At 39.1% G+C, this 72,089-nt stretch overlaps 1 protein-coding gene across 1 annotated transcript in view; it reads right to left on the reverse strand.

Moving 5' to 3' along the window:
- Window positions 1-70,728: 70,728 nt before the first annotated feature.
- LOC110457376 overlaps window positions 70,729-72,089 on the reverse strand; it is a 25,214-nt gene continuing 23,853 nt past the window's right edge. Inside the window, exon 3 of the mRNA XM_021508622.1 lies at window positions 70,729-71,731. Coding sequence (XP_021364297.1) covers window positions 71,259-71,731 — 473 coding nt within the window. The 3' untranslated portion in view covers window positions 70,729-71,258. The remainder of the gene's footprint in view (window positions 71,732-72,089) is intronic.

The following is a 72,089-nucleotide window of genomic DNA, read 5'->3' on the forward strand; positions in this document are numbered from 1 at the left end:
GGGAACTAATTTTGTATAAACAGTGGGTGTCAGTGACCCCCCTAAGGGCATATGGCTGGGGCTCTCTTTGAAGTTTGTTCTCGCTATATCTCAAGTACTGGGTGGATCTTTCTGAAATTTTATATGTACTTACAGCACTTACAAATGGAGTGCTATGCCTTTACTTCATACCAATTATTTTAAATATATTCAGGTGATCGATACAGGCCATCTGGGCCTCTTGTTTTTGTATTTTTTAACGGCCCATCGACTATGTCAGTCATTTAGGGCCATTAATACTATAAAAAGAGACATTCACGAAAATAAAACCATCAAACCAAAAAGTAATGGCTTAAAATATGAAAGTATAAAAAGAAATACATCAATATCGAACAAATTGGCTGCACAATATATCATATCATATCATATACTGTAAAGATCAATAGTGTAAATAATCATATATTAATTGCACAGAAACTGTATCGTAGTACAGAAATAAGTACTGTTGGGTTTTAACTATCATTTTTATTACATGCTTAATGACCCAACAACACAAGCTATGTCATTAGGGCAAACAAATGGTTGACAAAAACGAAAATAGGAACATCAAACAACTTAAAAGACAAACTTCGTTTTCAATATTCAAAGTGGCTTTGGTGACTTTTAGTTTATTAAAAGACCATCAGCTTTCAGATAGCCTAACATTTTAGAGACAGTTATTTTTGTTGACGTATCAGTAAATAGCAGATGGTAATGCATGTACAACCCATCAAAAGACGGATAAGGATAACCTCGTTTCGGCGCCTCTCTTTGTATGTAGCTAGGGTGCCATTTACCGATTTCAGGTAATAAAATAAAATGTACTAATGTTATGGGTTTTTTTTCTGATTGAAATATTCTTAAAAGTTTTGTTGGGAAGGCTCTGTAGAATAGATAGTGAGCATTAAAATAGATAACTGACTTTGGTACAGCATTTGACTTAATGTGTTGTGGGATTCTGTGGAGAATATTGACGTATCATTGAAAAAGTCTTGCGAATATATAAACAATGGATCCATAGTTCATTTACAAATGCTCTATTGAATCTTAGCATTTTTGTTTGATTTTGTTCAGTATTGCTCAACGTTTGTTCATTATTGCTTAACGTCCTATCAACATATATGGTCATTTAAGAACGGCCTCCCATGTGCAAGATCGATGTATGCGTGTGTTTTGGGGACAGCGATATGTTCGTATTTGTTTCCTTGTGATAGCGCGGAACGTGCGTGTTTGAGGAATGAATAGACTTCCAACTGCGTTAGAGGCGATGGAAGAGATTAACCCCCTGTAGATTCAGTGATGGTTTTTCCAAGTCTTATTTAAGAGGATATTTTAAAAACAAAGGCTACACCAGCTGTATCCGACTGTATGTATATCGATTGAGCTGGTTAATGTGGCATCATTTTATTTCCTTATTGTAAACTATTATTTTCTATCAACTTTGTCTGTAATACAGGCTGTTCCGAGAGCGTATACCTTAAACATTATATGGAGGCGGTATATACGGCAGGCAGTGTTTAACGTCCTACCAACAGATATGGTCATTTGGGAATGACAGATAAAGGTCACTGTCTAGACACACGCCTTTGACGACCTACTTTTACTTATTTTGCTATCAATCCGTGTTTCATACCTCCCCACAGAGCATAAAGTGTGGTGTACACCACTAGAAAAAAATATTAAAGCTTTGGGCAGCAGGTTACAAGGACTAGATGTAGGAAGATCTATAAGTTACATTGAAGCATTGAATCAGTGAAATGAAATTACAGGCCAGTCAGTTTGGAACATGATATAACGATACATCCCATATTCATTGAGTTTGATATATATCTTTTAAATACGAAGCTTATACATGACAGAAATTTACATTAAACCCTGCATAAAACGGATTATCTCCAATCATATCTTTGTCTACACCGGCCGTTTAGAACCCTGCAGGTAGGGCATAAGAATTGTACCTGCTGCCCCCAATTACATGATCGTAAGAGGCGACTAAATTTGGGACCTTAACTCTTCTCTCCTTTCTAAATAACTTTCTTCTTCCTAATGTCTCCCTTGACAATGCCTCACTTTTGGCCATTTGTTGAGCGTTCGCCCCTGTGAGGAAGGCTTTGGGTTCTGTCCCCTGGCCGAGACATACCAAAGTCTTTAACAATGGTAGTTTATACTCCTGCTTAACGCTCAGCAAATTAGGAGTGGGACGACTGGTTCGCCCGTTGTCAGTATAATGTGACCGGGTGGGGCGTCCTGCTGGGTGTCTTCGGCAGTATGTTTCAGTGAGGTAGCACTATAAAGTCGGCATCAGTTCCGCGCTATCACAAGGAGACAAACACGAACATATCGCAGCCTCCCAAAATACACACACATACACTACACGCATGCATCTTGCACACAGGGGAGGCCGTCCTTAAATGACCTTAGCTGTTAATAGGACGTTAAACAAAATCAAACAAACAAACAAACAAACCGGCCGTTTAATCTGGTTCTTGCATAACATTTGGAGTAATTAAACTCAATTAAATCCAGTAGTCTTTTCCGAACCCACTCACCTTTTGCACTTATGAATCTTTTTGAACAAGCGCCGAATATTGTTCTGGCTGTTGCTTTGCCCTATTCATTACTAACACCTGTTGATTTAAAACTTCATTTTGCACGTTTTAAACAGTTATTAACAATATGTGTAAGGTCAAAGTGGCAAAATAATAAGAATCAATGTGTAGATAAAAAATATATACTGTAAAATATAAACTTGATGAATGGTGTCCCAGTAGGGCTGTAACGATACACCCATGCCACGATACAAAACATTTTGATACGATACAGGATGACGAAATGTTATGCTTCCTCTTCAAATGCGTCGCCATGTTTGATGTGTTCCCCGACTTGTAACTTAAATCTACGAAATATATGCGACAAGTGGAGAGTGCTGCTACATTGATTGTACATTATGTAAAAGGACAACACTGCTGAATTAATTATTGAAATATAAATTAATTTACTTGATTTTTCAAATGTGCATAACTTGAAAAATATGTTATATGTGAATAAAAGTTATATGAACATTGTTCGTTATTGTCTCTAGTTTACATTAACGTTTTCAATTCTAACGTTGCTTCAGTATTTACCTGTACAGGTGGTAATACAGGTAAGAAAGGGTGAAACTTTTAATTAATCGCATTTAAGCACCAGAAAGATAATTCTAAAATTATTTTTGTCAGCAAATGTGTTGGCAAATGATAACAGAGATTATAAACTTCATTTATGACATAAGACGCTGTACATTTACACGCAGATTCTCAGGTAAAAAGGTCAGGTATTTCATCAAGAATTGCATGTGATTTGCTACAGGTTTCAAGTCGTCATTCAATATATTTACTGTCACAGTCGGCATATATATATATATTAGCTACGGTCTAGTTTATGATTAAATCATCGATATATAGTTTGAAGAAATCAATCGGCACAAAAAGTATTAATGTCAATGTTTAGATCGGCATCACCTGCAGACGACATGTGCGCCTCGGTCCGCCGATATTTTCATGTTTGCGTAGGGCACAAAGCCGTTCATTGGAAAGTTACATATTATGTTACACCGAAGTATTTCCACATCAACCATGTCAAACCCTTCAAAACCTTTATTATCATCGTAGGTGACGCTGGAGAATAAATGTTTACGTTATACATGTGTGGTTAAATTCCAGAATTCAGGTAATACTAAAAACCGAACCGAACCGAAACACGGGAAAATATTCCGTACACCGAACCGAAGCAATTTAGCGCGGTTTTCGGTGTACCGCGGTGTATCGTTACAGCCCTATGTCCCAGCTAACAAGAAACCGTCGAAACGAATACGTCCTTGACCGTCTCTTGACTGGTCATTAATACATCACTTATTCTTATTTTGTGAAGCGCAATGACCAGTCATGGGAATTGTCAACCATGACGTAAATTGATCTCCTGTCTTCATATGACCTTGGCGTATCCGAGAACGTTTATTCCAAACCAATAACCAACAACCAACCTTCCTTTTCGAAATAGTACATATCTCTACAATTCCTACTTCCTACAAAATGTAGTACTGTTCGAAAACGGACGGATTCGTAACGGAACACAACTGATATCACATACTGCATGAACGTAAGAGGCAACTATTTGGAAATCAACCCCTTCCTTCCCCTGCAGAATTAGGAATATGCGTTTGCGCCCTCTAAAGACTGTATTTCATTGATTTAACACTCTATGAATTGGTCGTTAGGTCTGCGTTCGAGAACAAAAGGACGCACAAACCGACATAAAGCCTCTAGCACAAAATGAAGCATAGCATTGTTTTTCTGATGTTCTTTTATTTATTTTAAAGTGCTTCATTACACGACAGCCAATTTAAATTCAGTGTGGATATGTGATCACGTGTTTGTAGAACAAATGAAATGTTTTGGGTTGGTCAGGTAATAGGAATCATTTTTTATAGTCTGCCTCATCCGAAGATAAATAATAAATCACTTATTCTCACGATGGAATTAAATGAACGACCATTTGAGTACGTTCTCATTAGTACCTTGTGATATCTGACTGATACAAAAAAGCGCTTATGATAATAGTCAGGTGCATTTATTGTTAGACACTTTAATCGTACAATAAACGTTTGCTTAAAAATATAAATATCTAAATTCCGTGCGTCATATTTCATGAAATGTTAAACACTATGGATTGTTTATCACCATGGAAACTGTATGCACTCTGTTCAAGGGCGCTATATAAATGTTGTAAACTATCATTATTCAGTCTATCAAATCAAAAGCAAATTTCTTTGCTCGGCTGCCCAGGTTAAGCAGGCAATTGGCTATGTTGCCATGCTATGATATAATAATACGTATTTAAAAATGGTAGTTGTTTTTCCCTTCTTGATGTTCAGCATTAAGGGAAATAGCAACAACTGTCTCACCCGTTGTCAGTATAATGTGACCGGGCGGAATGTTGTGCTGGGTGCCTTTGTCACGGTTTGTCATTGAGACAGCACATGGATATATAGACGTTTTGTTTGTGGCCTAATATGGTCCAGTTCCCCTCTCAAATTTTGGCATTAATTTCCCCTATATCAGCTTTATTTTCCCCTATATTAGTTTAAAAATTCACCCATTTGTCACTAAAATACTGCCACATGAATCTATCTTGGTTCCATTTTTCTTTTAATTTTCCATCAGTTCCACAACCGAGTGATTTATTTCATTTTCCCTTGCTACTGATATTTTAAAATATATAATGAACAGCGATAAACCAAATTAAAATTGTAATCTATGCCCCCCTCTCGTACTTTCCCCCTGGCTCCGGCCTGTATCCCTCGCCCTACCTGCAGGGTAAGAATTGTACCTGCTGCCCCCAATTGCATGATCGTATGAGGCGACTAAATTTGGGACCTTATCTCTTCTCTCCTTTCTAAATAACTTTCTTCTTCCTAATGTCTCCCTTGACAATGCCTCACTTTTGGCCATTTGTTGAGCGTTCGCCCCTGTGAGGAAGGCTTTGGGTTCTGTCCCCTGGCCGAGACATACCAAAGTCTTTAAAAATGGTAGTTTCTACTCCTGCTTAACGCTCAGCAAATTAGGAGTGGGACGACTGGTTCGCCCGTTGTCAGTATAATGTGACCGGGTGGGGCGTCCTGCTGGGTGTCTTCGGCAGTATGTCTCAGTGAGGTAGCACTATAAAGTCGGCATCAGTTCCGCGCTATCACAAGGAGACAAACACGAACATATCGCAGCCTCCCAAAATACACACACATACACTACACGCATGCATCTTGCACACAGGGGAGGTCGTCCTTAAATGACCTTAGCTGTTAATAGGACGTTAAACAAAATCAATCAATGTATCCCTCGCTGGATGGGTCATGCACCTACAGCGCATATTTCCCCCTCTTTCGAAAAAGGATATTAACTTTCTATTCAAGTCGGCATCAGTTTCGCACTATCACAAGGAGGCAATTACACCTACATACCCTGTCTCCAACACACATACACATGCATGCATACACAACACAAATGGAGACACGTTCTTAAATACCCTTAGCTGTTAATAGGACGTTAAACAAAATAAAACCAAACCAAGCTGACAGTTTGCAATGGTCCTAGTAGTAGACTTCCCACAATGAGGTCCCGTGACCACTTTTCTCGGGCCAAGGTTTGAGAGTTGATTTGAGGGTGCTGATTAAAATGAGCTGGGGTGAACCTCGTCAAAATGTGGGCTATCTCTGCCAGACGCGAAAATTCAAAATGGCCGCCACCCGGCGTCCGGTTTATCACACAAATACATATCTTTGCTTCTAGATGTCCTTTTTATATGCTTTTTGAGTCTAAATATATATTGTTTTTTAGTATAATAACTTGATATGGTCGAAATATGGTCTTTTATTATTTTGCTGCCAAAAAACAGGATAACCGAAAGCTGATTGCAACGGAAAAGACAAGGAAGACACCCTAAATGCACACTAAATGGTTTAAATGCAAATGTTTCATCTTTAACCAGTATAAATTAGATAAACCTACCATTAAATGAAATGTCTGGTCAATAATTTTGTTTATTTCGGGATTAAAGTCCTTGCAACAGCCAGAATCATATGATTGGTTTGGTTTGGTTTTGATTTGTTTAACGTCCTATGAGCAGCTAAGGTCATTTAAGGACGTGCCTCCATGTGTGTTGTATAAGCGTGCATGTGTGTTAGTGTGCCGGATACAGGGTATGCTGGTGTACTTGCCTCCTTGTGAAAGCGCAGCTCTGATGTCGACTTTATAGTTTTACCATGCCGAAGGCACCAAGCACAGCATTCCGTCTGGTCACATTATACTGACAACAGGTGAGCAGGGAATACCAACTACCATGTTTAAGGGCTTTGGTATGGCCTGGGACAAACCCAATGTCTTCCCCACCTGGGCGAACATTTAACGTTAAAGCCAAAAGTGAGGTGTTGTTAAGCAAAGCACAAGGAAATATACAATACAAATCCCAAATATTGCAATGGGTGCAGTAGATGTATTTTGGTACAAAGAATAAAAAATAATTATTCCAATTATCGACCAATATCTGTAACATCATGTTTAAGCAAAATCTTGGAAAAAAATATATTCAAATATTTATATAACTATTTAACAACTAATAATATACTTTTCAAGGACCAATTAGGCTTTAAACCAGGTGATTCTACCACACCATAATTAGCAACTTGGATAAAAGGAAAGAATTAAGGTTTGTAGTTTGCGACATCAGCAAGGCTTTTGATAGAGTTTGGCACAAACGTTTACTACATAAACTTAAATCGTATGGCATATCAGGCAATGCTTTTAACTGGTTTGAGAATTATCTTGAAGATAGAAAACAGAGAATTCTAACTGAAGGTCATTTTTTCTACTTTTAGTGTTGTTACATGTAATGCCGGTGTTCCTCGGGGATTAGGTCTCGGTCCTTTATTTCTTTTATGCATTAATGACATAACTGATATAGTCCAGAGTAACATTAAGCTGTTTGCAGACGATACATCATTATATGTCAACGTAGACTAAAACCCACAACTAGCAGCAGATTATCTTAACCAAACCTAGATAGAATTAACAACTGGGCTAGTACATGGGACATTAAATATAACCCCTCTAAAACCAAATCACTATTTTTTTCTAGAAAAAAAAAGAACATATCCATCCTCTAATTAATTTCTCTAATACTTCTATAGATAATGACCATGGTCACAGACATCTTGGATTCACTTTTTCTGAAGATGGCACTTGGTCTACCCATGTTCAATTAATATATGAATAGGCTAGTAAAAGAATAACATGCTTAGGTATCTGAAATATAAGATTGATAGGAAATCACTATGCAAAATATATACAACATTTATCCGTCCAATGCTTGAATATGCAGATATTGTCTGGGACAACTGCTCTGACAATCTTAAAAAAATATTAGAATCTGTACAACTAGAAGCTGCAAGGATTATCACAGGCCTAAGGAAGGGTACATCACACCAAACTATATATAAAGAACTAGGCTGGGAATATCTGTCTGATCGAAGGATGAACTATAAGCTCATTCAGATGTATAAAATAACTAACAATCTATCATCAACATCACCAGCATGTAGTAGAACATACAGTAGAGAGCTGTCCACCCCAAAATGTGGAGTGTCATGAGGTAAGTGACTCGGAGAATGTCCATGCAGACGGGCGGGGTACAGGTAAGAAAGCTGACAAGGCTTTATCTCCGGTAGGGAGGCTCAAGGGGCGTGTCGAGTTTTGGATGAGCGCCGGTACGAGCGATTTTGTTTTGTCGGTTGTTTCAGAGGGATATACGATTCCTTTTAAGGAATTACCATCCAAAGTTATGTTAGCTAATAATAGGTCTGCAAGAGAAAATGTTGATTTCGTAGAGAAAGAAATCCGGGGTTTGTTTTCGCGAGGTTGTGTATCCGTTTCACTGGTACAGCCGGAGGTAGTGAATCCACTTACCGTAACTTTCGGTAAATCAGGTAAGGCACGTCTAGTGCTTGATTGTCGACACATGAATGGAAGTTTACATAAGTTCAAGTTTAAATAGGATGACGCCAGTGTTGCCAGAGAGATGTTCAGTCAGGGCGATTTTTTGTTTACCTTCGATATGAAATCCGCATATCACCACGTGGAAATTTTCCCTAGTCATAGGCAATTTTTAGGATTTCAGTTCACGGTAAAAGGTCAGGCACATTTTTTTGTGTTCAATGTGTTTCGCTAACTCTCAGTGCGAAAGCATTAGATGAGATAGAGTTTTGGTTGTTGAATGTGAAGGAGTTGAACAGTAAGGGTTCAAAATTGACAGATAGCATTGTTTGTGGTGTCACGGTGTGCACTGATGCTTCAGATTTTGGTTTTGGTGGTTTTGTGGTCGGTAATAAATACCCTGAGGGGGAGATTGATACACGACTTGGTAGGTCATGTGTCCCAGGGTTGTGGGATACCCTTTGGAGGGTACATATAATGCGCAGGAACGGCGGTGGCGTAAATGCGGCGAGGAAAAATCCCTGCAGAGTGGGGTCCCTTTGGAGGGCTGGGAGGCGGGGCACACAAGCCTTTTTTTCGGGTGATAAGGACACATGGGTGTATGATGGGATCTCTCGGAAAACGGAGTGTTCTTCCGGGGCAAGTCTGTTTAGTGTTCAGGTTTTGAACAGGGAAGGCACGGAGGTGGTATTAGGATCCTGGGATGGATCAGAGGTAAGGCAAAGCTAAACCTGGAGAGAGTTGGAGGCAAAACGTGTATTATATACCGCCAAGGAAAATGTGAGAGGTCAAAATATCAGACTTATGATGGACAGTAAAAACGCATGTTCAATCGTGAGGGTAGGTAGCGGGAAATCTAAATTACAGACGATCGCTCGTGAAATGGACGAGTTCTGCGATAGTTATGAAATTAATCTGTGTACTCAATGGGTACCTAGGGAACAGAATCAGACGGCTGACTATCTGAGCCGTTGCTCCGATTGTGATGATTGGCAAGTGCAGCAGTGGGTGTATAGTATGTGTGANGATCAAACGGAGGGAGTTAACGCGGTTACGTTTACCTGGTCAGGTGAGAACAAATGGTTGGTTCCTCCACCACGTTTAGTGTGTAAAACGGTGAATAAAATGAAGTCTGAGAAGGGACGTGGAACGCTCATAGTTCCTGTGTGAAATCGGTAGCATTTTGGCCAGCGGTTTTCGGGGTTAACGGATGTTTCGTTGTAGGTTGGCGGAATTTATCGAATGTCAATGTTACTAAAGCGGGTAGAGGAAACAATGGCTGTTTCGGTAAGGCCATGCTAGTATTTGACATGCTCGCGGTCAGGTTATATTTTAGCTAAAGTATGAAGGCGTGTTTTGATTGTGTGTAACGCATTCAATTTGGTTTTACAGGTGTGAGGTTGCAATGAACAGTGGAACGGATGGTAACCGACTCTGGCGTCTTAACGGGGTCGGAATTACACGGTATGGCCAGAGGCATGGCAGATAGATTGTTGAGAAGTAGGAGTGCAAATACAAACATCAAATACCACGGGGGACTTAAGCGCTGGGAGATCTTCATTAACGGTCAGCGGCCCTATACACATCGCCATATACATCAACCACCTGTTGGATAACGGGGCATCGCACTCTGTTGTTTCTAGTGCGGTGTATGCCATAAAGTGGGTACACGGCTTGCACGGTTGTCATGACCCCACGGATAACTGTTTCGTGATGAATCTGTTGGAGGCTGCGAAGCGAACAGCACGTCAGGCTGTGTGTAAAAAGGTGCCGGTTTCCAATGAGATGTTGGTGGATTTATGTGGACACTGACCATTCGGACGATTTATTGATTGTTAGAGATTTAACTATGTGTGTTTTGTGTTTTGCAGGTTTTTCGAGATTTAGTGAATTGAGCAATCTGAGATGTAACGATGTGGTATATTTTGAGAATCATTTTTCCTTGCGGATTCGCAAAAGCAAAACTGATCAATATCGAGCCGGGAGTGAGGTTTTGGTTAGTAAAGGGGAGACAGTAGGCTGTCCATTCGAGTAACTTAGGAAATTTATACGCTTGGCGGGGGTTGATTTAGAATCGGAAAATTTTTTGTTCAAACCGATTTATCGGTCAGGTCATATTTGTGGTTTGATACATAAGAATAAACCTCTCAGTTATAAAGGGGCACGGGAAGCTAGTTTGAAGAGATTGAGTGTGGTGTCTAAGGGCGGTAATTTCCGATTTATTTTAGAGCAGGAGGGGCGACAGCAGCTGCTAACCAAAATGTAAGTGATCGATGTCTGAAGAGACATGGGCGTTGGAAGTCGGACAGTCGCAAATATGGCTACTTTGAGTATTCGCTTGATAAGCGCTTGAGGGTCACGCAGCAGCTGGGGTTGTAAGAAGGTCGGTATTTTAATTTTAAGAAGGATAAGCAAATGCGTAATTCACTCGCTTTCTTTGTTATTTCTCGCGGTGCCCAGGGCTAGACGGCAAATGGATATTTGTAGTTTGTGTAGTGTTTTTACATGAGTGGAAAGAAGACCATGTATTACCAACTGTATATACATGACAATTCACACACATGACCGAGTATGACACATACTAACTATCCATGTGTCATTGACAGTTTTTCTTGTGCAGTTTGCTCTCTTTAGGCGTTGACCAGTTTGCACGTTTTTCTCGTCCAGCCATCCAATTCGACAATGAAAGTTTATTTTTCAACTGTTGGGTCACTCTGTTGAGACCAGCGAGGCTCAATGATTATTGGTATGCTTCAAGCTGGTATGGGCCAATCCGTTGTCTCTACACATGTTCATGTCCTTCGAAACACAATCCGGGATTTGTGGAGATGACATCAACAGTTTGGCCACGTCGGCGATCGACCTCGTGCGGGACGTCTCGTCAACAGGACAACCATATTCGGCTTGTCCATTTGAGAAATCGCTCCCAAACGGCAAGTTTGACTGCACGGACAATCCCTGGGTTGCTATAAATAAGCCCGAGAACTGTACGGAACCGATTGCGTGAACGAGCTATCCGTCCGCGACGTTCTGCAATCCGCTCAGTTCTTCTGCCACGTCATTGTGCAAGCACGTCTGGACTGGTGCAGAAGGCATCTGCGATTTACTCGACGGGATTGGGCAGGCAATTTGTTTACGGACGAGTCGCGAGTCCACCTGGATAGTAGTGACGGCCGTTCCAGAGTGTATCGTCGCGTTGGAGAACGTTTCCATGACGCGTATGTGGTACAACGACGTTCTTTCGGCGGAGGCAGCGTTATGATTTGGGGATGGCATCACAGCCGACGGGAGAACGCCTTTGGTGGTTGTTAACGGGAATTTGAACGCGCTACGTTACCGTGACGAGATCCTCCGGACCCCCGTCGTTCCATTCGTGCAAGGGCAGCACATTAAGCTACAGCAGGACAACGCCAGGCCACACACAGCTCGTGTCGCTATGGACTTTCTGGCAAAGCAGAACGTTGACGTTTTGCCTGCTGTATCCCCCGATCTATCGCCCATTGAACACGTCTGGGATGAAATGAAGCGCTAATTACGGGCATTACCTAATCAACCGGTGACGTTGGCTGATTTGCCTGCAGCGTCGGTACAGATCTGGAATGCCATCCCACAAGCATTCTTGAACCGTCTGATAGGCTCCATGCGTCGACGTTGCCAGCCTTGCATTCAGGCAAACGGTGGACATTGTGTTTACGTCACTCCTGAGCGGAACTTATTGATTCTATAACGTGGAAAATGGATGGAATGCAACTGTTAATATATAACAAATAAATTGTCCCTGAAAATCTTGTTGTTCTACGTCATACACATTTATTTTTATAACACATTTTAGGCATGCACAGTTTCTTTTTCCCGCTAGTATATGTCTCTAGAGGATCATTTGATCCAATTCATTTGTCTGCTGTTTTGGTCAGATCCAATGATTACGTCTGGGTTTCCATATGCAGCTTGTTAGGATGGTATTGTACATGTGTACTTGGAGTATACGTACTTGTCTGGCTATTGTGACTTGTTATGTCTGATTATAACTACAGACGAAAATATAATAATAAAATAAACAAATAGAACATAATCTCCACCAGAAAATATCACTTACTTTAATACAATACATGTTATGATGTATCCTATATAATACATACGTACTACTAATACATGTGTACACTTTACTACGAGCCATATTATACACGCTGCGTTAGTCACCATAGTAAACCATATGATTGAAAAAGACAACGTTTTCTTACCGATAGTTCTATTAGTAAAGTATATGCATGTAGACTATCTGTCATAAATCCTTCATAAATGTATGTAACTGTTTGCTACCTACCTGCGTAACTCTGCAAACATGTTCTAGCTCCCTTTTAAAAATGTTAGTCGGGCTAATTTGCTTTGTTTTTTGTTCGCTTAAATGGTAGGTCTTCGAAACCTATCAAACACAATATTATATTCGTGCAATCGTATTTTTTTTCTTGTATTTTGTATCCTTATATCAAATACCTTAGCTGTCTCATATTTTTACAGATTCCTATGTTTTGAAAACATTTATCCATTTTGTTCCAATAATTGTCAAGATATCTACAGTTGATAAAATAATGTTCAAAATCATCTACCTCTTGACAGACGTTACAGAGCTCTGAGTTTACTGAAAACAAATTGTAGCATCTGTTTGGTTTCTATTGATGCATCTAAACCGAAAATATTATCCATCGCACTTTGTTAATGTTCATCACATTTTTTTGTTGAGTAGCCAGCCTATATACATCTTTATTTTTTAACTTCCCTAAGTTAAGATTAACTCCGGTTTTTTTATCATAAACGTTGTAGTTTCCTTTATTAAAATTAACCTTGGTTTCAATCGATTCTTGAGATTGTAGAATTCCTGCCCATTTTTTTGGAAAAGCCATTTTAACTTGTTTAGCTTTTCACTCATCCAGTTCTGTTTGTTTGCTAATTTGTCATAAATGTATTTTTCATTAATTCTTCCATTTTTGTTAATTACATCTTCAACATAAATCATATTGCTATCGATCCAATTATCAAAGATTAATGTTTTTTCGTTGATCATAATTTTTTTATTTCCCCATATGACCTCCTTTCTTACTTTAAAAAAAGTATTTCTACTATTTCTACCAGTACCCCCTACCTTTAGCCATGACTCCAATATGTTTACGTAAAAACTTGTTACATTTTTACTAAGATCTCTAATTTGCTTATTTTTTTCAAAATTCATTTTAAATATTAACATGTTTTTCCCATAATTTCCGTACATCATTTTTGGTATAATTTTTCCAATTTGCTTCCTCCTTGTTTGGTAATCGTTTCACCCATGCCACCCTTATGACATCTATATGTGATATAATATCACGTATTTTTAACCCCCCCATTCTCAAAATTTTGTATCATGATATTTCTTTTAACTTTTTCAATTCCCTCCCATATGAAACCATATAGTAAGCGTTCCAATTCTTTTATTTGCTCTGCTGGACACTTGCTATATATGTTATTTTTGAGATAACAAGAGTATTTATAACCACGATTTTACCGATCACTGGTAGTTTTCTTTTTTTCCAATTCTTAAGCATTGCGTCTATTGTTGTCTTTTTACTTTCCCAGTTCAAATTGGCACACACTTTATTGTTAGTTCCGAAATATATTCCAAGAGATTTTTTGTCTCTCGAATCCATTTTATCCCTTTCATAGTCAGTCGGTTTTCTTTTATTCGTGCCTAAGAATAGTCCTTCTGTTTTATTTTTGTTTAGTTTTAAACCGGAGTGTTTACCGAACTCCTCTATTATTCTAAGTGCTAATGGTACATCATAAAACCTTAAAAATAATGTTGTATCATCCGCTAATTGTGATATTTTTATGTCTTTTCTGTTAATTCGTATTCCTTTAACATTGACATTTTGTCGTATTTTAATCGCTAATATCTCTACTGCTATTACAAAAATTAAAAAGACAAAGGGCAGCCTTGCCCAATTCCACGTTTTATTACTTGACTTTCTGTTATATTTGACACTTTGGCGCTGGACATCCGCGTCACACCAGTGTCCCCTTGTTGGCTCCGTAGCGGGTGGAAATACACATGGGTAAAGATAAAAATCACCAAAAGACGGACAAACCAAAAACCGGAACGATGACTCTTGTTCAAAAACAACACAAAACGCAGCACAGAACACCCAATTCCCGCATTTCCCTGTGATGACCTCCACACAGAGTGGCAAAACAAAGGCCTCGTCGCCACTTCTGTTTAGGAAGGGCATCCAGGGAATTGCTGGAGATGTGAAATCCGTTAATCCATTGGGATCGGGCGATCTCCTTATAGAGGTTTATCGCTAACAACAGGCGATGAACCTACTCGGAACAATATGTTTGCCGACATCGGTGTGAGTGTGAAACGACACTCATCACTTAATTGCAGCAAGGGGGTAATCAGGTGCCCAGCCTTGCGCAATGACACCGACGAAGACATACTGGCATATTTCCAGGAGGAGAGCGTCCCGGTCTCTGAAGTGAGGCGGATGGTGATCAGGAAAATCAATGCACAATAAAAACAAACACCTTCATCCTCACATTGTCAACACCAACACTACCTCAAACACTAACAAACGGATACCAGAGGTACAACGTTTCCGTCTACATCCCAAATCAATCGTGATGCCGAAACTGTCAGAAGTACGGTAATCGCGAAAACCGATGTAGACGGAAATCGATCTGCCAGTATTGTGGCCGTAAGGTTCACACATAACAAAGTGATTGTGACATCGCGACCTGCGCTGTGTCAATTGTGAGGGAAAGCACGCTGCCACTTCTCGCGACTGCCCTACCTGGAGCCGGGAGAGGGAGATATTACGGGTTAAATATACCCGAAGTGTATCTTTCTCCGAGGCCAGGGGGATAGTCAAGAGTGCAGAAATTGCTGCACCCTCTTACGCACAGGTTACTCGAGGCAAGGCGCCGGTTGACAGTGTCGCAGTCAAGGATGCTTCGGTTCAAGTATCTGAGGACAGACCTGCCTGGGGCTCACAAGTCCCAGACATGGCTGGCCAACAGAACTTGAGGATCATCACGGGAGACCCAACCCGTTTCACGGGCAAAACAAGAAACAACAAACCTCACAAACAATCAAAACCACCACCACAAACAGTCAATGTTTCAAAATAAACCTTTTCATCAGAATAAAATCCTAATAAAACATGGCCAATCTAGGGCACATATGCGTGCGCAGCGATCTCGCTCAATTTCCTCTGTACCTCGATCCCAACTGAGGACAGAGGCAACATCACCAACCAACAGACCTAAAAAAAAATAGAACATCCAGGGGCATATCTGATAGGCCCGATCTGAATGTCACCTATGGCAAAGGATCGGAGGACCCGACAAACAGATTTAATGGATTTCGATGACGGGATGGAGACAAATGCCTCAACGCTTCGTGCTTCAACTCCATCGAAATCCAGCCAAAATGGAAAAAGATGAACAATACAATTATCCAATGGAACATCCGCGGATTAAAGGCAAATATAGAATAATTTCAGAATCAAAAGAATTTTTTGTCTACAAGAAATCATGCTCAAAAACCCAATCACTCTTAGAAATTTCTTACTCTACACTAACATTCCAACTGTAGGTAGCAGAGCAGCAGGTGGTGCAGCTGTAGCTGTCCGTAAAAATATTCCTCACAGAATGATCAAGTTAAACACAAATGTACAGGCTGTTGCTGTCTGTGCAACATTACACAGACAAATAACCGTCTGTTCAATTTATCTTCCTCCGAGTATTGTTTTCACTTGCGAGCAACTAAATGGCATCGTCTCCCAGCTCCCTACACCATTCATAATCCTCGGTGATTTCAATGGTCATAATAGCCTGTGGGGCTCTCCAAACTCCGACGTGAGAGGAAGACGTATTGAGGAATTTATAGATAAAAACAACTTGTGTCTTTTTAACAACAATACCCTTACCTATTTATACCCTGCTACAGGCTCTCGTACTCACATTGATCTATCATTATGCCATCCTTCCATTCTACTTGATTATGACTGGAAGGAGAATAATGATCTTTGTGGGAATGACCACTCCCCAATTTATCTTAAGAATATTGGGACTCCTCTTGATGATCCTCTGCCTCGATGGAATGTGCACAAAGCAGATTGGGTTCAATTCCAACACATGTGCAATGAGGATCTTACCACAGAAAATTGTACTAACCTCGACGACCCAATCAAAACTTTTACTGAAATACTCACTTCTATTGCCAAAAAGACGATTCCAAAATCCGCTCCAAAACCTACGAAGTTCCCTTTATCAGAAGAATCTTTTAAAACATGCAGTAATCGGGCAGCTGCTCTAAGACGCTATTTGAATTGCCAAACTGCTTCAAACTACAGTGATTTTAAAATTTGGCGGGCAAAGGCTCGGCAATCAATTAAAATTGACAAAAGAAACAGATGGAGAGAATATGTATCCAAGATATCATCAAACACGTCCTCCAAAAAAGTATGGGATATGATTCGGAAAATAAGTGGGAAAAAGAAAAAGTCAACATCCTCCCACCTCATTAATAAAAACAAAATGTTCTCGTCTAGGTCTGAAATTGCTGAGGCATTTGCAAAAAAACATAGCTAAAAACTCATCCCCTTTAAGGCACTCTCGAAAATTCTAGTCTTTAAAGAAAAAAAGGGAAAAGAAACGACAAAATTTCAAATCATTACACAAAGAAAGTTATAATGAGCCATTTACCCTACCAGAACTTGTTGATTCGCTTAGAAAATCGCAGGACTCTGCTTCAGGTCCTGATGATATTCCATATCAATTTCTCAAGCAACTACCGGACTCGTCACTAACATGCCTTCTTTACATATTCAACCAAGTTTAAGCTTCCGGAAAGATACCCGATTCGTGGAAGAACTCATAATTATACCTATACCAAAACCGGGAAAGGATGCTACCGACCTAAACAACTATCGTCCTATTTCTCTGACTAGTTGTGTATGTAAAACTTTAGAACGAAGACTGGGTTGGTTTCTTGAGCCCAACGATATAATATCCCCTCTTCTAAGTGGTTTTAGAAACAGCCGAGGGACAAATGACCATCTCAGACTCGAGACATTCATTCGAGAGGCTTTCGCCAAGAAGGCCACCTTGTTACTATGTTCTTTGATCTTGGGAATGCCTATGATACTACATGGCAGTATGGCATCATGAACGATCTTCATGACCTTGGCGTACGTGGAAACCTTCCCAATTTTATATCTAATTACCTATCAGATGGACACTTCAAAGTTCGTGTTGGTTCAAATTTTTCTGAAACGTCTAAACAGGAAATGGGGGTCCCACAGGGTGGAATCATATCAGTCACCTTTTTGGTCTTAAAATCAACGAAATAGTCAAATGTCTTGGTCAATCAACAGAAGGGTCGTTATTTGTGGAACATGCACACGATAGAACGACAAATTCAACAGTCTACAAAATTGGGCAGACGAAAACGGCTTCAAATTCTCTAAATCTAAAACTGTGTGCATGCATTTCTGTCTGAAACGAAAAACACACAATGACACAAACCTTACACTAGCCCTTGGAGCTTTTCGAACAACACCTGTAAAAAGCCTGTACGACCATCCCTTAATGACAGAAGGAAAAAACTTGCATTACAGTTTGCAACTCAATTACAATCAAACCCTAAAAATACTGCTTTCGACCAAGTATTCACCCCAAAATATCAAAACATATTTACACAAAACCCAAAACTTCTGCCAACATTTGGTATCCGAATTTCAAATTTCCTGCAAGAACTCAACATCAAGTTGACTGACATAGCTGAATTTAACATCTGATGTTCCTCCGTCGACCATTCAAATACCTGATTTTAACTTTACATTACATGAGCGAGGGAAATCAAGTGTTATGCCCGAAGAACACAAATCCTCCTATCGGGAATGCATTTCGAATTACCCTTCTCATACACAACTTTACACCGATGGTTCCAAAGCAGGTGAGAAAGTGGCAGCAGCCTGCTGTACTGCTAATTCTTGCACTTCAGTTCGACTACCAGACGTCGCCTCCATCATTTCTGCCGAAGTATGCGCCATGGGTTTGGACCTCGACCATATCGATGAACACCGCATTAAAAAGTCAATCATTTGTTCAGACTCTCTGTCTGTCCTACAGCGTTTACAGTTACGAGATCCTAAAAACACAGTCGTACAAAACCTTGCTCTTCAAATATCTCGTATCTTAAAAACGTCTAAAATAACTTTACTATGGATTCCGAGCCATGTCGGAATTAAAGGCAACGACTTTGTTGACAAGGAAGCAAAGAATGCATTGAATCTCCAACAAACAAATATCAAACTACCATATACAGATTTTAAACCAATTATTCGTACAGTCATTCAAAATGAATGGCAGCAACGCTGGCCTCTCGGGACCAGCAACAAACGTTTTTAAAGTAAATCCGAAACTAAAAACATCTATTCCAAGTCGGAAAGATCGTAGAGAGGAAGTTGTCCTCGCTCGGCTCCGTACTGGGAACACATATCCTACTCATTCGTACCTTTCAAAACGAGAAGATCCACCTTCATGCCACGCATTTGAGAATCCATTTATATTGGAACATTTTTTTAATGAAATGTTCCTTTTTAAACCCATTCGCGATAACTACTTTCGAGTCACGAATATGAAAACTCTTTACAGTTCCGTGGACTCGAAGGCATTATTTAACTTTTTGAAAGACATCGAACTATTCTATAGACTCTGATGTCTTTTAACCCACCTTACCCTTTTTGACGTTTTACATATCACCTAGTCAATATCATCTATTCGTTATCTCTTTTACTATTTTAACTCTCTTTTTATTTTAATTATTTACACATACAATGCGAATGCTTTTAATATGAAAAATATCACCATGGCCCTAAATGAGCTGGGCTGTTAAACATAAACAAACAAACAAACAAACGTGTACCCCATCTAGCAGCACCGTTACTAATTACTGGTCACACTGTACTCTCATACAATTTTATGAAGGTTTTATATGGTAAGCCTCCCATTAATTTCGATGTAGCTATTAACAAACCAAGTGCTCTACACGCTGATTTGGGCACGAGTTTTGCCGTTACATTAAAATCCAAGTGTTCCGTAAACGTGAGACCCAGATATGTATACCGACTACGTATTTCTAGGGCTAGCTTCCCACACGAAAACATACTATTACTGACTGTTACAGACGTTGGACGGAAATGTACAATAGCCGACTTATCAGCGTTAATATTAAGTTTATTGGATTCACACAGTATTTAGACCATTTAGTAATAACTGGAGACCACATTCAGTACTAGCCCTGATAACCAGATCATCTGCATAGAGTAGGGCACATATTTTACGATCCGTTACCTCTATACCAACCCCCAAACTATTCAAATATGTTATAAGGTCATTAATATGCAAGTTGAATAAAATCGTTGATAAAGTACATCCTTGTTTAAAACCACACGTGACGTCAAATCATCCCGTACTTAATCCATTTACTCTCGCACAGCCTGGTACATTTTTATATAAAGACTTTATAGCTGAAAAGAGGTTACCAGTAATTCCTTGTTTATTGAGTTTAAGAAATAACAAAAGCCTGTTTATACTGTCATATGCCATTTTAAAGTCAATAAAGTCGGTATACGTAGAACGTTTTTTACGTCGTCTATTCTCGATAATTGACGTTATCGTCGAAATATGGTCAATGGTACATCATCGGCCCTTTCGGAAACCATTTTGTTCATCGTTAAGTATGACGTTTGTATCCACCAAGGAATCCAGACGGTCGTTCAGGATACCACAGTAGACTGTATATACTGTCGAGGCTAACGTAATACCTCTGTAGCCGAGGGGCTCATGAGGATCCACCGTGGACGATTTAGGTCCTGGAACGATCACACCCCTCCTCCAAAAATCTGGTATAACATTTGAGGTAAAGCACAAATTGAAAAGATTACATAGCACACTTCCATAGGCAAACCATCGAAACCTGGCGCTTTACCAACTTTTGCATTTTTTAACACTTTATACTTCTTGTGGTTGTATTTCAATATTAAATAACCCAGTAATTAGAACATTCACTTAGACTTCCGCTTCCGGTATATCCTCCTCTACTGTGACACCACCAGGGGTGTCGGGTTGAGTAAGGAGTTGGGAGAACTCCTTTTCCCCATTTACCTAGCACTTATGTTGTATCATTACTAACACTGCCATCCGGAAGTATGACTTCCATTGGAATAACTTTTTTTACGATCCTCGCCAACACCAACTTTACCGATACGTTTCCAGAAGGATCTAGAATCTCCCGAACTACTTAGTTCCTCCAAATGAATTTGCTGCCGGACGATGTACCTTCGTTTACAGCGCTGGACTTCCCTATCAAAATGTTTCCGTTTCTCGACAAATGTTGTTCGTTGGATGACGTTTCTGTTTGTTTAACAACTGATCCATTGTCGTTCTACGACACAACGTTCCCTCCAGAGTGTAGTGAGCGTGCCGTTCCACAAGTGTTCACTAATCCTACGTTTCTTACTACTTTGGCCACTGCTATAGGATATAAGAATATTTCGTAATTTTATTTTGGTTTATTTTTACATAGACATTTCATACAATAACAAAAACAGAGAAAAAGTTTTTAATTCATCTTAATGAAATTAATAATGTATCGATACTCTTACGAAAAAAATAGATATTTGTCATCAAATATTCATGCTGAACGAGCTGATAGGCTTGTATGGTGTTGTTTGGTGTTTTGGAGTCATCCTGTTTTTGGAGTTATCCTTTTTGTTGGATATGAAAAGATAGAAACGGGCAACAATGAGTCGATTAGTCATCGATGATACCCATGTTTAATATGTTTTTTTAATGATTACTTAATGTTTTTTACCAAATGATTATCAAATGTTGTTCAGCTAATGATTTTTATATTTGCTTGACTAAAAATAAATACTACATTTTCATTGAAAAATGGAATAATTCAAGTAAAAACGATCAAAAAGGGTAAAACAGGATGACTCCCAAAAACCGGACGACTCCAAATCAGGATGACTCCAAAAACAGGATAACGCCAAAACACCAAGCAATGCCATACACGCGTATCAGCTCATTCAGCATAAATTTTGATGAAAAATATCGATATTTAAAAAAAAAAAAAGATAAATTAAAAAAAATTGTAAGAAAAATAACACTTTTTAAGGTTTTTCTCTGTTGGTTTTTAATGTATGAAATGTTTTTGTAGAAATAAACAAAATTCAAACTAAATTCATTTCAGGACAAAATATGAGGTAATTCCGGATAACTCGATGACGTTGTCAAAACCAATCCGTCAGCTAGATGTCGTACACTAACGTACATGTAAGCCAAATAAAAACTCGATGACATAGTGAAAACTAACCCGTCAGTCCTAATACACACTCTACAGTCATGCCAAAATTCAATGACGTCGTGAAAATTGACCTGTCAGTCAAACTACACACTCTACAGTTATGCCAAAAACTTGATGACAACGTCAAAACCAATCCGTCAGTCCAAATACACGATCTACAGTCATGCTCAAACTCTATTGACATCGTCAAAACCAACCCGTAAGCTAGTAACGGAATCCAAAAACGCGAAGACATCGTCAAACCCTACCCGTCAGACAAATTATATATTCTATAGTAATACCAAAACTCGATTACGTCATCAAACAGACTCGTCAGCTAAATCATGTACACTAACGTAAGCCGAAAAAACTCAATGACATCGTCAAAACAAACCCGTCAGCTAAATACATTGTAATGTACACTTATGTAAGCCGAAAAACTCGACGACGGCGTCAAAACCAACCCGTCAGCTAAATAACCTACACTAACGTAAGCCAAAAAACTCTCTGACGTCGTCAAAACCAACCCGTCAGCTAAATAACCTACACTAGGCCTAACGTAAGCAGAAAGACTCAATGACGTCATTGAAAAATAGTGAAGAAGTTATCCTGATTTCATGAGGATAACCTTTCTTCATTTTACCAGTATTAAAAAATAATATGCTCTCTCGACGTATAGCTGTCATGTTGAAAACACTCTCAACATCTTAACCCGCTGCTTCACGACAGTCCTGGCTACGACAGTCCTGTTACTGCTCCCGCAGCTTCACGACTGTCCTATCTACGACAGTCCTGTTATTGCTCCCGCAGCTTCACGACTGTCCTTTCTACGACAGCCCTGTAATTGCTCCCGCAGCTTCACGACAGTCCTGGCTACGACAGTCCTGGCTACGACAGTCCTGTTACTGCTCCCGCAGATTCACGACAGTCCTATCTACGACAGTCCTGTTACTGCTCCCGCAGCTTCACGACTGTCCTATCTACGACAGTCCTGTTACTGCTCCCGCAGCTTCACGACTGTCCTATCTACGACAGTCCTGTTACTGCTCCCGCAGCTTCACGACTGTCCTATCTACGACAGTCCTGTTACTGCTCCCGCAGCTTCACGACTGTCCTATCTACGACAGTCCTGTTACTGCTCCCGCAGCTTCACGACTGTCCTATCTACGACAGTCCTGTTACTGCTCCCGCAGCTTCACGACTGTCCTATCTACGACAGTCCTGTTACTGCTCCCGCAGCTTCACGACTGTCCTATCTACGACAGTCCTGTTACTGCTCCCGCAGCTTCACGACTGTCCTATCTACGACAGTCCTGTTACTGCTCCCGCAGCTTCACGACTGTCCTATCTACGACAGTCCTGTTACTGCTCCCGCAGCTTCACGACTGTCCTATCTACGACAGTCCTGTTACTGCTCCCGCAGCTTCACGACTGTCCTATCTACGACAGTCCTGTTACTGCTCCCGCAGCTTCACGACTGTCCTATCTACGACAGTCCTGTTACTGCTCCCGCAGCTTCACGACTGTCCTATCTACGACAGTCCTGTTACTGCTCCCGCAGCTTCACGACTGTCCTATCTACGACAGTCCTGTTACTGCTCCCGCAGCTTCACGACTGTCCTATCTACGACAGTCCTGTTACTGCTCCCGCAGCTTCACGACTGTCCTATCTACGACAGTCCTGTTACTGCTCCCGCAGCTTCACGACTGTCCTATCTACGACAGTCCTGTTACTGCTCCCGCAGCTTCACGACTGTCCTATCTACGACAGTCCTGTTACTGCTCCCGCAGCTTCACGACTGTCCTATCTACGACAGTCCTGTTACTGCTCCCGCAGCTTCACGACTGTCCTATCTACGACAGTCCTGTTACTGCTCCCGCAGCTTCACGACTGTCCTATCTACGACAGTCCTGTTACTGCTCCCGCAGCTTCACGACTGTCCTATCTACGACAGTCCTGTTACTGCTCCCGCAGCTTCACGACTGTCCTATCTACGACAGTCCTGTTACTGCTCCCGCAGCTTCACGACTGTCCTATCTACGACAGTCCTGTTACTGCTCCCGCAGCTTCACGACTGTCCTATCTACGACAGTCCTGTTACTGCTCCCGCAGCTTCACGACTGTCCTATCTACGACAGTCCTGTTACTGCTCCCGCAGCTTCACGACTGTCCTATCTACGACAGTCCTGTTACTGCTCCCGCAGCTTCACGACTGTCCTATCTACGACAGTCCTGTTACTGCTCCCGCAGCTTCACGACTGTCCTATCTACGACAGTCCTGTTACTGCTCCCGCAGCTTCACGACTGTCCTATCTACGACAGTCCTGTTACTGCTCCCGCAGCTTCACGACTGTCCTATCTACGACAGTCCTGTTACTGCTCCCGCAGCTTCACGACTGTCCTATCTACGACAGTCCTGTTACTGCTCCCGCAGCTTCACGACTGTCCTATCTACGACAGTCCTGTTACTGCTCCCGCAGCTTCACGACTGTCCTATCTACGACAGTCCTGTTACTGCTCCCGCAGCTTCACGACTGTCCTATCTACGACAGTCCTGTTACTGCTCCCGCAGCTTCACGACTGTCCTATCTACGACAGTCCTGTTACTGCTCCCGCAGCTTCACGACTGTCCTATCTACGACAGTCCTGTTACTGCTCCCGCAGCTTCACGACTGTCCTATCTACGACAGTCCTGTTACTGCTCCCGCAGCTTCACGACTGTCCTATCTACGACAGTCCTGTTACTGCTCCCGCAGCTTCACGACTGTCCTATCTACGACAGTCCTGTTACTGCTCCCGCAGCTTCACGACTGTCCTATCTACGACAGCCCTGTTACTGCTCCCGCAGCTTCACGACTGTCCTATCTACGACAGTCCTGTTACTGCTCCCGCAGCTTCACGACTGTCCTATCTACGACAGTCCTGTTACTGCTCCCGCAGCTTCACGACTGTCCTATCTACGACAGTCCTGTTACTGCTCCCGCAGCTTCACGACTGTCCTATCTACGACAGTCCTGTTACTGCTCCCGCAGCTTCACGACTGTCCTATCTACGACAGTCCTGTTACTGCTCCCGCAGCTTCACGACTGTCCTATCTACGACAGTCCTGTTACTGCTCCCGCAGCTTCACGACTGTCCTATCTACGACAGTCCTGTTACTGCTCCCGCAGCTTCACGACTGTCCTATCTACGACAGTCCTGTTACTGCTCCCGCAGCTTCACGACTGTCCTATCTACGACAGTCCTGTTACTGCTCCCGCAGCTTCACGACAGTCCTGTCTTCTACAGTCTGGTTACTGCTCCCGCAGCTTCACGCCTGTCCTGTCTTCGACAGTCTGGTTATTGCTCCCGCAGCTTCACGACTGTCCTGTTTTTGCTCACGCAGCTTCACCGCCGTCCTATCTACGACAGTCCTGTTCTTGCTTCCGCAACTTCACGACTGTCCTTCACGACTGTCCTATCTACGTCAGCCCTGTTACTGCTCCCGCGGCTTCACGACTGTCCTATCTACTACAGTCCTGTTATTGCTCCCGCAACTTCACGACAGTCCTGTAACTGCTCCCGCAGCTTCACGACCGTCCTATCTACGACAGTCCTGTTATTGCCCCCGCAACTTCACGACAGTCCTGTAACTGCCCCCGCAGCTTCACGACGGTTCTATCTCCGACAGTCCTGTTACTGCTCCCGCAACTTCACGACTGTCCTATCTACAACAGTCCTGTTATTGCTCTCGCAGCTTCACGCCTGTCCTGTCTACGACAGTCCTGTTATTGCCCCCGCAACTTCACGACAGTCCTGTAACTGCTCCCGCAGCTTCACGAGTGTCCTATCTACGACAGCCCTGGTACTGCTCCCGCAGCTTCACGCCTGTCCTGTCTACGACAGTCCTGTCACTGCCCCCGCAGCTTCACGACGGTTCTATCTCCGACAGTCCTGTTACTGCTCCCGCAACTTCACGACTGTCCTTCACGACTGTCCTATCTACAACAGTCCTGTTATTGCTCTCGCAGCTTCACGACTGTCCTGTCTACGACAGTCCTGTCATTGCTCCCGCAGCTTCACGACTGTCCTGTTATTGCTCACGCAGCTTCACGGCTGTCCTATCTACGACAGTCCTGTTATTGCTTCCGCAACTTCACGACTGTCCTATCTACGACAGGCCTGTTACTGCTCCCGCAGCTTCACGACTGTCCTATCTACGACAGCCCTGTTACTGCTCCCGCAGCTTCACGACAGTCCTATGTACGACAGTCCTGTTACTGCTCCCGCAGCTTCACGACTGTCCTATCTACGACAGTCCTGTTATTGCTCCCGCAGCTTCACGACCGTCCTATCTACGACAGTCCTGTTATTGCTCCCGCAGCTTCACGACTGTCCTGTCTTCTACAGTCTGGTTACTGCTCCTGCAGTCCTCTCAAACAGACAAAACACAGGTTAACAAACCAATAAGACGTCACCAGAGGTCAACCCACCAGTATGACGTCACCAGAGGTGCCCTCTAGTCGACCCCCCACCCCCACCCCAATCAACCCTATACTACTTAAATGTATTGCTATTTGTCGCCGACTCGGAAATTGAGGTAAATTTACCGGGTCAAACCGGCCTAATTGCTCCTATTGACAACTGATGGGCAGTTGTTAGCTCCATACTTTTTGTTCGTAACCTTATTATATTCGCGCTTACATTGCCTTGGCTGTTACAGACAGGTTGTTGCAAGACGACATACTCTTGACAAGCTGACTGATCGATAATAAGTGTAAAGCTGTCATTTTCAAATTCCATAAATAGAAAGACTGATCAGTGATACAATATTACATGTACAATAGAAATATATAGAAAAGCTGTAAATATGTGGCTGCATTCTATAATGAAGAAACCCTGCGATAAAATGAGGTGTGAGTGATCATTAACCGGGAAAAAACCCGGAACATTGGAGTCATTTTGTGATGTTGGTTATCGTTCCAAAAATACCAAGGTCACATAAAGTTGGGGACATGTGGAGATTCCGCCAAAAAAGAAGAAGATATAGACCACATTTGTTTGCACTGGTGACAGCAGATCGAGTCGGCCTCCTCGTTGTCACCTTAGCAGAGAACAGGAAAAAAAACACTTGATACTAAGATAAAACGGAAACCTTTCTAGTACTCTTACGGTAAATGTTTGTAAATAAATAGGCCTGCTACATATATCCCAAAGTATACTTTGTTCATATTTTGCTCTAGTTTTATTGATTTTTGGGGTGTCAGGGATAACGGAAATAAGTATATATAACACCGCTAAGTAAACAGTATCATATTTATATTATGGATGCCGATGCTTACCAGGAGGAAGAAGACCGCACAGGCTGCTTCTCTAAAGCATTCTGATCGATTTTAATGAAGTTTAGTTTTAAAATAACAACAAAAGCATCACATACCAAAGTTCGGGGGGGGGGATGGAAGCAGCCTGGACGTCCATCTGTGAGTAGACAAAATGTGTCTGGCTATACATAATTCAAAATTCATCTTAATCAGAAAAGAAGGTGTTAAAAAATGTATTACATGACTTTGCAAAAATTAAAGGGATACACTAAATTTCAATATCTATATTATGAACCCTGCCACTTCTAAAATGGATAGTTTTGGTTATTATGAAATCAACTAGCATTGTGTACCACTATCACATTGTATGGTTTTAAAAACAAATCGAAAAGTTCTATACCTCATAGAAATGATGAAAACTGCGTACATGTGATTTGAAATAATCTCGTGCTAACGTCGATAAAAAGCTAATGTGTTTGAATTTCCTGATCATATCATTCTGCCGAAGCCGGAAGTATCCTTAGGATTTTTTGTATGCCAACACATGGCGGCATATAGTGTTTGTCCTGGTAGACAGTGGCACTCAAAATAATAAAGCTATAAGGCGTTAAAACAGCAGGTTCCGACAACAATACATGTAGTAATGATCTCAACACAAGTCAGAGTGAAGCATGAATCTAAGTGAAAAGCACTCATTCATGAAAAGTCTGTCACAGAAAGTATGGCAAATAAATTGTTGATAACGATTAACCAGTAAAATAATTGTATCATACTGAAATACATAGGTTGATATATGACAAGTATTTATCAATGTTGATTTTATGGTAAATCATATAGCAAGTAATTGTCTCAGAAAAACGATCCTTACTTAAACATTAGTAGAATGGTAAAGCTAGCCATAGCCATACTTTGCCGACTTGAGTTAGGCTTGGCTGTCTGTAGGAATTCATCAGGTCACCACGAGTGATGTAAAATCTCCCTCCCCTCAGGACGAATATTGAACTAACCCAGTGAGCCAGGTGTGAATTAAGTCATTCTATTTGTATTGGGGAACCAGTTTTGTAACAGGTGTGTCAAGATGTAACCTAAGGCGAGGAGAGCAGAGCTTCACCAGCGAATATTGGAGACAAGAAATAAAAAATTGACAATACCCATTTGAACTGTCAAGTCCCAATGACTATTTATTTTTCTGATAATTCTAAACATTTAAACGACTACAAACCATACCAAGGAGACTTTGTTAGTTCATACTTTTCTAGATCAGTAACAAACACATTTAGCATTACCCTCAGAGCTATAAAAAGTTAGGTCTATATTCTTTTGTGAGATATTTTACTGTCTGAAATTCATGTTATTCAGTGTAAATGTTTCAGTGGTTAATTTATTTTTATTTTTAGGTCACCTGAGACAAAGTCTCAAGTGACATATTGCGATCGCGTTTTGTCCGTCGTCGTCCGTCGTCCGTCCGTAAACAATTTACATTTTCGACTTCTTCTCCAAAACCCCTGAACTAAATTCAATGAAATTTTGCAGGGACCTTCCATGGACAAAGGTCAACAAAAAGTAGTTGCCGGTTTAGTCCTAAGCCCCCTGGGGCCTGAAGGGTGGGGCAAAAAAGGGTCCAATTGACTAAAATTTCAAAAATCTTCTTCTCAAGACCCAGATATGGTAGTATCAAATACTCTTCATAGGTGGAAGGGTCTTAAGGTGCTTTACCGAAATTGTGAATTTTATGACCCTTGGGTCTCACGTTTCCCCCTGGGGAGGGGGTAAACTTTACTATAGTTTATATAGGGAAATCACATTTTGGACCAACATTTGTTTAATTTCCATTGGAAGTAATTCAATTTGGGTTAGCATTATCAGTATTAGGTAGCAGTTTGATAGTATGTACCTATGAGCCCTGGCTGACCCCCAGGGGCTGATGGGTGGGGCCAAAAAGGGTTGAATTGACTGAAATTTCAAAAATCTTCTTCTCAAGACCCAGATATGGTAGAATCAAATACTCTTCATAGATGGAAGGGTCTTAAGGTTTATGACCCTAGGGTCTCACGTTTACCCCCTGGGGAAGGAGGGGGGGGGGCAAAATTTATTATGGTTTATAATGGCAAATGATACTTTGATTATTACATGTTAATAACTTGATTGGAATTATAACCTTGGATTGACAGTTTGATACTTTGAAAATTTTGAGCCAGCCCTACAACCAAGGGCTGTAGGGTGGGGCTCAAAGGAGTCAGTATGCTAAAATTTCTTCATTTTCCTTGTTTAGAATCAGAGGTGCTAGTTTCAAATCCTTTTTAGTCTGAAATCTGTATGCTAGATATTGAATAAGGTGTTTTTATTGTTTTTTGTCACTTTGAATAATATTTCTGTTCATGTTAAAAACAAAATCAACTCTCTGTATAAATATATCAGGTGACCGTTAAGGCCCCATGGGCCTCTTGTTTAAATGTAGAAGCATTAGTGATACTGCAGTTCATTCGTTTGTGAAAAGACAGGGGTGGCATAAACGTCACTTAAATATATATCTTTGACATAGAGTATATCTATTTTGTTTATGTTCGTTCAATGACTAAAAGCCCTTAAGCATATTCTGTAGTGCTTAGAATCCGCCTTCAGTCGATCAGATATTCATCACAATTGTAAGTATATGTAATACGTTTGTTAATGTCTGCAAGTTAATCAGAAGGATCTCTCTCTGTATATTTTGTAACCTTTTGATGTTTGCAAACACTCTGACGCAAATAGCATCCCTTACGGCTATCCAGTGTTCGATCGAGATATATAAATTACTAATAGGGACATATCTAAATCCAGTAACCAATTGTTTCACTTCCAAGAGAAACGCCAATGCAATTAAAAAGCGTCAATCTGTTTTGGAACTTAATCATGTCTGCACGACGATGGTATAATAAAATCCACCTGTTTACGTAGTCTATGACGTGCCTTTCGCAGTAAAGCACTTCGAGTTCCTAGTAGACTGCATCGATTACTCCATAGATATTGAGTGTCAAGAACTCGCACCCAAACTCATGCTGTCCGACACCTCTATACTCAACAAGGAAAGGTTTACAGGAATTATAACGGGGGCCTCTAGATCATGTTCAAATTTGTTGTATTTGGTATAAAATATTTTATTTTGGTGTATGCTATTGGAATATAAAATATTTAAATACTTCATTGCAGTTGAGGGATGACCACCATTAGCCTGGATGACTGCTTAGCAACGGCGCAAGTTCCTCCGACCAATCGACAATGAGTCATTTAGAGGCAAACAACACTGTCAAAATGGACATCCGGAAAAAATACATTAATAGCGAACGAATTGGTAGGTTCTTGCGGAAACAAAAATAAATTCGCTGCATCCATTGCAATATTTTGGATCTTTATATTTCTCCTTTTATTTCCTGGCGGCTTGATACGCATTACCCTTTTGGCATTAATGATGAACGTTCACCCATATGAAGAAGGCAACTGGTTCGCTCCCGGTCTAAAAATTGTAATAGTGTTTTTCCCTGCTTAACGTACAGCAGTAAGCGTTATGGCAACGTTTCACCCGTTGGCAGTATTATGTAAATGCTACGCTTGGTGTCTTTGAAATCGTATTTCAGTGAGACAACACTATAAAGTCGGCATCAGATCTACGCTATCACACGGAGGCAAATAAACCAACATACCCTGTCTCTGGCACAATTACACGCATGAAAACCACACAAGGAGACACGTCTTTAAATTACCTTAGCTGCTGATAAGACGTTAAACCATTTACAAGCAAATATTACCATTGCTGTTGCAAGTCAATAAAATCAAACAAACAAGGCCTCTAGGTGTGTAATGTTTGGGCGCATGTGTTTTTTGAGTGCTTGAGGCAGTTTGTGTACTGGAGGCAGGGTATGACGTAGTATCATGCTACTTTGACCAGGCTAGAACATTTCAGAGTAATTGAAAGATAAAGTGGTTATATCGTCAACTGGCAACGTCTTCAAATGACCTCGTTTGTTTCAAGGACGAAGAGCCATAAACAATCAAATCTTTAACAATCTTCATCAAGCATACCAAATGTTCCCTTTCCCTATATATACCTTTGTCAATTCTCTATGGTATATCTGTATAGAAACAAAACGAATAAAACACGTAAATTATCGTTCACTACACCGAGCATAAAAAAATCAGAGTTCTTAAGTTGATTACATTTATCCTAGATAGCCTATCGAGTCTATTCTTTAGGTATGCTAACTATTTCTGAGGGCATAAAGAACCCCAAATATTCCTTTGTGTAAGAAAATGTTAGACTGAATTTCGGTAGTTTCCCATAAATACATAATATATGCATGAACACGCAAATTCAATTTGGTTTCACGGGCTTAACATTACATAGACTTGTTGTCCCTGCTTAGCGTATTGACGAATAGCATAATATCGTGTGATACTCCCGTTAATAAAAATAATCCAAGGGCAAATACTAAATACGTCACACGTAATAGAATTTCCTAGATGTCACCATCAAAACATTCACTCCATCAACTTTGTATTCTACCGGCACACTCCGAACACAAATTATATTACTTGATTAGATTTATCATTGGAATGTTTTGTTCCATATTTCATTATCATTCAGGTGATTTTTATATCTAAGAATATATCTTCAAAGCAACACCATTGTCGAAATCTATGTATGGTTAACGCACTGGGATGTATGAGTACTTACCTTGTTTTGTATAATCGTTCCGTTTACTCTTGCACATTCCGGGAAATAATAGGCCTGCTCTATTCAACTACCTGACTTAAAAGAGGAAAATAGGAACACCCTCCCCTACAGGTGAAAAGGGCCTACGTCTGTGTCGCCTGTCTCCAGCACATATAAACAATACATATGACCTAAGCTATTTATTGAATGTTAAACAAATTAAAACCAAACCAAACAATAAATGATCTGCTGCCCTTCATTGCAACATTTGGGATTGGGATCTTTAAATGTTCTCTCAACTGCCTTAAAAAGAACGTTGAACAAGCCAAACAAAACATGTTAAATAATGCTTTATAATGTCATTAATTGATGTTGACGTAAATACGACGTACCACGCAGTCTGGGTTGTAAGTACCAGCGCTATAACGACTGGTGGGGAGGAGGTGATTTAGGAATTCTTCTTTTACAACGGTTTAATAGTGCCTGGGATCTTCCATCATCGAACCCAGTCTTTCCCAATTGAGCGACACAGATTTATATCTTTCTGCAGCTTATTTATCACGTAGACTGTTTCCAAAACAATATCGTACTTACATCCTGGTTAATCGAACCAACGTACACGTGTAGTAATCAGCTTACTTTACATATATGTATATATATAGAAGTGTCTGGGTACTACATGTCACGAGCACCAGATACGCGATAATTGACAGGTTGTATAAAATGTGTAATGGCACAAACGTGTCACTGTTTAAGAGTATAGGTCTCGCAAACTTCGTAGTCTTTATACTCATTACTTGTCGTTTCCCGTAACGCCACAAGTCCTGAAATGAACAGGCACTGACGCATCTTGACAACCTCAATATCACCAATTTGATGTAATTTTCGTTCGGACTAAATTGATCGTCATCAACACCTGAGACAGGGACTGGTCAAGGTGAAGCCGTGTCACTATCTATTGAGATAAGACAGGCATCGGTACAGCCCTGTCACTAAAATTGAGGGACTCGGTAAACAACCAGGAGGTGGGAAAGGAGAGGCGATGTAAGGGAAAGAATTGTTATACAATCGACATAGTCACATATTTCAGAGTGTGACTGACAGGCCTCGTGAATATAAGAACGTGGAAGACTACTTGAGATGGAACGTATAAAGACGAAGTCGGGTTACTACGAATCTGATACAGACTCAGTCTTGTCATTACGTCAGAGAGGACTGGTACATGTAAGTATCGTCATCACAAGAGACAAAGAAAGTATGGTATGCGTTAGTAACAGCAAGACAAGAAAGGACTGGTATATTGTTAGTCTCGTCAAGACAAAGAAAGGACTGGTATATGTTAGTCTCGTCAAGACAAAGTAAGGACTGGTATATGTTAGTCTGGTCAAGACAAAGAACGGACTGGTATATGTTAGTCTGGTCAAGACAAAGAAAGGACTGGTATATGTAAGTCTCGTCAAGACAAGGAAAGGACTGGTATATGTAAGTCTCGTCAAGAAAAAGAACGGACTGGTATATGTTAGTCTTGTCAAGACAAAGAACGGACTGATACATGGTAGTCTCGTCAAGACAAAGAAAGGACTGGTACATGTTAGTCTCGTCAAGACAAAGAACGGACTGGTATATGTTAGTCTTGTCAAGACAAAAAACGGACTGCTACATGTTAGCCTCGTCAAGACAAAGAAAGGACTGGTATATGTTAGTCTCGTCAAGACAAAGAGCGGACTGGTATATGTTAGTCTTGTCAAGACAAAGAACGGACTGATACATGGTAGTCTCGTCAAGACAAAGAAAGGACTGGTATATGTTAGTCTCGTCAAGACAAAGAACGGACTGATACATGTTAGTCTCGTCAAGACAAAGAAAGGACTGGTATATGTTAGACTCGTCAAGACAAAGAACGGACTGGTATATGTTAGTCTCGACAAGACTGATATATGTTTGTCTCATCAAGACAAATAAAATACTGGTATATGTTAGTCTCGTCCAGACAAAGAAGGGAATGGTATGTGTAAGTCTCGTCAAGACAAAGAAAGGACTGGTATATGTAAGTCTCCCCAAGACAAAGTAAGGACTGATACATGTTAGTCTCGTCAAGACAAAGAAGGGAATGGTGTGTGTAAGTCTCGTCAAGACGAAAAAGGACTGGCATATGTCAGTCTCGTCAAGACAAACAAGGGAATGGTATGTTTGTCTCCCCAAAACAAAGAAAGGACTGGTATATGTTAGTCTCTTTTTGTTTGTTTGTTTATGTTTAACGGCCCATCGACGGCTGTGATCATTTAGGGCCATGGTGATTTTTTTGATTTTTTGGGTTTTTTTTAACAAACATGTGAGTAGCGATAAAATGGTTCATTTTAAAAGCATTCGCATTGTATGTGTAGATAATAAAAAAATAAAAAAGGGGTTTAAAATAATAAAAGAGATAACGAATAGATGATATGGAATATGTGATATATATATAACGTCAAAAAGGGTAAGGTGGGTTAAAAGACATCAGAGTTTATAAAATAGACGATGTCTTTCAAATAGTTAAATAATGCCTTCGAATCCACGGAACTGAAAAGTGTTTTCATATCCGGGACTCGAAAGTAGTTATCACGAATGTGTTTAAAATCGGTACATTCTATTAAAAAATGTTCCACTGTAAATGGAGTGTCACATGCGTGGCATGAAGGTATATCTTCTCGTTTTAATAGGTACGAATGAGTAGGATATGTGTGCCCAGTACGGAGCCGAGCGAGGACAACTTCCTCTCTACGATCTTCCCGACTGGGAATAGATGTTTTAAGTTTCGGTTGTATCTTAAAAAGTTTGTTGTTGGTCTCCAGAGACCAGCGTTGCTGCCATTCATTTTGAATGGCTGTAAGAATAGAAGGTTTAAAATCTGTGTATGGTAGTTTGATATTTGTTTGTTCGAGATTCAATGCATTTTTTGCTTTACTGTCATCAAATTCGTTGCCTTTAATTCCGACATGGCTCGGAATCCATAATAAAGTTATTTTAGACTTTTTTAAGATACGAGATATTCGAAGAGCAAGGTTTTGTACGAGTGTGTTTTTTTTAGATCTCGTAACTGTAAACTCTGTAGGACAGATAGAGAGTCTGAACAAATAATTGCCTTTTTAATGCGGTGTTCATCGATATGGTCGAGGGCCAAACCAATGGCGCATGCTTCAGCAGAAAAGATGGAGGCGCCGTCTGGTAGTCNATGTAATGTAAAGTTAAATTCAGGGGTTTGAATGGTCCACGGAGGAACATCAGATATTATAAATTCAGCTATGTCCGTCAACTTTATGTTGAGTTCTTACAGAAAATTCGAAACTCGGATACCAAATATTGGCAGAAGTTTCTGGTTTTGCGTAAATATGTTTTGGTATTTTGGGTTGTATACTTGGTCGAAAGCAGGATTTTTAGGTTTGATTTTAATTGAGCTGCAAATTGTAATGAAGGTTTTTTTCTTCTGTCACAAAGGGATGGTTCATTTGCTTCCACGTACAGGCTTTATACAGGTCATGTTCGAAAAGCTCCAAGGGCTAGACGTAGCCCTTGGTTATGGATTGGGTCTAGCATCTGAAGGTAAGAACTGCGCGCCGACCCGTATACCATATAACCATAATCCATCGAGTGTTAGATTTGGGTCATTGTGTGCTTTTCGTTTTTGACAGAAATGCATGCACACAGTTTTGGATTTAGAGAATTTGAAGCCGTTTTCGTCTGCCCAATTTTGTAGTTTGTTTAAACTCTGTTGAAGATGTCGTTCTATCGTGTGCATGTTCTTAGATATGTAACAGATCACATTGATTTTAAGACCAAACAGTGTGACTGATAGGATTCCACCCTGTGGGACTCCCATTTCCTGTTTAGACGTTTCAGAAAAAGTTGAACCAACACGGACTTTGAAGTGTCTATCTGATAGGTAATTAGATATAAAATTGGGAAGGTTTCCACGTACGCCAAGGTCGTGAAGATGTTAGTCTCGTCAAGACAAAGAAGGGAATTGTATATAATAGTTTCGTCAAGACAAAGAAAGGACTGGCATATGTTAGTCTCGTCAAGACAAAGAAAGGACTGGTATATGTTTGTCTCCTCAAGACAAAGAAAGGACTGGTATATATTAGTCTTGTCAAGACAAAGAAGGGAATGGTATGTGTAAGTTTCGTCATGACAAAGAAAGGACTGGTATATGTTAGTCTCCTCAAGACAAAAAAAGGATTGGTTTATGTTGTCAGATCCTCATAATTTTCCGATACCAAATACGTTTTCATAAAGCAGTGTGCTCTGGCCCCACACCATACATTTATATGTCAAAATGTCTGAATATTGTGTAAGTGCCAGAGAAAACTTGGGCTATAACATACTGAGCTCTAACAATGTCTCGCCTTTGGCCTTTAGTTGAGCGTTCGCCCCTGTGAGGAAGGCTTTGGGTACTGTCCCCTGGCCGAGACATACCAGTCTGTAAAACTGGTAGTTTATACTCCTGATTAACGCTTAGCAATTTAGGAGTGGGACGACTGGTTCGCCCGTTGTCAGTATAATGTGACCGGTTGGGGTGTCCTGCTGGGTGTCTTCGGCAGTATGTTTCAGTTAGAAAGCTTTCAAAATCGGCATCAGTTCTGCGCCATCACAAGGAGACAAACACGAACATATCGCAGCCTCCCAAAACACACGCATACACTACAAGCATGCATCTTGCACAAAGAGGAGGTCATCTTTAAATGTCCATATCTATTGATAGAACGTTAAACAATACTAAACCAAACCGAACCAAACCAAGTAAAACAAGTTTTAAATAAAGATAAACTAAATTAAAGTTATACAATTGAAGTAGCTAATGACTTTATGAAGAGTCAAACATACTTAATGCCTACTTACTTAGTGATATGTAGTGAGGAGCTGTACCGCAAGGATGTTGCAGATGGCTCGACACCTGGCAAAGGGGATACATTAACACCCGCGGTCATCGTGAAGGCAGATAAAGACCAATCCCGGTCTTTGCCAAACAAAACGAGGGCGCAGATTCTGTCTCTTGTCCCCTGCGATATTGGTGAAATATCATGAAGATGAGGTTGAGGTGCTAGCGAAGAGATGATAGAAAGTGCGCACGCAAACAAAAAATGTGTATATTCTTTTCTACTGTGAAGAAGTTCTAGCTGCATTAGATGCTTTACAACGCATTTAGCCTGGTACATAACCTTTTTAGCCAATCATCAAATGATGGTGGGCATTCAAATCACCCTGCGTCCGTGATCCGTCGTCCGTCCGTCCGTCTTTCTCAAATTTTATATGTATGTTCCCCTCGGTCCTTAGCTGTGCAGGGCAATTTTTGAGACTGATCGGATAACAACATGGCCGACAGACAGCCATCTTGGATTTTGATAGTGAAAGTTTGTTATCGGTATTTCTCACGAGGTACCAGAGGGATCTTTCTTAAATTTTATATGTAGGTTCCCCTTTGTCCTTAGCTGTGCAGAGCAACTTTTGAGACTGATTAGATAAACAACATGTCCGACAGGCAGTCATCTTGGATTTTGAAAGTGAAAATGTGTAATTGCTATTTTGAAGCATAGTGTTAAATGCTGTGAAAATATGAAGGTTGGCTTTCATACACATCAGTTTTAAGTTTAGATCAAAAGTTACCTCAAGGTGCATTTACTATTAACATGACTCGATCAAACAGATAAGAGGAAAGAAGAGAAAAGATCGAACTGACAAAGAACTAATGAAGATGGTACAATGGTGGGCGCCAAGATCCCTCTGGGATCTCTTGTTTATTATGTCGTTCTTCCTTCCAGATAGACAGTCCGTTCTCCTCCTGCTGTCTACAACGTATTTCATGATGACAACCCCTCTCGGCGGTGTTGTTGAGGTGTTTTCTGTGGTAGAATGATATTTTTAATGTTTGCAGAAATTATTATCAAGTAGTGCAAATTTATACGATGATGGAAGTTTTTTACCCTAAAGTAACAGTGAAGTTGGACGGACTGTCAGATAAAAAACAAACCGTAGAAAAAGTTACTAAATACACACTAATGGCACAATCAGAACTTATGAAATAACATAAATGTCAAACTTATTCAGTTCATTTTCATTCTAACATTTATAGTTAAAACTCAAAAGTTATTACTTTCAAAATCATATTGCATGTTCGGTGAATAATTTCATCAATTATAATAATAATTATACATTTCTAAGAATTAACATAAAAAGAAAACGAAAATCTTTCAGAACTATGTGCTAATTAAGACAATTTACGAAGGTTAGTTTATAAATTGAGAAATCGAATTCATACCTCACTTGTAGGCTTGTCACTCTTGTCGTTGTCGTCGCTCGCTTGTTTACCTAGTCAAACAAAGGTATCGCCAACTCCAATAGCCAGTTAGATGATAGGTATATTATGACTTACACTTCTGACCTCTATACTGGACATAACATTACACAACATTACAATTGAATTTAATAAAATTCAAACCTGCCACAGAAGGTCCAATTTATTAACAACGCTACGAGCATTCTCGTAATAAAAGTTCAAATCGAAAGAACCAGGGTTGGATGAACGTCGTCACACCCCAATAGAGAGAGGAGGACATCGTATAAACAACCGGAAGTCTTGTTTTCCATTTTTCCTCGCGACCACGAGATCCCGCCGAATGTCGATCCTCGCCGCAGAATTTCAAAGTCTCCTAGGTAAGAACCATAGAAATGATGGGAGTCCACAACCAGTTTCGAAATATCTCTGGGATTGAATGCACAGTTGAAGTTAAAAACAAGGTACTCCGTTTGATCAAAACGTGAAAAAAACAGAAGCACTGAGAGAGCTTGTAACGCTCAATTCACACCGGCGGCCATCATAATTGAAGTCTACATCTGTAGAGAACCCCGGCATATTGGCAGAAGAGAAATATTCAGCTAAAGGCAGTAAAGCTTTTAACCATGATTTAGTATGCGAAATTGGAATATGGTGCAGTCTTATATGAAAACACAAAACCTGAAAAGAGTATAGCTTTCGCTTACCTTTGACATTGATCAAGAATTGCACAGTAAGATTAATTATATTTACAGTATACGTTTTTGCATTATATACCTTGTTTAAGTTTCGTGCTATTCCGGAAATAGCATAGGACAAGAACATGACGACATGTAAAGGTAAAAAGTATATTGGAGTTTGTATTTTAGTTATGATATTCCCCCTAGCATCGAGGGATGCGGCTGCTTCTAAACCGCGAGAAATCGCCAATGGACAACGAAAACCTAAATTCTGCTCTTGCTTGGCAACACCTCACTTTTGACTGTAATGATGAGCGTTCGCCCAGGTGAGGAAGGCAATGGGTTTTGTCCCCAGGCATGGATATACCAAATACCTTAAACATGGAAGTTGTTGTTCCCTGCTTAACGTTCAGCATTTAAAGGAATGGCAACAACTGGTTCACCCGTTGTCAGTTTAATGTGACCGGGCGGAATGATGTGCTGGGTGCCTTCGGTATGGTATTTCAGTGAGATATCACTATAAAGTCGGCATCAGATCCGCGCTATCACAAGTAGGCAAGCACACCAACAAACCCTGTCTCCTGCATAACACACGCAAGCTCGCATACACCACACACATGGAGGCACGTCCTTATTTGTATTTGTTGTATTTTGTATTGTTTTACGGCCCAACGACAATTTGAGTCTTTTAGGGCCAACAACAGTGTGAAAATAGACATTCACAAAAAACTGAACAAAAACAAAAAGTTAAAATGTGTAAAGTTGTCTAAATATATCAAAAGCAAACGAATTGTTTATAAAATATATCATATCCTATTATAGCGATTAATTGAATGTAATTAATCATAGATTGATTGCACAGAAACTGTATAAAATAAACGTTTCATAGAAGGTACATTATAAAATCTGTCATGTATATCTAACAAGGTTGGTCTTCCCCATACAAAATGTAGCTATGTGTGATGTAGAAAATAACTTATTGTTTCTTTCTTCAGAACATTCATTTTGCCAATTAGTTTTAATCAAATTAGCTTTTGAAGGTTTAAAAGAAGGCAGTTTAATATCTCTCGTATTGAGGTTAAGTTCTGCCTTAGCAGCTCTATCTACTTTGTCATTCCCATTTATTTCGACATGGCCGGGAATCCAAGTCAAGATCAGTTGACAGAAACCTAAAATTCTGTTAATACGGAGGGAAAAAATTTGTACGAGACCTTAGCTGTTAATAGGACGTTAAACAAAATTGAACCAAATCAAACCAAACCAATCGTGTTATATGTTGCATTTTCTCTAAACATGAAAACAACCAACATTACTCTCGGTGTTTAAAGATGTAAGTGTGTTTACAAAGGTATACGACCAACTTATTGTAACTTTAGTTGCTGCATGGACCTTTTTTGGACAAATAAGGTTCTAGATAGAAGAAGCCAAATTACGGTGTTTGTTTATCGAATAGACAAGACCTAAGACGTACAGACGTGAATATAACGGGGAAAAGTCTTTAACATGTTTTAAAATCTGCCAATATGTCAAATTCTTAAAGGATCATCATCATCCTTAATAACTCAAAACTCGAAAGAATATGTATGCATTATGCCGTAGATACTTTGGTCAACAGAGTCATGTGATCTATTGCGATCACTTTTTGTCCGTCGTAATGCGTTGAGCTTAAACAATTACATTTTCGACTTCTAAGAAACCGTCAGTCTGACTTCGGTGAAAGCTAAATGGTGAATTTTGACCAACATTTCATGAAATTATCTTTATATGCTGAGAATCAAAATGTTTATCCAAGAAGGGGCTGACACTCAGGGGGCTGAGGGATGAGGCCATAAGGGGTCACTGTGTGCAAAGCCATGAACAAACATATTTTTTACTTCCCCTCAACTATTCGTCATATTTGATAAATTATCAACCTGGAGTGATGATTATTATAATAATAATAATAATAATAATTCGAGGTTCTTATATACCGCGTTATCACAACCTAGTGTGTAGGTCGTTTCAAAGCGGTTCAAAGGTTAATATCTGTGGTTATAGGGCCTTTGCAACCAGCCAATATCTTTCTCAACTCCCTGGGTAGCATACAGTTGGTGCTGCCATTTCGGCGCTCACAGTTAGCATTCAACAATTCTAGCACTGCCCAACCAAGTACTCATTTACAGCTGAGTAGACTGGAACAAGCGGAGTAAAGCATCTTGCTCAAAGATAAAACTGCTCGGTGTCTTCGGCGGTATGTTTCAGTGAGGTAGCACTATAAAGTCGGCATCAGTTCCGCGCTATCACAAGGAGACAAACAGGAACATATCTCAGCCTCCCAAAATACACACGCATGCACTACACGCATGCATCTTGCACACAGGGGAGGCCGTCCTTAAATTACCATAGCTGTTGATAGGACGTTAAACAATATTAAACATACTAAACCAAACTAAACCAAGCAAGTCGCGTGCTGGGATGAAGGACTATCAATTTTGTTGAAAGGAAAGACCGTCGCCCATGTTCAAGATGCATATGGGTAAAACGTGCTAAAAAGTGTCAACGACTAATTTTCTATGACCAAGAGTTAAAATATTGTGTATATTGTGGTGCTCTATGGCAAATAGCATGTTAGGTGGACGAAAGACTACTTAGATTGTTAAAGTGAATGACATTGACCCACTTTCAAGGGCACAGTGGTAAAATGTGTTAAAATTAAAATATATATTTTACTCCTGAATAACAAAGAGGGTAAGAGTGATGATATTTGGCAAGTAGCATGTTTGGATGAAGGGCTAACAAGTTCGTTAAAACGAATGACATTGACCCACTTTCAAGGTCACGACGATAAATGTGTTATAACCTGTTGACGACTTACATGTATATATAAAAAATATTCACAAGCTGAAGATTTGTATGGGATGAATGAATACCAAGTTTGTTCAAATGAATGACCTTGACCCACTTTCAAAGTCATGTCAATCTTTAATTGACCTTTTTTGCGATAGGCAAATGCCCATATTGATGATCACTGGCCAGAAGCATGCTTAGAGGAATGGCTACCATGACTGTTTGACTTAATGACCTTGTTAGATCACAGCGGTCAAATATGTTAAAATCGTTTAACAGGTTCTTTTGAATAACCGGGAATCGTAAGTAAAAAATATTGAGCCTATAGCTGTATATAATCCGTTTAATTGTATTTTAACTAAAAGTGCCAAATGAAAACCAGGTGAGCGGTGCAGGCCCATTAAGCCCTTGGTTTTATAAGAAGCATTTTTGATAAATGCTTTCGGTAATTAAATTAAAATAGTATTTTTGTTGAACCTTGCTATTTGTTATCAATTATAGTCAATCAGAAAAAAGTTATGTATAATCAATTCGACATTTGGGAGAGATGACACACTAACTTTCGCCAGTTCAACACGGGTACCGTCTCATTACGTACGACCTTACACTCGGCATCTGAACCGCGCTATCACAGGCTGGTAAATAAAAACCGTGTCTCTTGCACACACATTCACTGTACACATGGAAGCACGTCTTTAAATGACACGAGCTGATAAGTAAACGCTCAACCCAATTAATCTATAATGATTCCTGACATTAAAAACAACAAGAGGCCCATGGGCCTTAACGGTGACATGGGTCCTACAGTATTAATTTTTGTTGTTGAAATATGAAGTGGAGATAATGATGTCAATCATCCCTACAACAATTTGAGTAAAAATAGTTCAGTTTAACTTAAAGTTAAGTCTGTCAGGACAATGAGTTGACCATTCCTAGACCGAGTTTCAGTTAATTCAGCCTATTACAATTTAATTTTTAGTTTGAAATAGTTTTTCAAAATGGCTTCCATGGCGGCCATATTGGATTTCTGATCGACCCGAAAAACACTTTGTAAGGACCATGAGTTGATCACTCCTACCAAGTTTCAGTTAAATCGGCCCAGTAGAACTTGACTAAGTTTGAAATATTTTTTTTAAAATGGCCGGCCTTTGCGGCCATATTGGATTTCCGATCGACCCGAAAAACATCAACACTTTGTAAGGACCATGAGTCGATCATTCCTGCCAAGTGTCAGTTAAATGGGCCCAGTTGAACTTGACTTTAAGCTTGAAATAGATTTTCAAAATGGCGGCCGCGGTGGCCATATTGGATTTTTTATTGACCCGAAAAATAACAACACTTGGTCAGGGAGTTGTCAGTAACATTCCCATAAAGTATCAATGAAATCCCTTTGACAGTATTAACTGAAGCTCAAGCTCAGGTGACCTAAAAACACAAAACAATATGTCACAACATACATGATATTACAAGACTGTGTGAGAGTTCGGGTAAGGGCGTCATACTTTGTGTTTGCAATAACATTACTGTCAATATATAATACACTCTATTTACTACCACAAATTTCAAGGGAGATGTGCTTTGTTATATACTGTTTAATAACCGTCATAGTGTTGTCATGGGGGATATTCTAATTACTTCATGAATACCAACTGTTGCATTCTGCATGAAAGAAAATAATGGGATGTTGCTTTATTTAACATAAGGAATTAATCCAAAAATGGAAATGGTCCGGTCAGAAACAGGTGATAGTACATCAACTAACATACTTGATAATGGAATCAGGAATTGCTCCCACTGTTTGTAGTTTTCGTTGTCTGTACAATGTGAGCGGGCGGAGTAGTCTGCTGGGTGACTTTGGCATGGTATTAATAGATGTACAGAAGTCGACAACAGATCCGCGCTATTACAAGCAGGCAAATACACAGTGATACCGCTTTCAGTTCATATGGATACCTCGCTCTCATAGCAACATGTCCTTCAATGACCTTTGCTGTATAAAGGATGATAAACTCAATGCACCAAACCATTAGTTGTAATAGCATTGATTTTTGATCAGTTAGTTTTGTAGAACAAGTTTTTTAATCGGACGATCTATTTACAACTTACTACATGAAAGGAACCATTATATCTTAAAGCAGACAACATTGCAATTAACATCAATCCTAGCATAGATGGCATTCACGTATATTGATATTAAATCATGCGTGTTAGTCACGACATTTTAGATGTGTTCCGCTCCTGCGATGTACCGATAGAGTATTGGTTTCTACATGAAGAATAGAACGAAAAGAATATTTATGTGATTGTAATAAAATATACAATGAATTAATTTCAATTTCAATGTTCAATGGACTTCTCCTGTTACCATAGCCAGTCAAGCGCACGTCCATTCAACATAACATATACTAATACATCAGATATTCTAGATGGAGATCGAGCGACAGGTATCAGTTATTACATTTAGTTCCTTGTATGGACATTGTTGATGGACAGTTAACCTTTGTTTGAAATGTTTTAATATCGCTCTATAATCATGCATCCGACAAAAATGAACCAGTACTTAAACACCGTCCCCACTTTGATGTTTTAATACCTTTTATCACATAATGTACTGTGCTATCCAGTAAATATTAACCCATGTGATATGAACTATCAGCCCTGTGATTGGTTGTAAATTATAATTGTGACATCACAACTAGGACAAGTACATCACGTCACAAACTTACGCACATGAGTCAAAATGGCATTTTTTTACATTTCAAGGTTGCATGAAAATTGTCGTTTTACACGAATAAATGCCACAAACCTTGATTATGTGATAAAAAGGATCTTACACTCGTTTTCTTTTCATATTTTCTTTTCATTTTAGCTCGCCAGAGGCTCGCTTAATTGCAAAAATCTTAGACTCGTTTCATAAATCTCATATGAAATGGAAAATCATGTAAGATCCTAAATGTATTACAATACACTGTGTAATCCTCGAATCTAGGTCAAAACGGCCGCAGTGTAAAAACAATTTGATTTGATTTTAAATTGAGCTAGCATTCACCTTATTTCCAATAAGATAATTAATATTTATGTTTAGTGTTACCCCATGTGTGAATAAGACAAAACAATCTTATTCCTAGGTTGAGATTTCTGTTCTTCAAACTAGGTTGATATGATTCTTTTTCTCCAACATTTTTCACGCCGTTAAACTTAATTGTACGGTTGAAACTAATGCACCGTGCAATCATGGAGGACGCATGAAACGGGACCAATATTATTGACGCTACCCTGGTTACACTGATGAGGCAATACTGTCGTTTTCATAATAGTGACGCGTTAGAGCTATTTTCTCTGAGTATGGTTAAGATTGTAAAACTCTGTAATGCCCAGGAGTGTAGGATAGGGATATTCCACCCGAGTTTTTTTAAAATTTGATAAAACCCGAGGCCTTGGATGGCGCGGTGGATATTGCACTCGCCTTTCACCAAGACAACCGGTGTTCGATTACCCGATCGGACATGAAAAGATATGGGGCAGCTGTCCGAGCACGTGGGTTTTCTCCGGGTACTCCGGTTTCCTCCAACATTAGAATCCCCCACTCGCTTACATCCGGGCCAACAAGAACAATTAAAATAAGTCGATATAAGTTGTTTCGCAATCATGTAAATTAAGCAAAGTTTGATTTTAAAAAATCTACAAGGATCCACAGGGTGATACGGGGACACATTATGATAGTTTGGATACAGGTTCACATGGACACACAGGGTCATTTTGGAAAACAAATTCACACAGTGATGCAGTTTAACCATGAAGACCCGTGAACACAATCTCTCCGTGTGAACACACGGAGAGATTGTGTTCACGGGTCTTCATGGTTACACAGGTTCACACGAGGTCATGCGGGAATACAAATGTAAATGTTCACACAAAGATTCAGGTTCAAACACGGAGACAGGAATACGCAAGAGTGCAATACGTTTATGCCACGAAGGACAAAAGGCAGTAAATTAAGCTCAGAACCACATTTACTCTAATCACCCCTTTTGTATCGCCTACATCACATACATTTCTTACAAGTAAACGTATTTTGAGTCAGGGACAGCTTGTGTATTCTGATAATGGATGCGATTTGTAGTGTACGCCTACGTACTTTTGTAAAAACATTTATTAACAAACTCATCGTAATGAAGACAATATAATATGGTGTATTGCGTGGTCCAGAATACAACACAGACACATAAATCGTCAGTTATTGACAACTCCCTGTCACATCGATGTTTTTTTTCGTGTTAGAGACATTATTTTGTTTTTCTTTTTACAAATACCAAGTTTTATGTTCAACATTATTACTCAAATTCACTGCATAAAAACACAATGACCAAATGATCTTCAACGTCATCACAAAAGGACAAATCAACACACAACGACAAATGAACCGCGGTGTCAACACACAGGAACAAAAGAAACACAGCGTCAACACACAAGAACAAAAAAAACACATTGTCAACACACAAGAACAAATTAAACGTAGCGTCAACACACAGGAACAAATGAAACACAGCGTCAAAACACAAGAACAAATGAAACGCAGCAGAACACAAAAGGACGAATGAACCACAGTGTCAACACACACGAACAAATTAAACATAGCGTCAACATACAAGGATTAATGAAACACAACGTAAGCAATGAACCACAATGTCAACACATAAAGCCGAATTAACAACAGCGGAAACACACAACAAATGATCCACAATGTCAACACACAAGGAACACTGAACTACTGTGTGAACACACAAGGACCAATGAACCACTGTATTAACACACAAGGACCAATGAGCCACAATGTCAACACACAACGACCAATGAACCACAATGTCAACACATAAAGCCGAATTAACAACAGCGGAAACACACAACAAATGAGCCACAATGTCAACACACAAGGACAAATGAACAAATGTGTCAACACACTAGGACGAATGAACCACTGTATGAACACAAAAGGACCAATGAACCACTGCGTGAACACACAAGGACCAATTAACCACTGTGTGAACACACAAGGCCCAATGAACCTTGTGTCAACACACAAGGACGAATTAACCACAATGTCAACACACAACGACCAATGAACCACAATGTCAACCCACAAGGAACACTGAACCACTGTGTGAACTCACAAGGACCAATGAACCACAATGACAACACACAAGGATCAATGAACCACTGTGTGAACACCCAAGGACCAATGAACCACTGTGTGAACCCACAAGGACCAATGACCCACTGTATGAACACACAAGGCCCAATGACCCCCTGTGTGAACCCACAAGGACCAATGAACCTTGTGTCAACCCACAAGGACCAATGAACCACAATGACAACACACAAGGATCAATGAACCACTGTGTGAACCCACAAGGACCAATAAACTACTGTGTGAACACACAAGGAACAATGAACCACTGTGTGAACAGACAAGGACCAATGAACCACAATGTCAACCCACAAGGAACACTGAACCACTGTGTGAACCCACAAGGACCAATAAACTACGGTGTGAACACACAAGGACCAATGACCCACTGTATGAACACACAAGGAACAATGAACCACTGTGTGAACGCACAAGGACCAATGAACCATAATGTCAACACACAAGGACCACTGAACCACTGTGTAAACACCCAAGGACCCATGCACCACTGTGTGAACACACAGAGACCAAGGAACCAATGTGTGAACACACAAGGACGAATGAACCCCAATGTCAACACACAAGGACAAATGAACAAATGTGTCAAAACACGAGGACGAATGAACCACAGTGTCAACACAAAAAGAAACATAAATAAGTGTCAACACTAATACAAAAATGAACCACAGTGTAAACACACAAGGACCAATGAGCCACAATGTCAACACACAACGACCAATGAACCACAATGTCAACCCACAAGGAACACTGAACCACTGTGTGAACTCACAAGGACCAATGAACCACTGCGTGAACACACAAGGCCCAATGAACCACTGTGTGCACACACAAGGACCAATGACCCACTGTATGAACACACAAGGCCCAATGACCCTTGTGTCAACACACAAGGACAAATGAACAAATGTGTCAACACACGAGGACGAATGAACCACTGTGTCAACACAAAAAGAAACATAAATAAGTGTCAACACTAATACAAAAATGAACCACAGTGTCAACACACAAGGACCAATGAACCACTGTGTCAACACACAAGGACCAATGAAACAGTGTCAACACACGAGAACAAATGAACGTTTGCGTCATTTCATGAGGACAATTACATCAGTACAAACACATAACAACAAATATGTCATTTCTCTCACATATCAAAGACACATTTCCTTATTTTCCCGGAGAAAAAATTAAGATATTCTTTCCCTACTTAGAGGATGTGGCAGAGAAATATTCAACCCGGGGGATGGTGTATTTGGTTGTCTTACCCAAGGCATTGAAGAAGACTAGGCAAGTCATCGACCATGGCATACTTTATAAACGTCTGGAATACTCTTATGGAGTGACTGATACCGCACTTTGCTGGATACAGTCATACCTGAGTGAACGACGACAGTGTGTTGCCATCGGATCTGCCACCTCACATGACAAAGTACTAGATTTCGGGGTTCCTCAAGGGTCGGTGGTAGGACCACGAAAATATTGTATGTACTCCAAACCGATTGGAGAGATTTGTCGTCGCCATAGCCTTCGCTATCATTGCTATGCTGATGACACACAAATTTACATGGTCATAAAACCACAGGACAGTTGGAATACAGTCTCAGAAAGTCTGGAAGCTTGTCTGACAGATATCAGTATCTGGATGAACGCCAACATGCTTAAACTTAATCAGGAAAAGACGGAACTAATCGTCTTTTCCCCAAAGTGTCAGCAAACAATGGCTCTCCAGCTCAAGGTTGGCGCCAGAACTATTGAGCCTGTTCCAGCCGGTAAAAACCCAGGGGTATACTTTGACAGTTCTATGAACATGGAGAAACAAGTGAACGCTATTGTCAAATCCTGTTACTACCAGATCAGGAACATCGGCTGTATTCGGCAGTTTATAACTGCAGATGCATGCAAGATTTTGGTGCATTCAGTCGTTTGCAGAGGGTTCAGAACACTGCAGCACGGCTAGTTACTCGTACTCGAAAGAGAGAGCACATCACACCTGCGCTTTATTCGTTGCACTTGTTACCTGTACGATACAGGTCGCAGTACAAAATTCTGGTATACACATACAAGGCACTGAATGGAACAGCTCCTCAGTACCCTGTATCAGCCGTCAAGATCACTACGGTCGGAGTCAGAATCTTTGTAGTGTGTCCCAAAATCTCGTACTGTGACCTACGGAAACAGATGCTTTGGGAGGGTTTGGCTACGTTGTGGAATAGCTTACCATCGCCTATTAGAAAGTCGAATACCCTGGCCAAGTTCAAGAGGGACATAAAGACTCACCTCTTCGCGTCTTAATTTTAGAATCTTTGCAAAGACGTCATGTAAATACCACCCTTTTATTTGTTCAATTATGTGCACATTGCTTGTTAAATGTATGAAAGTGAATGCAAGCCTTTGTTGTTTGTTTTCACAATTATAGCCATACCTATTATCCATATGTTGTAAAGCGCCTTAGAGTAATTTTACAAATTATATGGGGCGCTATATAAATGCTGTATATTATTATTTATTATTATAAACATAAAATCAGTGTTGGAGATACTTTGTGTTTAAATATCACACTTAAGATAGGGAACGATTTGTTTTGATCTTCCATCATTCCGATTAACAAGTTTTAAATCAATAGTTTTCTATCCTACGGATTTGACCAGGAACTCTTCCGTCAAGAACTGGTCATGACATCATATCTGATTCATCCCATGACGTCAAAGTGTTGTTTCTTTCTGCGTGCCATCTGCCATATCCTGGGGAATGATAGAGAAAGCAATACATTGGGTGTGGCATTAACGACCCAAAGAAGGGACAGAGAGGGGGTGTTTTCACTAAAGGAGAAATCATTTCAGTCAAAGGCGGGAGGAAAACTTTGTTTACCCTAGACATGTGAACGAAACACTTCTCCCCGTGTAACATATCTTTTTCTCCCGTACTTACCCGTGAAAGAAAGGAATTTGCCCGTGAAAAGATAACGCCACTCCGACAGTGATTAACTGATGAATGGAATTATTACCTAGGGATATACTTTACTAGTTCACTGAACATGGAGATTCAATCCTGTTATAACCAGATCAGGACCAAATGTATAATGGTGATTGTAAGCCTTTTGGTATAGCAATTATATATAATGTTAGTAAACATATGCTGTAAAGCGCTTTAGAGTTATTTTAAAATTACATAAGGCGCTATATAAATGTTGTATATTTATTATTATATTATATAATTATATATTGACACCAGACAAGTCCGTCAAATGACGTCGGTGTTTGAAATAGTTCCGTTGTTTTGGCTGTTATTTTTTTTATTAATTTTAAACATCAAATACGAGTTTGACTGTCCAGCACTCTGCAAAGCCTCATGCTGTACAGCTAAACTCTAACACTCGGGCTGAGATTTCCCTGTTCATGGATCACACCCATGTAAGATTCTATTGGTCTCTCCCTAAGATTGAAAAGGCGGATTCCCCTATTCACACATGTGTAACCAGTGTATAAAGTCAAGTCAACAATGCATCAACGTCATGCCTATAATGCATAAACCCCTTTGTGATATTGGGAATCGTAACCCTCGGGCAAAGATTATCAAGTTACCGAACACTATGCAAAGCCTCGTATTTGGCACTTGATAATCTTCCCCTCGGGTTGTAAGTTTTCCCTATCTCATCCCCAATGTGTAATCTATTATGCTCCTCCATTTGATAGAGATTTATCCCATATTTGCCTGTGAAAGATTAATAAATTATATTGCCAGAAACAGTAAATTTTACCGTCATGTCGCCGTGAAATTCCGTTTGCCTTTTATCGTTTCTAAGCAGTTTCCATGGCTAGTCAACACATATCATCCTCAATGTGGCACATATGGAACTTTCCATTTTGTCATTGCGTATTTCGAAGGTGTAGAGGAGATAGTATATCGACAAAAAACTTGGATTTCGATAATTACTCATCTTCGTTGGAGATAGGACACAGAACGCTATGATAATCAACATAAACGTTGTAACACGTGCGACCCTGTATCCCAAAATGAGATGCGCTACTAACAAGGGATGGTCTGCGTAACATACATCTAGTTATTTACGTCTTGGTTCCTGTACTAGACCCTATAGCCATAACTTAACTTCGTCTGATGGTTTTCATTTCGCTTTTTGTCCCATCCAGACAGTGTTTTAATTTGCCTTTTAAGTCTTCGCTGACAGCCCCTTTATCCTTAATTTCTATCAAGCGGTGTTGTTTTTGTCTGCCAAACCTCTCACCGTTCTCCTTGAAAAGCAATAATACAGCCACTGAAAAACAACGTCTGTTCTCTTTTCCTCACTGGCCTAGGGGAACTAACTCTTATTATCTTAGATGCTTATTTAAGTGTTATATATAATATAAGTTTATTCGAAATTCCAGCTGTTTTGGATGCATAACTACTTTCATATCGAAAAAGTCTACATGGGTCCTATCCGACATTCTTATTTTTCGTGTACGTCTGTTCATCCAATCCTTCGGGGCGACCATTTTTAAAAGGTCTTTATTATGATCATGCTTAATCCTTTTATTTTTCCCGCCCAGTTCAAACGCTCAGGGCTCATAAAATTTGCGGCGGCAATTTTTAATTAACAAAAAGAAGCGGTCCGGAATTCTTCTACATAACAATAATATATGCTATTTTCGGTCCGGATCATTACGAGTTGCTGATAAGTCACTCTCGTGTAAATTGCATAACCTACAAAATGAGGTGGCTCAGGTGGGCAATTTTGAACGATCGAATACAGAGGTGTTATTTTACGAAATGTAGCAGCTGTTAGTAATAATTAGGGCGGTTGTCAATCAATACATAACGTATCCGTCGGTAAATGTGAGGTATGTAATATGTCATAGCAGAATTTTGTCGTTAGAACCTGAATCAANCGCTACAAAAGAGTGTCGGAGAATTCCCCGTTTTCATATAGTAGCGTTCTTGCCTCACTCCAGAAAAAAATATCTTAGTATCTGTCAAAATGTCGACGTCTGGCGACAGAGACAGAAAAAACGCTACTAGGATAGGAGTGTATGCTAGCCATGTATACATAGCGTGTCTTTCCTTTGTGGAGATCATATGACCATACAAGCTTATTAAATGTATAGGTCATTACCTGTTGTTTCATTACCACAAAGTAAATATAAAAATCATGATTAAGATTCACATTTTTTTTTATTAAAGTAAATTTGCACAAGGAAATGTAGATTAACACAAACCTAACAGAGTACTACTTACAGCATAGCGATTATATACATTGCAGATACATACATATCAAGTGATATCAAGTGTAGTTTCCTCTTTTGGTTTGCCATTTAAGTCTCTCAAATAACCTCAATGTGAATAAAGAATGTTTAAGAGACTCGGAAAATGAACATGATACATGCACCATTTCTTCAAACAATCATAGAATGTTTATCTTATTATTTTTATGCTAACTTTGTGTACAGTATTACACAAACAAGGACACACTTGATCTTCGTGCGGATTTTTTTTTCTGTCCTATCGTTAATACAAAAACATAGTTATTACTAATCAAGTACAGAACTGACGCTATCATCATTTTTCAAACAAGAGCGGTGGCCTCTCGATTTTATCCACGTGCACGCGATGAGAAAATTGAGAAAAAGTCCTGAAACCTATAATTATCACAACCTAGTTCGTAGGTCGTCTCAAAGCGGTTCACAAATTATTATCCATGGTTAAAGGGCCTTTGCAACCAGACAATATTTTTTCTCAACTCCTTGGGAGCATACAGCCGGGGCTGCCATTTCGGCGCTCACAGCTAGCGTTCAACAATTCTAGCGTTGCCCAACCACGTTCTCATTTAGAGCTGAGTAGACTGGAACAAGCGGAGTAAAGTATCTTGCTTAAAGATACAACACGGTGCCGTGCCGTGAACCCGCAACTCTTCGGTCACGAGCCCGGCGTCCTACCACTAGACTACCGTGCCTCCACGTTAGTGTATGATACGAGTTTTTCGACTTACGTTTGTGTACGATAACTAGCTTATGGGTTGGTTTCGACGACGTCATCGAGTTATTCGGCTTACGTTAGTGCAAGATATCTAGCTTACAGATTGGTTTTGACGTCGTCATCGGGTTATTCGGCTTACGTTAATGTACATCTAGCTTACGGGTTGGTTTTGACGACGTCATCGAGTTATTCGGCTTACGTTAGTGCAAGATATCAAGCTTACGGGTTGTTTTTGACAACGTCATCGAGATATTCGGCTTTCGTTAATGTACGATATCTAGCTTACAGGTTGGTTCTAACGACGTCATCGAGTTATTCGGCTTACGTTAGTGCAAGATATCTAGTGTACAGGTTGGTTTTGACGTCGTCATCGAGATATACGTTAGTGCAAGATATCTAGCTTACGGGTTGGTTTTGACGACGTCATCGAGGTATTCGGCGTACGTTAATGTACGACATCTAGCTTACGGGTCGGTTTTGACGACGTCATCGAGTTTTTGCATGACTGTAGAGTGTGTATTTGGACTGACGGGTTGGTTTTGATGACGTCATAAACGGAAGTGAAAAGTACAAACTAGTTAAACGAAATTGGAATGACAGCAATATATCCGCAATTTCTTCAAACATATGGAGTTACTTCCCTTTACCGTTAATGATTTTGGTTTATTACAAAGACATCATACAATAAAAAACAATAGAGAAAAATTATAAGCCTTATTTTTTTCTTAAATATTTAGTATTTATTAAAAAAAAAATCGTTTAAAAAAAAATCGATATTTTCCATTTAATTTTCATTTTCGACGAGCTTACATGCGTGTATGGTGTTGTTTGGTGTTTTGAAATCGGAGACATCCTATATTTGGAGTCATCCTATTTTTGGAGTATTCTTTTGTATGTCTTTTACTTAAATTATTCTATTTTACAACGAAAATGCCTGATTTTTATTGTTTATTAATATTTTCTAACAAATTAATTATATCCGTACAACAAACTGATAGCAATGTAGACGTAAAATAATATCTGTACAACACATTGATAGTCAAAAATACTCTATGACATGAATATGTTGCATTCGAACAAAACAACTCTATGGTATATTCAAACACAATTACTATGTGTTACATTCGAACACAATTCAAACACAATTACTGTGTGGTGCTTTCGAACACAACAACTCCATAGTACTTTCGAACACAATTACTATGTGTTGCATTCGAACACAATTACTGTGTTGTGCATTTGAGCACAATTACTGTGTGGTGCATTCAAACACAATTACTGTGTGGTGCATTCGAACACACCAGCTCATCGGTGTATTCGAATAAAACAACTCTATGGTACTTTCGAACACAATTACTGTATGGTGCATTCGAACACAACAGCGCATCGGTGTATTCGAACAAAACAACTCTATGGTACTTTCGAACACAATTACTGTGTGGTGCATTCGAACACAACAGCGCATCGGTGTATTCGAATAAAACAACCATATGGTACTTTCGAACACAATTACTGTGTGGTGCATTCGAACACAACAGCGCATCGGTGTATTCGAATAAAGCAACTCTATGGTACTTTCGAACACAATTACTGTAGTATATTCGAACACAACAGCTCATCGGTGTATTCGAATAAAACAACTATATAGTACTTTCGAACACAATTACTGTGTGGTGCATTCGAACACAACAGCTCATCGGTGTATTCGAATAAAACAACTCTACGGTATTTTCGAACACAATTACTGTGTGGTGCATTCACACACAACAGTTCAGTGGTGTTAACATCGGTTTTGCTCTTCTTCTTATGCACCCCTGCCCGTCGGATCTTGACTGCTGCTAATGTGGGAACAGTTGGAGATTTGCTTTTGTGTTCTCTACCTGGGGACACAAGCGACCAGAATAAACCTGCTGTCCAAAATGCAAATTTCGGTATCTTGATATATTTTTTATCTACTTCTTATCAACATTTTTTGTTTTCTAACGCTTTCATTCACTCATCTTTGACCTTTGTGTTGAACCAAAATTCTTTAAACTGGTGATTGTTACTCCGTGCTTAACGTTCTGCATTTAGATTAAACGCAACAACTTGTTTACCCGTTGTCAGTATGATGTGAGCAGTATACTGTGCTGTGTGCGTTCGTCATTGTATCTCAGTGAGGTAGCACTCCAAACTCGGCATCAGATTCGCGCTATCGTTATGAAGAAAATACACCTTAGACCCCAGAACAGTATACAGTCTTCAGCCCATATACACAAAAAGACACGTGAGATTACCTTAGCTGTTAATAAGACGTTAACCCAATTATACCAAGATGAATCGAACTCCTACAATGTTAAGATTGCAACAAATTAATTGAATAAACTTGTTCCTTTTTTAATATGAGGCTTAAATTATTGACGAGCTTATAAGTCCGTTAATGTATTTTTCAGATGTATCAGCAATGTACTGTCTAACAATGATACGAAATGCATTGAACACTCCAATAGTAATTACGTTTTTAAAATAAAATAGATAGATTTAACAGGCTTTAATTACGTGTTTTGGTCTCGATAAAACGAGACTTACCAAGTTTATTGTGAAAACGTGACATAATGTAAAATATGAATTATAATTACAAAATTATCCAACATTATCTTAATACATTATTTTAATACATCACAAACTAATACACGTGCATCAGGATAGATATATGGGTGAATACACGGTTTTCTAAGTAAAAAATAAATATACAACATTCTGTATGTCGTTTTGTAAGATAAAGTAACCCACACTTAGGACATACAATCGATCAGTAAAATTTAGGGATTCCGCAGTAGGTGCCTCACAAGATAAGATCCTGGCTAGTTTTATCATATAGATGTGTGCACGTAATGCGTTCTGTTTTGCGGGTTGAACAGAAAAATGTCATTGTATCTATTTTAGATCTCTTTCGTCAAAAACTTAATATGAACAAATTGGTACAAATTTGGAATTCAATATTTATCTGATAATTAAAATTACTACATCAATGGTAATATCGGACATAGAACACTTTGAATGCAATGCAAAACAGAACAAATAGCTGATCAGCTGTTATTTTGACTGGTTCAAAGTAATTCAGGTGAAGGCAAACACTGATAAGTTCTAGTCAATTTGTATACGAAGTCGTTCGATTAATGTAATAGCGTTATCGTCTGGAAAATCCTTGAGCTGGGCAAAGACATCTGGTGGCAGACGTGGAGCCTCACAAATCTGGCAATCAGGAACACCACATTTCCAGATTGTGCAGAAATAACACCGGTTCACTGTACAGTGGTCCAGAAACTTCTGTAGTTCAGGACTGTTTTTGATAAGAAGACAAACATTTAATATTATTAAAATGCATGCAGGGCCATGTCAACCACGACAATGGTGTAAAACATTATAAGACATTAAAGCCTAGTTTAACAAATGTTCAATTTCAACAATTTTTCATGTTATAATGGTTTTAATAATTTCATAAACAAATACCAGGTATAAAATAAAAGTCTAAAATGGGAACAAACAAATCAATTTCTGTTTTGAGTACCATCACCATATAGCATACCAAGCAAGCTATATTTTAAGCAAATTAATGTTTAAAATAATCTACTGCGGCTACAGTTTGGAGTGATATATATATGGTAGTAGGTTAAATGTTTTAAAAAGATAAAAATCACGATGCACTATAACATATATATCTAATATATATAGAAGAGAATATATATCTATATACTATATATTTAAAGCAGCTATTAAATCAGGCACACACATATTTAAATGTACTCACTGGTTTCCTCCTGCAGTGTTAAAAAAACCACAAATTTTTAATTAATGTTGTAATAAATTTTGAAATATTTTACATACTTCCAAATCATTTAAAACAATTTCAAAAGTTGGTGTCTATATAAATGTTACACATGAAGAAATATTTGTTTTTCAATGTAAAAATTGAAATACAATAATACCTTTTCTTCAAGCCATCTTTGAGACCTTTTTGTGTCATGTCAGAGTCCAAATTTCCCAAATTCATGCCAAAGATCAAGGATAACCTTCTCTGATACAGGAGAGAAACACCTGAATTGCTTGTCCTTCAAAAAGAGCCTCCTGAACATATGAATGAGGAGAATCTGAAAGCATCATTATTTAACAAAATAAATATTATATAAATGTAACAATACCACATCAACAAATTAAAAGTCTAAAATCGAAACCTAATATTTAAATGGCAAATATATAATGATGATGATGATATGAACTCTATCAAAATACTGTAAAAGAAAAGCCAAAATTATTCTTTTTAATCTGACAGACCTACCCATTTGCTTTGGACATTCTAGCAGAAACATTAATTATTTTGTATTTGTTATATATACTGGTTCGATGGAGTCTTTTATCTCTTTACATATGACAGGATCAGTGGCCACTTCCCGTAGTTTTCAATCCATCAGCTGCTTTCATCTTTCTCTCAGCATCATCCGACACTTTAGATCACATCAAACCAACTGCTTGCAATGCCAGATTGAGGATGGACATCACTCGTTCAGGTGGATTCTTCCATGAAAGCCATGGGGCGGGGGGTACAAGCATAGAATGGGCTTGGAAAGTACTCCTTCGTCCACGAGTATTTGCTTGAGCTCTGTAACGTGTCGCATGGGTGTGGAAGATTCTAAGAGAAGGTCTTTTACTCCGACATACACCTGGCCTTTATAAAAGGATCCTTCTGTTACTGATTCAGGAATGTCCACCAACATTGTAACACTTGGAACTATGCTGAACTTTGTAAAGTCATGGTCTGATACAGCAAATACCGCATCTTCAGCTACCACCACACGTTTCCCTCTGTCTACTGCTGCGACAGGGTGGCCTGGTTATCCCACTTTACAATGATGCTTGTCATCCATACTTACCAAGATAGCATGATCCCGGAACATAACACAGAAGTCTGTTAAGTAACGAAAGACAGCCGAAGCATAGTGGGAATCTATGCGGGTTTTTTCGTAGTTTTCTGCTCTGGACTTGAAACTTTACTTTAAGTTTTCCTGTGTACTGTAGTGAGGCAAACGAAGATGGTTTCCTTGGTGCAAACTGGAGACGAATCCATTGTTCTGAGAGAATGGGTGTTTCAGGGGGGCATTTGTCTGTTACTTGGCGAAGGAGGTCTGGTACAGATATGGTTTGGGCCAGGTGAGTCATTTTATCATGGCGTCGATCATCCACTGCCGTCTCAATCACATTTTCCAGGTATTGCTTTGCTTTGTTAAAGAACTCGTCATACTTTGAGGGCTCGCCTTGATTATGATGCCTCAAATCAGTAATGATGTCTGGGTCCTGCATCTCAAATGCCTGATGTACACGTTCATCTACCTTTTTCTGATCAGTGGTATCCGCGTCCGACGAGTCTCCAGCATGATATTTGTAAATGTAACGTGCATGTTGTGGCTTGATATCGCAAATAAGAGATGCCTTCTGTATGAATGCACGGCGCATTGCTCTTGTGTGGAAAGAGGGCAGTTCTCGGTTCAACATCTGAATATTCGCAGTGTTCTTCTCGACCATGTCAAACGGCCCTGCGGGCCCTTTTTTACGGATTTTTTTTTAAGACGGCGGCTGGCGAATTCATGAATTTTTTTTATTACTTTCACGATAAAATCGGCAATGCGGAGCCCTAAAATGAAATGCGCGCGGGCCTGAGAACCAGGTAATCATTTTTTTTTTGGCCTAAGGCACCTGAAGGATATGGACTTATTTCAAGATTACAGAGAAAATATTTCCTTGGGATGTCCATAACCTGCTATAAACTAAGAAGTCAAATATATATCAGAGACGGAAATACTGTAAAGGAGCTTAGGGAGCCCACCGTGAAATATGGACAAAAACCATTTGCTTTTCAGGCCACCTATGTGTAGGACAGCCCAGTGACTACTGAAGAGATGAAAGTTTCCAGGATTCTAGTAGACTGGTCCACTCATCAGATGGCCCTCTCTGCCTTCGCAGTATCTGCAAAGAATGACACTTCATGACTGTGTCTACCATTTTAAATTGTATTATACTGTTTAGGTTTGGTTTCTTGGTACAATTCTTTTCCTCGCTAAATAGCAGTACCCAATTTATTGTATTTGTTTATCATATTTTGCTGTTTTGCCTTTTAACTACTTAAAATCAAATTAATTTTGAATGTAAGCTTCAATTTATTTGCAAGATTCTGATTCATGAAATAAAATTACGGCATTTGATAAACGATCTCTAAATATAATAACACGATATATTTTATAACAGCAATATAAGACTATTCATGGTTACGTTAGAATAAGGTAAATATCGACGTTAGAATAAGGTAAATATCGAATATTGTTTATATTTACATTTCCACTGCAAAAGCCTTTATAAACTTTACCAGAAGAACGCAAATCGGTTACATACAAATTCGATGAAGCCTAATGGGCAGATTGGTCAAGTGGTAAACCATTCCAACAACCCAGATGGAATATAAAATGGTCGTGGATGGTTGTTATGTTACAGTATCTGTGTTTTAGCATCAAGTGAGGTGGCACACCTGTTGTGAGGTATGGATAAGGTTATTCAAACCCAAGCGATAAAATATTGAGCAGGAGACCCGAGGCTTTGCTGAGGGTATTTTGTTCAAACTTTTATCCCGAGGGTTTAAATAACCTTATCCTTACCTGACATCAGGGATGGATTCTATTTCTTGCTTATTACCTAAAACCCGTAAAAACAGCTGCTTTTCTAGTAAATTTGTAAACTGTCCGCACATTTCTCATTTGCATATGGAGCCCGGATGGCAATTGCTTGTGACTACAATGAAATACGTCACGAACAATAGCGTGACCCCGAAAAGCCACTATGATTCCCCCGTCAGTCTGCGCGTGTAAGTGATCTAGACCCGTGGGTCGGATAGAATTTTCCGGAACCGCCTAAAATGCGTATATTTTGGTCTAGTATGCAAGAAAATACGATACTTTCTGATCTTATGTTCATAGTGGTGGTTTTGCCTAACAAGATCATTATTCTTCATTGTCGGCAATCAGCTCCCGAGGTCTGCTATAATCATTCAACCCGAATTTATTTTGCCAATCTGTACATGAAAGGCTAGCTTAAAATATAGTTTATTAATTTAATGTTATAGTTGGATTATGGGCATCCTTTCTTTTTTCCTTAGTTTTCTATATGTGCTTTTGACAACGATTTTCACTATCTTAACGTTTACATGTAGTACAGTACCACTGATGAGCGCTCATCTGACACAAAGGTATTGTGAACGTTCACTTTGTTTGCCTTTCTGAATCCATTTTCTAAATCTATAATGAATGCTTCCTATTTCAAATCTCCATTGATTGTTTCTTGAAGCCACCAGCAGTGTAATTATGTACATGAAGGTTAATCCCAGATATAGGGAATACCAGTCCGCTCCCTAATACACGAAAGGGTCAACCTAAAAGGGAAAAGAGTTAACCTAGAAAGGGTAAGGGTTAACCTAGAAAGGGTAAAAGGTTAACCTACAGAGGGTAAAGGGTTAACCTAGAAAGGGTAAAGGTTAACCTAGAAAGGGTAAAGGGTTAACCTAGAAAGGGTAAGGGTTAACCTAGAAAGGGTAAAAGGTTAACCTAGAAAGGGTAAGGGTTAACCCAGAAAGGGTAAAGGGTTAACCTAGAAAGGGTAAAGGGTTAAACTAGAGAGGGCTAACCTAGAAAGGGTAAGCCTATAAAGGGTAGAGGGTAATCCTAGAAAGGGTAAAGGGTTAACTTAAAAAGGGTAAAGAGTTAATCTTTCTGGTTTCTTTGAAATGATTGTTTCTTACGGGTGGGTTTGTAAGTATTGGAGAATGATGTTGTTTTTAGGTGGTTTCTTTGAAATGAGTGTTTCTTACGAATAGGTTTGTGTGTAAGTATGGAAGAATGATGTTGTTTTTAGTTAGTTTCTTTGAAATGATTGTTTCTTACGGGTAGGTTTGAAAGTATGGGAGAATGATGTTGTTTTAGGTGGTTATTTGGAAATGATTGTTTCTTACGGGTGGTTTTGTAAGTATGGGAGAATGATGTTGCTTTAGGTGGTTATTTGGAAATGATTGTTTCTTACGGGTGGGTTTGTAAGTATGGGAGAATGATGTTGTTTTTAAGCGGTTACTTTAAATGATTGTTTCTTAGGAAAAGGGTTGTGTGTAAGTATGGGAGAATGATTCATGAGCAATTGAATTTGCATCCGACCTTGGAGTTGGGACCATGACTAGCGACATTTAATAATCCTCTGATCTCTAGGTGGAAATAAACTGGACATTTAATAATCTTCTTATCTCTGACTAGGGTCTCCAAATAGTTCGGGAAATGTTTAGCGCGCTTTCTTATTTGGCGCGGTTTTCAAAACGGCAGGGAAAGCACCCGGTGACCTAAAGGGTTCCAGAGAAATAAACTGGACATTTAATTATCCTCTTACCCAGACATTTAAATCGACACCTGAAACGTTGTCGTACGTTTTGGGTTTTGATCAAATGGTACGATTGATAATTTTTATTGTATTTGACGGTCGGTGTGCTTGTGTTAGGTTTATTGTTTTTTCGTCTTAGGTAAAATTTGGCGATGGTTTTCGGTCTCGTGTTTTAGTGAAATGTTTCAAGTTTATTTAGTAGTGTCTCTGTAATTGGGTTTTTATGTTGTATATTGTTGATAAAATAAATAGCTGGTACAACACGTACAGTTTCGCTCTGTGAATCTTGCAGTTATAATCCTCTGACACGAACATTTAAATCGACACCCGTACGTTTTGGGTGTGGTAGCATGGTGGGCTATACTTATACAACTTCCCGCGGTTTTGGGAGGGACCGGTGGGGCGGAGATACTTTTTTGGATCTGTCGGGAGTGGGTTGATACAATTTCCCGCGATATTGGGGTGGAGTGGCGGGAAATGATTTCCCGTGGTTTTGGGAGGGGGTGGCGGGAAATGTTTTCCCGAGGTTTTGGGAGGGGCCGGAGGGGGAGGGGCAGTGGCCCTTCACTTTACCTCTACTTTCATCTCATAGAAAATTTAATTATATTTACTATTATTCAACATTTAGTTTAAATAACGTATGTATCGTGTATGCTTATTCAATTAATAGAACAGCCATCGCCCAGGGAGGGTCAGTGGTATCCAACGTAACAATTATGACGTCATAATAACGATGACGTCAACAATCGGTCCATGGCATTCATAGGCGATATGAATGCCAACTGAATGTGGTAGGATTATACAGTTGCAATGCCATACGATGGTAAATATACGTCTCTGAACTCACTAGGCTCTCTCCCAACAAAACAATATACAAAATGTTTAACATTATATATTATATACTTAATAATTGATATATAGAATAGAAAGGAAAAGGAAACGAAAATAGTTGAATTATGAATGTTTTGAATAGTTTAAACTGAAAACATTGGGTTTTTTTTCCTGTAAGACTTTTTAATGTTTCGACTTCTTTAATTTTGAAAGCTTTGCTCCTTATTGCTGTTTGAACAATATGGTCATCAGTGTATACATAGTTATCTTATTCACACTTTTTAAAACTTATATCTAAACAAACATTCTTATATAAGTTTTACTACTAAAAACGTAATGAGAAAACTAAATTTTATAACGAATATTTTAAAATGTTGTGTAGAATACCAAACTTTGACTGTATTCAATTTACTTCGATTACAGTCAAGACATTTTTATTTTGATAATGATGCAAATAATGTTAAATAATATCAAAAGGGAAGTCGATTGACAATTTATCACTAGACTTCAGATAAAACTTGAAGTTTTGCATATAGTTAGGTGATAACGTTTACTGTATAAATCAGAATTTGTTTTACAAAACGTCACTTAACGAATTGCTAGGCACTCATTAGGGTTACCGATGCAGAAAATTAGGTAACTACATTATCATATTAACTGAATATAATTTAAGTGGCGTCTGCGTTTTTTTTGTGTCGTCTTGTCTGGATGTCTTTTGGATGTTTTGGGGTGTTGGGTAAATTGTTTCATCCCGCTGTACCGGAAGCAAAATTTACGATATTTGAATAACAAGAAAGTCATTGACTATACCGATCGTAGGCCTATATACCCTCCAGAGCTTATTCTATTTATATTTGTACGTATAAGCCTAGGGGATTTTGGTTGACAAAGAATCTGAGACATCCAGAGCTAGCAATCAAGGAGACCACACACTCTCCAACTTCCACCGCTTTCCTTATGTTTGTCAGGTGAGAAATCATTCTAGCAACCTTATTAGTGACTTGTATATGGATCATCTGCATGACAAGCCAGTATGTAAATGTTGACATGAAAATGTAAATGCATATCATTTTATATTTGAATTTCTACTCTTTAATAACATTATGATGCAATTAGTACAAATCATTTCACACGTTGGTATACCTGACAACCATGATCATTTTAATCTAAAATCTCTAATAAACGTATATAAAATATGAAGCACTGATATCAACATATACATTTTACAAAATATGTCTGACTTTATTCGACAAACTACCCCTTACAGAAATAGCAAGTTCGCGGCGATATCACGGCGCACAAATCAGTTCGCCAGAACAGTTGCCAGAAGCGCACAGAATATCGCCGCTAGTGGTGACATTCTGGTGATGTTCTGGCACACATTTCATGTCACCAGAATGCACCGCAGATAAAATATTATGGTGATGTGCTGGCACACATTTCATATCACCAGAATGTCGCCAGAATATCGCCAGAAGTGCACCAAAGATAAGGAATTTCCATGATCCCCTGTAACTTGTCTAAATATAGTTAACCCCCAAATTCAAAAATCACAAAATGGCTGATGTATGAACGAGAGCTCATGGTGAAAGGGAAACTTGAGGAGGCTTTAGTCTTTTTTGGATAAAGTGATAGCACTCTTGAGTCTTATGAGGTAATGTAGAATATGTTTTCTTCTATGTTTTATATAATCCATGGTCACAAAACATGTAAAATCTTAACTGAATTACTGTTGTGTATTCACACACAACAATATGATTAAGTTTAAATTGTGTCATACACAATTCTACTAAATGTATTTAGCAGTGTAGTACGTACATCATATCAAAATCTTGCTTTGGGTCTTGTTGTAATACTTGTACAGAAGTTCATGTTGCTTCTATAATATACAGAACTGTTTCTTATAAAAAGTTTATTATTATACATTATATTAACATTATATTGATAACTACTATTGACGAATATCACATTGTGAATTAATCCATATGTTGAACTTTGTAACCAATTATTATCTAAACTATATGTACTCCACAACCCTGTCGCAATATTGTCATATATTTTATTGTTGGAATCCCAATCCTGCTTGCCAAGACGTACAGAGTGGGTGAGTCACAATTGCCGCAGGTGCATCGGAACATTCTGGCTATATCGCCGCAAGTGCGCCAGACAATTCTGGTGACATTCTGGTGATATCGCCGCAATGCAACTGCACCAGAAGATTCTGGTGACATTCTGGCGATATCGCCGCAAACGCACCAGAACATAATGAGGCTTTTAGAGTATGTCACAACATCACCAGAAACCTGCGGCGATATTCTGGCGATATCGCCGGAAACCTAATTTGCATACGAAATCTGAACACGCGGCGATATCGCCGCAATAGTGTGCCAGAGACTGAATATTTCTGTAAGGGAATATATTTCATATGTAATCTCAATCACAACCAAAATTTACAGTGAAAGTGATGCTGATATGTATAGTGTCACTGTGCAGATAAATATTTATACTGGTGTGTATACACATTTTGTATATATATTTTTACAGCAATGTCTGGTATTCAGACTGGACCGCATGGAAATGACTACGTGGTCTGAATCCGGTTCTCAACTTCAATTAATAGATAAAAAGTAACTGCATTCCTCTATAAATCATTATCATATTATGAAATAAAATTCAATAAAATCTGTTGATATTGAACTGCTTTCCTCGATGTTTACTAAGAACATGACCAACAGGGACGGCTTACTACTAAGCTGTACGATAAGGGAGACGAACTATAGATTGTGAACTTTTCCTTTCTTGGAAGAACACACCTGCTTCCTCTAAATACGCTCTTCACATGTGGAACTCGCATGCTTGCTCCAAACATCATGACCCCCGTGATAGATGCCGACTACTGACAGAAACACTTAAAACACACGGTTTCCCAAGATGCAGGTTGATGAAGACTAGGGACACAATTATGGTCTCCACCACGATCTCGAAGGGAAAGATGCTATTTCTTTGTGCGATATATTTTGTACTAAGATCGATGGTGTGCTTATGCTCATCATAGTGGCTTGTGGTTCACAATTTAGGATGTAACATTACTTGGATTCGACTTAGATTCGCATAACGAAACACCAGGTCTTGTTCTACTCGTACTTTGTCAGAGCTCTCCATGTCAATACTATTTTAACACCAGGTCCTGTTCTACTCGTACTTTGTCAAGGCTCTCCATGTCAATCTTATTTTAACACCAGGTCTTGTTCTACTCGTACTTTGTCAGGGCTCTCCATGTCAATCCTATTTTAACACCAGGTCTTGTTCTACTCGTACTTTGTCAAGGCTCTCGTTGTCAATCCTATTATAACACCAGGTCTTTTTCTACTCGTACTTTGTCAGAGCTCTCCATGTCAATACTATTTTAACACCAGGTCTTGTTCTACTCGTTCTTTGTCAATGCTCTCCATATCAATTCTATTCTAACACCAGGGCTTGTTCTACTCGTACTTTGTCAAGGCTCTCGTTGTCAATCCTATTATAACACCAGGGCTTTTTCTACTCGTACTTTGTCAGAGCTCTCCATGTCAATACTATTTTAACACCAGGTCTTGTTCTACTCGTACTTTGTCAGCGCTCTCCATGTCAATCCTATTTTAACACCAGGTCTTGTTCTACTCGTACTTTGTCAAGGCTCTCCGTGTCAATCCTATTTTACCACAAGGCCTTGTTCTACTCGTACTTTGTCAAGGCTCTCCATGTCAATCCTATTTTAACACAAGGCCTTGTTCTACTCGTACTTTGTCAAGGCTCTCCATGCCAATCCTATTTTAACACAAGGCCTTGTTCTACTCGTACTTTGTCAAGGCGCTCCATGTCAATCCCATTTTAAAACCAGGTCTTGTTCTACTCGTACTTTGTCAGGGCTCTCCATGTTAATCCTATTTTAACACCAGGTCTTGTTCTACTCGTACTTTGTCAAGGCTCTCCGGTACATCATTAACTCACCATGTCACATTAAAGGCACATATAGCTTTAACTGTATCAATAGGAATACATCAAGGAAATTACACGATATCCATGTCAATCCTATTTTAACACCAGATCGATATTTGCAACATTTTTAACATGCATGTTAGGTAAGTTAGGTGGGTTTGAAATTCACCCTTTTAACATGCTTTGTAACGCATTTTGGAGAACAGGTTCGAGGAACGGAATTGTGTTGCATAACACAATAAAAGTAAAGAACAACGTATTTCAATATCTCCGAGTTTTTATTGTTATAACTATTATTTTCAAAAAAGTTTGAACAGCTTTGTCTTGGAACAAGTCATGGCATGGTTGGTACAGGTATAAAACAGTACTACGATTATCTAAAGACTGCACAAAGGAAATTCAAGTATGAAGTATTATAATCAGATAGATATCAAACTTCATATAATAATGTGGTCAGTTTGTTCTTCACTTTTCATTTTTATATCACAACTCTCTATTTACAGGCTAATGTAGAACTCTTGAATCTGATAGAACCATTTACTTAAAGTCTGTGTCACAGAATAAAATAACAAGAGCACCGCGAGCGGAAGCATGATACTATACGCCCATCAGACCCTCGGAAGGGTATTGATATATTGGAAGCAGGTAGTGACATATGATATAAATGTGTTTACTGTCACCGTGTTGTTGGTGAATGTGCTGTATTTATGGCCGTAGCTATTTTGCGTTTCGGAATTACACATTCGTGGTCAATGTTGCTATTACTAAAACTAGAACGTTGGCGGCCATATTGGATTTCTGATCGACCCGAAAAATAACTGTCAGTAACATTCCCATGAAGTATCAATAAAATCCCTTTGACAGTATTTCAGCTTAAGTTGGAAATGTAAAATGTTAACGGATGTCGCACGACGACCGACAGAGACGGATAGCAATAGGTCACTTGAACTAAAGCTCAGGTGACCTAAAAATTGGAGAACATTTGTTTGAGTTATCGTGTAATTAAGTACAATGTAACTATGTCAAGTGTGATACGTCAAAACGCGGAAAGTTGAAACTCGACAAAAAATACCCGTAGTATATGTTGAACCTTAATTATTAGGTCACCTGAGCTTAAGTTCAAGTGACCTATTGCTACCCGTCTTCGTGCATCGTCGAGTGTCGTCCGTCGTAAACATTTTACATTTACAACGCAAGATAAAATACTGGCAAAGGGATTATATTGATACTTCATGGGAATGTTATTGACATCTCCCTGACCAAGATTTGTTATTTTTCGGGTCAATCAGAAATCCAATATGGCCACCACGGCCGCCATTTTGAAAAACTAGAGTCCAATGGGAACCTACATGTACATATCAAATTTGAGAAAGATCCTTCTGGTACTTCTTAAGAAATAACGATAACAAGAATTGTTTAAGGACGGACAACGAACGGCAGACGGACGGACCACGGAGGCAGGGTGATTTGAATAGCCCATCATCAGATGATGGTGAGCTAAAAAGAAAACAAAAACACACATCCACAAAAACAACATTTACTTGGGAAAAAAATGACAGTCCATACCATTGTCAATAATGCCTGGGCTATTCACCAACAGCCTCACTGTCGACGTTCCTCCACAAATCAGGAAACCGCCAGGGGCAGAAGTGGAAACGATCTTACTTAACATTCTGTAGTATACTCAAAATATTCCCAATATTGTATGGCTTCTATATATAACCACTGATAACCTGTATGGCCTCTATTTAAAACCACTGATAACCTGTATGGCTTCTATATATAACCACTGATAACATGTATGGCTTCTAGATATAACCACGGATAACCTGTATGGCTTCTTTTTATAACCACTGATAACCTGTTTCATCACAATAACCCTATCAGCTTATGAAGTTAGGTTTGCCCTGTGGTGAACATGTTGCCACAGTCTTGTTGATCAACAGGGATACACTTTTATCTATAATACATAATGTCTATAACAGGGCTTACATCTCCAGAATTGTCTTTTCTATCTAACATGCTGAAAAAATGAGTCAAAATGTATCCATACACAGTAAAAAGGACATTTAGTGAGCCTTTGGAAAAACCAAGAATTACACTAATTATAAACATTGTCGATAACTATAAGTAAGATAAGATGCAAGCAATTTCTGGTCTTATTGAGCTAGAAGCAGAAAAAACAATGTCTTAAAAATCATCCTTTGAACTATTTATAATAATATATATATAAAGGAAACATGTCAACATTGTTTTAGACTGTAACAGTTGTTTTTTTGTTCATTTTTTTTCTCTATAAATAAATTGTCTATGTTAGAAAACTTCATCATGTCAAGCAAATTCCCATGCAAGCTTTTAGTACCTAATGTAAAATGGCCTCCGAAGTCAGAAAAATTTCATTCAAGTTGATTATAACTCACAAGGTTGAACCACAAAAGCCAGTCTCAAGAGATGAAATTTGAAACATTCATATTTTCAAATCTGGGGCAAAAGGAAACAACCATGGATAATTTAATGAAAACTGGAGGTGAATATAAAAGATTAAAGTAAAAAGTAAATATTGACTAAGTGACAGAAAATTCTGTTTACAACCTATATGTTATAGGGATTAAACTGTGCAATGACAGCATAACGTTTCCTTAACATCTCAATTGGATTAAAAAACAAAGCAAGCTTCAAAGGCTATTCAGTTTCAACACACAAACAAAATTGTATTTATATATTTAGTGAAGCAAGTAATTGAGAGCCCCTGTTTTCCTAAAAAAATCATAAAGAGAATTTTATCATGATCCTGATTCAAATATAAAAAGAGACACATTAACTTCTAATTGGAAAATATTCCTTAATATCTACCAAATATATGACGATCCCATTTCTACCAGTTGTATTTATTTTTAGGTTATAGTCCCCCCCGATCGGGTTTGTGCTCCAAATTACCAGCTTCTTACATTAAAAGGTATATGCAGTACAAGCATTTTTCACAATTACTACTAAACTGATCTAATTCACCACAGTTAATAATAGCATTTTAATACAGTCTGATAATATGTGTATAATTTCATTTAATTCTATTTAATAAGAATAATAAGAAACAAGAGGCCCATGGGCCTTAACAGTCACCTGAGTCCTACAGTATTTAATTTTGTTGTTGAAATATGTACCAATTTGAGTACAAACTAGTTAAGTATAACGTTAACTTAAGTTTGTCAGGACCGTGAGCTGATCATTCCTAGACCGAGTTTCAGTTAAATCGGCCTATTAGAATTTGTTTTTAGTTTTGAAATAGTTTTTCAAAATGGCGGCCATGGCGGCCATATTGGATTTCTGATCGACCCGAAAAATAACAATACTTGGTCAGGACTATGAGTCGATCATTCCTACAAAGTTTTAGTTCAATCGGCCCAGTAGAACTTGACTTGAATTTTGAAATAGTTTTTCAAAATGGCGGCCGTGTCGTCCATATTGGATTTCTGATCGACCCGAATAATAACAACACTTTGTCAGGACCATAAGTCGATCATTCCTACAAAGTTTCAGTTCAATCGGCCCAGTAGAACTTGACTTTAAGTTTGAAAGAAACCCCCAAGTCTCGCTTCCACTTTGTATAGGCGAGACATGATAAAAATGTTCTTGTATTAACTTCACAATGCCCTTATTTGGCAATGAAATGAAAAGCATAGCTCTGCAATGAAACAAGGACAAGACCCTGCTGAATAGCATTTAAATATCACGATTTAAGAACTTATTCAATGCATTCAGGTATTGAAACATCCCAGCAAAAGTTTGACAAAATTTGAAAAATAACTGATTGAGTTATTGAGTAAACAAGCAAAGGTTAATAGCAAAAACGATGAACAGCGCTGCTATGTCAAGTGTGATAGGCCAAAACGTGAAAAGTTGATACTCGACAGAAAACCCTGTTATATATGTTGAACATTATTACCAACAAAATTTGTAAGGAATTGATTAAAAAATACATTTACTACACAATACCCTGATTTGGCAATAAAAGGGGCATTACTCCTACAAAAACGCACATAACCTTCTGAAATGCAAACTTGTATGAGCTATATTGGTATGCAATACCAGTATGTGTAATACCATAATATGACCCGTTGGACGACGGTCGAAAAAAATGTAAAAAAACCAAGAGGCCCAAGGGCCTTATATTAACGGTCATCCAAATTAATATTATTGGTACTCATATAGGTAGCTAAAATTCATTGTTGAGATTGTGATGTAGAAATCAACATGTAAACAAAGTGAAATATAATACTTACTTATCATGTCACCAAAAGGATAAGAACTTTAACAAGAGGCCCAGAGGGCCTGTATCACTCACCTGATTATTTAAGCAGTCATAGCAAAATGTTCCCATTAAATATTATACTGTACTACAAATATTTCACTCTCAAACTTTTTGGACCTTCTTCATTTCCCCCTGTGACCTTGTAAGTAGATCAAGGTCATTTTCCATCCCAAACTTTGATGGCTCTATCCCAAGAAGCTACCAGCCGAATCTAATGAATCCATTCCTTTTGGTTCTTCAGAACAAATCATTTGAAATGATAATGACCTATGTGACCTTTAAAGTATACGTAGGTTGAGGTCATTTTATTTTGCAAACCTTTGTGAGCTCGATCCCAAGAAGCCAGCAGCCAAATAATATGATTCTATGCCTTTCAACTATTCAGAAGAATTCGTTTTTATGTTTTTGACAAATTTGACCCCTGTGACCCTGAAAGTAGGTCAAGGTCATTTTCATTTGCAAAATTTGTCACGCTCAATCTAAAAAAGTTACCAGGCAAGTATTAAGATTCAGTTCCTCAGAAGAAGTCGCTTGAAGTGTTTGACATATTTGACAGCTGTAACCTTGAAATGGGTCAAAGTCATTTTCATTCTTTATCTTTGTCTGGATCTATCCCAGGATGCCACCAGCCAAATATGAAGATTCTACACTTTTTAGTTCTTCAGAAGAAGTCTTTTAAGGCAGTGGACATATTTGACCGCTGTGACCTTGAAAGTAAGTCAAGGTCATTTTCATTCTCAAACAGTTTTTTGAAGCCCTCGTTCGACTTCAGGATCACAACAATACAACTAGTCCTCTAACAAGTCTTTTGTGCTGTACAGGACCAAGCGTGCGAGCGCACCTATTGTTGCGTTCAGCCTCCGTACACTTGTGAAGTCATCATGTACTTTATAATATCGTATGTATAGATGCATGGCGTAGTTTTCCTTCCAGTCAAAATTTTCCTTATATATCATGTGTAAGTGATTTCCATTTGGTGTACAGAAGGTCATGTTTTCCACATGTATCCAGGAGGGATGCGCCTTGGCAATGTATGTTGGTAGGAACAGCGAAAATTCAAACTTTTTTTTATGAGCATAATAGTACTGCTGATTGAAAAGAGTTATCCAGTGGCGTATGAAGAGCGGGTCTCGTTCTGCTACAATGAGGCCATTCCAAAGATTGGACTTGTACTCCATACTCATGGAGACGGGGTAGTTCATCAGAGGATCCAGGGAACGGAGCAGGACAGTGTCGAGATCCAAGTATATACCACCGTGTTCTAAAAAAGAAACAAACAAGTAAGTTTGTGGAGTTATATTCCCCGCATTCAGGGCATGTATCAGATGTCATTTATTGCTACCTCATTAATTGTGTGTAAATATGCACAGAACAATTTCACTTGAGACGACAGCCTGCGACATGTCAACATGTGTATGCATCAGGAATTTCGTTGAAATCAACACACTTGTAGGGCAGTTTTGCACGGAAACTAATTAGCCAATCACAAGTGCGTACCCTCAATAAGTATGCATACATACGAACGTGTTGCAGTCACAATCAATCTCGGCCCCAGAAACTAATTCGAAAATCACAAGTTTGTTACCTCATTAAGTAAGAGCTTTTTCTTGTCGTATTTG

The sequence above is a fragment of the Mizuhopecten yessoensis genome, unplaced genomic scaffold (genome assembly GCF_002113885.1).
Source record: "Mizuhopecten yessoensis strain PY_sf001 unplaced genomic scaffold, ASM211388v2 scaffold9109, whole genome shotgun sequence".
Taxonomy (NCBI): domain Eukaryota; kingdom Metazoa; phylum Mollusca; class Bivalvia; order Pectinida; family Pectinidae; genus Mizuhopecten; species Mizuhopecten yessoensis.